This window comes from Aedes albopictus, chromosome 1 (genome assembly GCF_035046485.1).
Source record: "Aedes albopictus strain Foshan chromosome 1, AalbF5, whole genome shotgun sequence".
Lineage (NCBI taxonomy): Eukaryota > Metazoa > Arthropoda > Insecta > Diptera > Culicidae > Aedes > Aedes albopictus.
The window spans coordinates 80687779-80759867 of record NC_085136.1 but is presented as its reverse complement, the minus strand read 5'-3'; the positions used below and the strand labels follow the sequence as shown (position 1 = coordinate 80759867).

At 42.4% G+C, this 72089-nt stretch overlaps 1 protein-coding gene across 1 annotated transcript; it reads right to left on the bottom strand.

Moving 5' to 3' along the window:
- Positions 1-17517: 17517 nt before the first annotated feature.
- Positions 17518-57383, bottom strand: LOC115256356 (cytochrome P450 4c3-like). The gene is made up of 5 exons (XM_029854696.2): positions 56879-57383; positions 32234-32349; positions 18858-19137; positions 18723-18792; positions 17518-18665 (listed from the first exon to the last, which is right to left on the bottom strand). The coding sequence occupies exons 1-5, from the start codon at positions 57099-57101 to the stop codon at positions 17744-17746; spliced, it is 1611 nt and encodes a 536-aa protein (XP_029710556.1). The 5' UTR covers positions 57102-57383; the 3' UTR covers positions 17518-17743.
- Positions 57384-72089: the final 14706 nt, after the last annotated feature.

Here is a 72089-nt window from a genome sequence, read left to right as displayed (position 1 = left end):
ATTTGGAACGGTGGCAGAACTGTACACCCGCCTGAAACGCGAAGCAGCAAAGGTCGGACTGGTGATGAATGCCTCAAAAACAAAGTACATGCTGGCAGGCGGAACCGAAAACGACCGGATCCGTCTGGGTAGAAATGTTACGATACACGGGGATACTTTCGAGGTCGTGGAGGAATTCGTCTACCTCGGATCCTTACTGACGGCTGACAACAACGTGAGCCGTGAAATTCGGAGGCGCATCATCAGCGGAAGTCGGGCCTACTACGGGCTCCAGAAGAAACTGCGGTCAAAAAAGATTCACCCACGCACCAAATGCACCATGTACAAAACGCTAATAAGGCCGGTGATCCTCTACGGGCACGAGACATGGACCATGCTCGAGGAGGACCTACAAGCACTCGGAGTTTTCGAGCAACGCGTGCTAAGAACGATCTTCGGCGGTGTGCAGGAGAACGGTGTGTGGTGGAGAAGGATGAACCACGAGCTCGCTGCACTTTACGGCGAACCCAGCATCCAGAAGGTGGCCAAAGCCGGAAGGATACGGTGGGCAGGGCATGTTGCAAGAATGCCGGACAACAACCCTGCAAAGCTGGTGTTTGCAACTGATCCGGTAGGCACAAGAAGGCGTGGAGCGCAGAGAGCACGATGGGCGGACCAGGTGGAGCGTGACTTGGCGAGCATCGGGCGCGATCGAGGATGGAGAGCGGCAGCCACGAACCGAGTATTGTGACGTACTATTGTTGATTATGTCTTGTCTTAATGATGTTGAACAAATAAATGTATGTATGTATCTTCATACGAATTGTGCCATGGAACTGTCAGCCCCCCATCTTCCATCCACAAGCGAAGGGGATCTGCACTGCAGCCGTAGAACTTCTTCGCGTTTAGTGCTCGGCACCGACGAAATGATGCAGTTCCTCATAGCATTGTTTCCTAGAAATTCTTGCATAATCTATTCGGAATGTATTCTCGCGCCGCTGTATTTTGGCAACGGAGACCGCACTGTAATTGGCGATAGCGCGAAAAGAACCGCAGTTGAGAATTTTTGAGTTGCCTTCGCGCAAATACAAGTACTTTTCGTATGCTGAAAATTGTGAACAACATTGATCGGATAAACTAATAATACCGATGACATTCGAGCGAGAGCGGGAAGAAGGACAAACTGATCTTCAAGCCGTCCAATCAGATGCCCAGCCAACTATCAAAACTAAGGTGTTCGATAAGGACCCATCGTATTTCTCCTTCGTACTACGATCGCTATAAGTACCGGCCAGTTTGTGGATCTGTTATTACCAGGGGTGGAATTAGTTTCACCATGATGAATCCACATTACATCAAGAGGACGTTTAAAAAGCGTCTGCAAGCTGCGAAAAAAAAACCTTGAAACATGCTTCCAATTGATGAAGCAACATGTTCAGCGAAGTCTTCTTGAAGCTGGAGCTTGATACACATTTACAAGAGAGATTACTGTTTGAACACGCTGTCGACGAAAAGTGACGAGGTCTGTCTCATGTTGTAGCTGCTATGTCCTGATATTCAGCCGAAACTTATGCAGAAGTTCAAACCCTTAAAAACGATTTCAAAATGACAGATTTTGGAGAGACCAGATCTTAGATATGGACGCAAAACAAGGCATCCATATCGAGAAATGTTTGGCATTATCTTGTACCAAATGTAATGCGTGAGAACGGACCTGTTCTTTTCTATCAGCTATATGGGACATTTCCAGCAAAACCAGACTAAAGACCACTGGCCATCGTTGAAGTGAATTATCCGATATCTTAAGGGAACAACTACGATGACTGACCTTCAAGAAGGCGGACAGAATAAAGTAAACCGCTAATTGATGCTTATTGAGTGACGGATGTCGGGGATCAGAAGAAGACGACGTCAAGACCACAACACGCCATAATATCATTCGTAATAACCCGTTGACTGGGGCTCGGCCTGGTCCTGACTCGGTGTAGTAAGAAGAGTCGTTAAAACTCCCGAACCCCCCTTAGAGTCCCTTAAAATTCCAGAATCACCATGAATTTCCCCTTCTGTAATCCCCTGAAATCCCTTGGAACACCCTTAATCTGTTTGGAACTACATACCTGAAATTCCTTTAACTTCCTCTCTCTGGAGTGCCCTTGAAAACTACTGCAAACGTTTTGAATCCCCTTTGAAATTTCCTTTGAATTCGCATAACCCCACAAACTTGCTGAAGCCTTTCAAAAACGTTTTGAAACCTCATGAATCGTTACAAGAATTGCATGTGTGACCTTGAGAAAATCATCGGCCTCATTGAAGCACAGGCCAAGACAGAGCATGTAGGGTACAACAGTACCGTAAACCGGGGTCAAATTGATCTCCGGGTCGAAATTGATCAGACGTTTTTCAGCATACTTTAAATTGTTTCCTTTGAAGTGTCTATTGGTATATGATTCCAACAGCACTATACTTGAAAGGAAACTATTCAAAGTATGCTGTATATGACTGAAAAACGTCTGATCAATTTCGACCCGGAGATCAATTTGACCCCGGTTTACGGTACACATTGTATTGGGATGATGTTGCCTGCTTAGCTCAACGATGGTGAGACGTATAAATTGATGCTGGATAAATTGCCATTGGATGGACTGTACACTGTCCATTCTTGCAGATGCGCTGTACAGCACAAGCAATAATGCTGGTAGCCAAGTTCGCCAGTCCGATAGCTTCATGATAAACTTAGGTGACATATCATGAAGTCGAGTAAACAGTCAGATTAGTCGAAGTACCAAAATTCGATAAACGCCAACGTGGAATCTGTTCTGCTGTACGTCGATGAAACCTGGTATGTATCAGTGGTGAACAATCGACGGCTGCTGGTCTTCATAAGCAGTTGCTTGCGGTAAGTCGTGCATATTGGCTTGACAAACTGAATTTCCTGGCTGAGCTGTATTATCGATGCCACCAAAATCTAATGATACAGATCGGAATTAGGAAGTGAAAGTGGAATCAGACGTACTTCGCGTAGAAATGAACTCGACATCTGAAAATAAGGGTTAGATTGGATCCCTGATTTGTTAGTAAGTAGATTATCCGAGTAGATTTTTGTTCTGCATTTTCCGCCAGAATGTGTTAAAAATTGAAAAAGTTACTTCTGATCACATTTTCCACAGCAGCGCCCCTCTGTGTCTTGCGCACGGAAAGCTTTTAGCGCATAAGCTGATTGACGACGGTGAAGTGGGTGAAGTGCAACTGGTTGATCTCCAACGAGCGGGCGTTCTTACGGTTGTTTTGTTTGTGCAATTGATGGTGGCAGGCGAGAATAATTTACGTAAAGGGAAGATCCATGGTTGGTTGATATTGTGGAGCATCACAACTCCTACGGTATTGTGTGGTGGATGCGAGCTGCTTGATTGCTGATTCGATTTACACTGTGCTAATTGAGTAATTGTAAATAACTGTACACACTTGCTAGGAGGAAGTCATCTAGTTTTTGTGAACTGTAGATCTTTGTACTTTACGCTTAATTCATGGGAAAACCAAAGTGAGTCAAACCTTTCGAACTTAAATCCTTTCAAAACCCATTTGTACTGCGGGTTGCATTGACCTTGACTTTGTCTTGAGATCATTCCCTTACTTTCGTTAATTTTTAGGTGCAGCATTCCGTGCTGAAGGTAGGCAATGGTGCAGTTTCACGTGCTCGGTTAAATTGCGAGTTAAGTCATAAATACTATTCATGATTACCCACGTCTGCAGTCAGCAGCAACAAAGGGCATCGCCGCGTTTCATCGCGATATGATGAGCAAACTGGAAGTGAATGTTTGGACAAAAGACCTCAAGGTTGCGATTCTTGATGATGGTCAGTCGGTGTGAGTTGTGGTCGTTGTTTTGCACTTTAATTGGATCATATTTTGGGATTTTGGTCGAATCCTTGTGTGATGTCTTTATGTTGGCTTCCTGAGGTCCTCAGAGCGTTTATTGAAGGAAAACAAAAAAAAACCTTCAAAGTATTTCTCATGATTAGTGAAGAATGTTGAAGTTTCCTCTATCTAAACATTTGCATTATTAGTGCATGTTTTCTCTACATATACAGGGTGTTAGGTTCCTGAGTGCAAACTTTTTAAAGGGTGATAGAGGACCATAAATGGTGAAAAAAATTGTTCTACGCATATGGTCAAATCTCAACCGTTACGTAGTTATTGAACTCCCCATGTTTTAGACTCTTATTGCCTTAACTGGCTATAACTTTAAAATGGTCAAACTTATCACAGTTTTTAAACCCTTATTCGAAAGATTATTGAATTTTCTATCAAATGGCATCTTTGAATCGATTGGTTTAGTTAAATAACTAAGTTTTCTAGAGCAAATAGCTTAAAAGTTGTGTGTTTAAATTTGTTTTTGTCAATTATCTTTGAAAAATGCGTAATTATTTAAAATTCTTTCTTCGGCAAAGTTGTGGCCCCTGTTCCACTCTACAATTCGTTCTTTGACATCAAACTTCTATCTCTTATCGTTTTCTTGTAATTTCGATTTGAACGTCGCATTTCAGATCATAAATTTGCAACTGTCATGGTAAGCACTTTTTTGCGCATTGTGCCGCACATTTAAATCAAAATTGCAATAAAACGATAAGAGCTAGAAGTTTGGCGTCAGAGAACGAATTGTAGAGTAAAACAGGAGCCACAATTTTGCCAAAGAAAGAATTTTTATTTATTACGCAAATTTCAAAGATAATTGACATAAACAAATTAAAACGCACTATTTTTAGCTATTTTGCTCTAGAAAACTTAGTTATTTAACTAAACCAATCGATTCAGAGATACCGTTTGATAGAAAATTCAATAATCTTTCGATTAAGGGTTAAAAAAGTGCGATAAGTTTGACCATTTTAAAGTTATAGCCAGTTAAGGCAATAAGAGTCAAAAACATGGGGAGTTCAATAACTACGTAACGGTTGAGATTTGACCATATGCGTAGAACAATTTTTTTCACCATTTATGGTCCTCTATCACCCTTTAAAAAGTTTGCACTCAGGAACCTAACACCCTGTATAATGTCAACCTGTTTTTTCCATAGTAGCTTGCATTTTCCATTTGTAGCAATTATCATTCTTTTCCTTGGCGAATGTTATCTGCTTCCATGTCAGATTAACTTCACTTAAAGCCTCCTACAAAAGAAAAAGAACTCTCGAACTCTAGAAGTTCTATCACTGTAGAATATCAGTGGCTCAAAGGTCAAAAACTTCAGAGAGATTAATCTGTCCTGTGCTCCGTGAAATACCGTTTACAAGTAAGAATATAAAAAAAACACTCCTATGAAGCTACAGCATAGCATAGTGAATTCGGATGGGGTCAGATGTATACTGTGGTACTCTACCTTGGGCTGTGCTGCCGATGTTTTTTTTCCAAGGACACCCTAGCGTCTCAGGGCTCCTCACATGTTTTCACATTTGATAAGGTTGAAAACTATTTTATAATCACGAAGAGGGATTTTTGGAAGTTAGCATTTTAGGAAGTTTCAAGAACGTTTCAGGAGGTTTCGACGGCATTTCATGGAGTGTCAGGTGATTTCAGGAAATTTCAAGAAGTTGCACTGATCTCTATGGGGTTTCATGGACATCCCAGACAACCAGGAATCGCATAAGGATACACGCTGTACATCGTATAAAGTACTATTTTAAGTCACTATCGCATGTATGTACGGCTGAAGGACAATTTTCATTGCATATGATGTTATTTTTTGAACTTACTGCGATGTATCTGGTAAAATCGTTTAAGAGTGCAAATTAACTTTTATAATGCATGACTACATCGTAGTAGACGTTGTGACGAACTTTGCTTATTCGCAAAAGCGTTCGAGTGAACTCGCAAAGTGTCAATTGAATTCGCATAATTGCATACTGCGATGATTATACGACTTCACTTGGTGCTTTTCTTATTATGTCAGTTTAACTCGCATTGGTGTACAAACTAAATTGCATAAAAGTGGAAATAAAATCGTTCAAATTTACATACAAACTCGCATAAGCTCAGTGCCGGATTTAGGGGGGGGGGGGGGGCAGGGGGGCCAGGGCCCCGGGCCCCCACATTTTAGGGGCCCCCACAAAATTCAACTTCTCGAAAAAAAAATTCGAAGCAAGAAAAATAAGTAGTGCAAGAAATTTCTCTTGATTTGATTTTTGTCATAAGAACTTCGAATTACTGTCTACTGGCAAAATGTTTGTGATATGTTGTGATAATTTTGAGCAAGACTTCAAATATTTGTCCATCTATTTATGAAATTTTAAATTTAACTTCAAAATTTATTAACATTTATATTTTGTTGTGCATTTGCTTAAGAAAAACCACCGGATATCCTGAAAAAAAATTTCGAATAAATTCTAGAGGAACTCTAAATCTCTATAAATTACAAAATAATAAAGTTCCTTCTAAATTTATTTGTTTTTTTTTCTGTTTACAGTTTTTGGAAACATTTTAAAGAATTTTCTACATAGTTCTTGAAAGAATCAAAAGATTGTTTTTTGGAATTTGGAAATGTTTTTGGAACTCTTGAGTTTGATTGTACTTTAGACAGCTTACGACTTACTTAAATTGGAGAGCACAAAATCAATTGAATCATTATTTAGAGGAAATCTAGCATGATTTTAAGGCAGATTATTGTGAAGAATTTCACTGCCGTGAATCGCAAGTCAGTCCCATCTGTATTTTGGACGAAAATGAGTTAATGGCCGTGTTTGATCTTTCCTCGGATGATCTTTCAGCTGCACGAAAACAAATATATAGTTTGTTCAGGAAAATTCAAAACCAACACCAAGTCAGATTGTCCCATTATGAAATGTAATCGCAAGTCAGTCCCATTACGAACTTGTGCATCCTCCAGTACAAAACCTAGCACTGTTTTAGCCAGTTTTATATTTTTCATAGAGACATCCTGACGTTTGAAGCAATGTGTGAAGTTTCATGATGATCACAGAAGTTTTCAACTCATGGCGATTTTTTGAAGTTCCACATAGAAATCTGATATGAAAACTTCAGAGTCCATTTTCTCAATGCCTAAGTACTTATTACATATGGGACTGACTCGCGATTCACGGCATTTCAGACCGTTTTTTTTAGTAGAGATTTGCTCACTGAAATGTGGATGAATCTATGGCGAACTCCTGACGAAATGGATTGAGAAAATTTTAGTAGAAATTTGTAAAGAAATTGATGTCTGGATTTTTCGCTAAAAATTTTAAAGAAATTTTATAGAAAATTCTATTGGAAATTGAGTCAAAAATTTTATCAGGAACTATTATAAATTTCCTTTAAAATTATTTTAGAATTTTTTATTAGAATATTCTATGTGATACCAGAGTAAGGTGGTAAAATCTTTTGAAAGGTCGCCAAACCTTAAGCCTTACATTAATACCATTATTAACATATTTATAAGAAAGATTAATATTTTTTAGTTTTTTTCCTTGTTTTATGAGCAAAATTTATCTTCTTTATGAAGGGCCCCCACAACGCTGTGGCCCCGGGCCCCCACATTTGTAAATCCGGCCCTGCATAAGCTAGAATCGTGACCGTTGGCATATTGCGATGTGATATGTGATAACAATGAAAGAGGAGTTGGAGTGCCAAAAAGTTAAAAGGAAGTGAAAAGTCATCATTATGGTTACACAACCAGTTACAAAATCATCATGTTTGTTTTGTTGACTTTATAATTAACAATGGGTGGTGCTAGCAAGAGAGGAGTAGTGGTAACGGTGCGGGAAATCATGCTACATCATTTTGATTTCCAAAGAGCTTGCCGAACACGTACAGCGCACGGAAACCAAGTGCATTCCAATAAGCACTGAGGTGAGTTAGAATGTCATGACATTTAATCAGTGTGTTTCATAAGTAGTGTTTGGTGCTAAGTGTGAAGTGCGGCTCGATAATCCAAAGGTTATTAGTTCGATACTTAGGTGAAAAGACTTTTTTTATTTCGAATATTTTTAAGTCGCATAAGGTGCTATATTACGTCGCAATAGTGCATACCATACATCGCATAAGATATCGCCTGAAGTCATATAGCGTCATTATTTTCCCGTCAATGCACGTATAGCGCCTCCACTTTTGTACGCATAGGGCACTTTTACTGCATCTTATGCGATGTAACTTTATCGCATAAAAGTACGTATCATGAACATAAACTTCATTATATGTGCAAATTGGTTGTCTGGGATTGCATTGGATTTAAGGAAGTTTCATGGTTATTTCAGGTCGCTCAGGAATTCCAAGGGGGACACAGGGGGCTTTAATTGGTTTCAAGGCCGATGGATGAGGTTTCAGAGGTTTTCAGAATTAGTTTTTCGAAGCGTCTCATGGGTGCCAAGAGGGTTTTAAAGGGGTTACAGTGGGCGTCGGGAATGTTTCAGGAGATTTCGGGGGGTTTCAGAAGGGTTTTTAGAGGCCTTTTGAGGAGTTTCAAAGGCGTGAATTTCAGTGCAACTTAGGGGGATTTAGGGGGTTTCAGAGGCGTTTCATGAGACTTCAAGGGATTTCAGGGCATTTCCAGGTCCAGGTAGCTTCATGATATTAAAGGGTTTCCAACGAAATTTTAGGATGAATTTACGGGACGTTTGAGGTTGGTTTCGTGGTGAATCTGAACACCCTAAATACACCTGAAACTCAAGTGAATTTATCGAGCCCTACTACCCCTTAAGTGAATTGATCGATCTATAAACCTCAGTTTGGTTATCAGTCTTCAAACCGTCCGTCCTCAGCCAGCTTCGTCTGCAAGGCGTTACAGTGGACCCGAACTGCCTCAGTCGAGCCTGACACGCTCCCCAGTCTACGAATTCATTGCGACGAGCGCCGACACATCTGTCATTGTACCACGCGTCACCGAGTACTAAAATATACTATAGGGAAGTGGAACCATCTCGGCAGGGGTCCTATTTTGGGCACTTCTCTGCTATAACTCAGCCAATACTGAACCAATTGACACAATTTTTGAAACGCGATGAGATAGGTATAGTATCTAGCCGTGTACAAAATTTCAAGTCAATTGGTTTTGAAATGCCTGAGTTATAGCGAAGAGTGCCCAAAATACCGGACGCTGCCCAAGTGGTTCGCTACCCTACTATAATTCCGTCAGAGCTTCCTCCTGGGATTCTACCTAGGATTCCTCCTGGCCTGGGATTCCTCTCAGGATTTTTCTAGGAAATTCGTCATAGATTCCTACAAACATCTCTTCTGGGAATACTGCAGGGATTCTTCATTGGACTCCTACAGGTTTTGCTCACGAGATATCGGCCAGAATTTTCCAAGGACTCCTTTACGGATTTATCCCGATATTCCTCTGCGGATTTCTTTTGGAATTTCTCCAGAGATTTCCCACGGGATCCCACGAGATTTCCCACGGGATTCCTATAGAAATGCTTTCAGTAGTTCTTCAGGGATTATTTTTCAGAACCTTATGGTTTTTTTTTCTGGGATTCCTCTTGAAGTAATTTTTTTAAACAGATACGTTTAATGCTTCCAGTGAGAGCATTGCACTTCAAAGGAAGCACGACAGTAGACAGTAGACTAGCTTGCGGAAGCGAACCAGCACTTCTCAGCACGATGTGACTAAATGCATGATGACACTAGCCACACAAACACGAAGCCTCAAAATTTCCTCAGAGATTCCTTCGGCTTTTTTTCGGAATTCATCGAGATCCCTCTCCAAGGATCCCAGAAGGAGTATCTGGGATTCTTCAGGGATTCTTTCAGGATTTCTTCCTGGGATTTGTGGGGTGTGAACCAAGATTAATGACATTCCCCTTGGGTGTCCTTCTCCTACCAAGCGTCGATGACAGCAAGCGTCATGACGAGGTTGGCAGTGCTGATCGGGATTCCTTTGGACAGAGGATCTATTTTGGGCACTTGCTGCTATAACTCTGTCCATTTTTACCCAGTTAACTTATTGTTTGTACATTGCTAAATTTGTTTGTATTCAGCGTGTCCCGAAAATCAAGTCATTTGATTAAAAATTGGCTGAGTTATAGCAGCAAATGCCCAAGAATGGTAAACTACGTAGACTCTCAAGGGCGGGAGGGTTCTGGCCAAAGTCTACGGTCCATAAAAATTTCGAAAATTTAGTATGGACAAAAGTCCACGAAGGGGGAGGGGGTGTCTGAGATGCGCTAAAATGAGTCTACGTCGTTTATGGACAGCGCCTATATTACTCACTGGTACACCATGGTTATTATTATTCGACCATTATTGGACATCTCCATACCACATATATCCACTCCACATATCGTCTTGACTTGTTGGCCTCTATAGTGGATTTTCTGGCCATTGTTTTGCAATTCTAAACATCCTTACTGCACCAAAAATACTGATACTGCATAGTTTAAAAATTCAAAACTCAATAAAACAGCCACCATTCTGAATGTTCAGCATGTTGGATTTGGACCGCCATATGGTGAGATTTACATGCTCACTAGTGCCTCCTAGTGGAAGAATTACGACCTTCGCAGCTCATTATCTGTAATTTAATAGCCTTCCCAACAACTTTTCAGAAGACACTATCCTTCCAAATTACTAGGGTCTTGAGCTGCCGCATATCGTAACAGTTGCTTGACAACCTAATATGGTTCCTGCAGTGCAATTTAGCTTCAAACTGTTGATGGCGCCTCTGGCGGTAAAGTAGCCAGCTAATCATGTGATAAACATTGGTTCATCTTGTAGATCTGGTAGATCTTTTCAAGCACTACAACTATTCGGAAGAAAGTATTGCGTTACCTCTTAACACACCCGAGATAATTGACCAAACCCCCAAATAGTCGCAATTCCAGAAGCTCCTTAGTCTCCTATGACGCTCACCCCTGTCTTGTAGGAGTCCGCTCAAGGACTGGAAGGTCTGGAAATCAGAGTAACGCCTCTGAAACCCGCTAAAAATAATTTGAAGCTTCCAGAAATGCTTCCGAAATCCCCCTTGAGCCCCGCATACCCCATGCAACGCATCTCTGACTCTCGGAAACCACCTAAAACGCCTCCATTACACTTCTGAAACCCACCGATAATCCTCTGAAACTTTCTGAAATTCCTCTGAAGTCCTTCGACCCCATGTAAAGCACCCGAGACCTTCCGAAACTCCCGAAAACGCCTCCGCAGCGCTTCTGAAATCTACCAAAAATGCTCTGAAACTTCCTAAAGCGCCTACGGAATTCCCCTAAAACTCCCTTGGACCCCATGTAACGCACCTGAGACTTTCCAATACCACTGAAAAGGCACCTGTAACGCGTTCAAAACTCGTCAAAATCCTCTGTAACTCTATGCAACGCCATCGAAAACTCCCTCAGCCCCCCGAAAACGCTTCTGTTACCTGATCCAACAAGAATCAATATTCCCACATTTTCACACTTGCGGTTCTCGAGTTATCCCCATGACTTTTTTTGCAGTTTTCGGAAACTTCAGGTCTACATGGCAAAACTATCATTTCTCATTCCCATCATCTTGATTTGTGTTATTATTATATTGCTATATGCTGTATTCAAGGCAAACAACATTCATGCTTAGAATGTAGCTTGCAGGTGGTGTGTTACGATAGTATGCTTGGTAGTATGCAACATTAGCCAAAACCAAGGCCAAAACGGTAAAAGCTTTACGGCGATAGTGGTAAAAACGGCTCACTGCCTGAAACGCCCCTGGGACCCCCTGAAAAGCTCATGAGACTTCCAGGTACTCCCTGAAAACCTTTTAGCCCCTCTCGTACACCAAGTGTACTGGGAACGCTATATGTTCGCTCCTAAAATGACTTTTTGATAGAAGGTCCGGAGGGTCGTGTCACATATACCAATCGACTCAGCTTGAAGCATTGAGGTGATGTCTGTGTGTGTATTTATATGTGTGTGTGTGCGTATGTATGTATGTGTGTGTACAAAATAAACTCACATCTTTTTTTTGACAATAAACCCCAACCAATTTTGATGACCGGCGGTTCATTCGACGGGGAATCTGGTCCCATTGTTTTCTGTTGAAAATGATTTGGATCGGTCAAGCCGCTCCGGAGTTTTTGCTGTTTATGCACGCAAAAAAATCCGTTCCGATATACGTGCACTCCCGGTCACGGCAACGGGAACAAACGTGAACTATGCATAGCAACGATAACAACAATAAGAAATGTACACCGTGAACTAGATTTCACGTTTTCGAGAACGCCCATATTGACAGCTGGAACTAGTTCCAGTTCACGGTGTATATTTGCTTGTTCTCATATTTGCGTTTGTTTGTTCACGTTTATCAGAACGGTTTTCTGAGCGTGTGTGTTCTGGACACCGGAAAGGGGTTAAATATGAAAATGCTACTAACCCATGCATGTGACACCGCGGCATTTTCGATAGCCTAATGAACGGTAAGCAGGACAATAGTCTCAGACCATATCTGAATCGGTAGTGTTCTGGAACCGTTTCCGGGTGTCCCACCGGAAGTGGCCAGATATAAAAGTGAACCAAACCCATGCATGCGACACATCAAATGGCGGCTTCTTCGATAACCTGATGGACGTTTAGCAAGAAAATAGGCATGCCCGTGTAGCTACTGGCATAGAATAGCACTACGGAGCACCTGTTCCGGGGGTAAAAGTCCACCAAACAGGTAACCCCAATTTAAGGTATCAGGCGACCCGCGACGAGGGATGAATGGTTGAGGGGGTTTAAAATATGCTCCATCTTTAACGGTAGATTACCTTTTTGGGTTGCGTTGCGGTGAAAGATCTACCAAACCGAAATCTAGTGTCGTCCTTTTTTTCAAATATGGAATATGTGTTCTGGTAATTCAAGGAAGAATAGTATTTAGTCCTTGCTACTGGCACACTCAGTTGAGCTCGGCTAATTTCCATTCTTTTGCCGAGATTTGCACAGCCGACCGCTCGGCAATCGTAATTTAACTGAGATATCAGCAAAAAGTCAAGTTTATTCATAGCAGCACCCATGGGTGCCGCTATCATCAAACATTAAACGTCAAGTGTTAAGCTGAGATTTCAGCAAATGAACTTTAACCGAGATTCGCACAACCGATCTCGGCATTCTGTTTTAAGTGTGGGTGTTTTGGTAACTTCCAGTTTTTGAATAAAACTGAGTTTACCAACTTTACTTTGCATATAGTTAAAAACCTCACCATCTGAGGCTAAACTCAATGCAAAGGAAATCAAATTAGGTTAGGAATTTATGAATGTACCAATTCTTCGATGAAAAGTGCTAGTACGCAAGGAACGTATACTAGAATCCTTATTACTGAACACATGTTCCATTATTGGAATGGTATTGCTGCTATGTAAAAACCCGGGTTCTAAACTTCTTACTGGGGAGAATTTAGAGGTAAACAAGGGTGATGCTAGACTTCCGATGCATGGCCAATTATCAGTGCTCTTGTTTTAATTTCTATAAGAAAAAAAAATCTAAGAACACAAAATAAAAACTGAACCAAAATCGATACTTTATTACCCTTGATTGGCAATTGAGTAATGTGACATACACTACACTAAGGACACGGGTAATGTCACAATAGATCTAAAAACTGGTCGTAGTGACAGACCCGTACAGGAATAAAAAAAGGAAATAGGCTCATACCACATTATAAACTGCCACTAGTAATTTCGGAACCGGTTCCGGGTGTCCCGTCGGAAGTGGCCAAGTTTAAAAGAGAACCAAACCCATTCATGCGACTTATCAAATGGCGGCTTTTTCGATAATCTGATGAACGATTGACAAGTAAAAAAACTCAGATCATATTTGAGAAAACCAGTAGTGTCCCGGAACCGGTTACGGGTGTCCCGCCGGTCAAATGTATAAGGCAACCTATCCTATGCATGCAGTACATGAAATAGAGGCTTTTTCTTTAACCTGAACAAAGGTTAGCAAAAAAAGCCTCATACTACAGGTAGTGTCCCGGAACCGGTTTAGGGTATCCTGCCAGAAATAGTCGCATTAATGACTACCTGTAGTGTTCCACAACCGATTTCGGGTGACCCATCGGAATTGCTCGATTGTAAAGATGAACCAAACTCATGCATGTGAGACATCAATTCGCTGCATATTAGGAAATCTGATGAACAGTTAGCAAGAAACTAGTCTCAGAACATATTTAGGACAATCGGTACCGATTTCGAGTGTCCCGCCGAAAGCGGTAAAATGTAAAATTTAATAAAACCTATGCATGCGGTACATCTGATAGCAGCGTTTTTGGTAATGGTTAGTAAGACATTTGTCTTAGACCATTTTCGGGACAACCGGTGGTAACAAGTGGTCAAATGTGGTCAAATGTGAAAGTGAAACAAACCCATCCATACGATACATAAAATCACTGCTTTTTATGTGACCTGACGAACTTCAAGCAATGGAATAGTCTTTTACCATATGTGGGACAATCGGTAGCGTTGTGTAATCGATTCCGGGTGTCCTGCCGGAAGCGGTCAAACGTATCAGTGAACTAGAAAACCTAAGCATGCGGCACATAAAATAGCGGCTTATTCGATAACCCAATGAACAATTATCAAGAAAATAATCTCAGACCATATTTAAGACTACCGGTAGTGTTCTGGAACCGGTTGTAGGATTCTCGTCAGAAGAGATCGAAAGAAAAAGTGAATCAACCCCATGCATGCGATACATCAAACCACGGCTTTTTGGTAATATATGAATATATGAGCGGTTAGCAAGAAAATGGACTCAGACTACATTTAAAACTTCTGATAGTGTTCTTGAATCGGTTCCAGATGTCCCGACGGAAGATGTTGCATAACATTGCGGCTGTTTCGATAATCTGATGAACAGTTTGCAAGAAAATTTTCTCAAACCATATTTGAGATTACTGTCAGTGCTCCGGAACCGGTTCAGTGTGTCCCGCCGGATTTGGTCAGATGTGAATGTGAATCAAACCCATGCATGTGACAACAAATCCAGTATTACCATGACTCAAGAATACTTCGGCCTACATCGATGGAAAGATCATGAGTACGTATTTGACGAGAAAAGCACTATCACCACAAGGTGGATTAATCTGTTTTTTTTTTTCTTCCAAATCACGTGGGAATAATCTGCTCAACAGACACCTGAACAGGGAGGTCCAGGTAGTGTGGGAATAAGGCTTGTCTTCTTTGTACATCAGAAGTTAAATAAAGACAGGATTACTATTTCCTCGACCTACTAAAAAAATTCCCATGATTGCCAAACTCTTTGTCTCTCTAAAACCGCCAAGAAGGCATTACTTCAAAGTGGGGCTAAAGCAACCCTTTGGATCTCTTGAAACGCTCCTAAAAACCTCTGACTCTCCCCTGAGAACCCCTGGAACATCTCTAAATGCTCCGGAGACCTCAAGATACCCTCATGAAACCCCCCTGGATCCTCTTAAACGCCTCTGAGACCGTCTGAAGTGCTCCAGAGACCCCCCGGAGGGCCCCTAAAATGCTTCAGAGACTTCAAGGTACCTCTGAAACGCCCCTGAGACCCCGTGAAACACCATTGAGACCCCCTTAAACAACCCTGAGACCTCCTGCTACCCCCTGCCAGAAATTCCATTGACACCCGCTGAAACGCTCCTGAGATCTGCTAGAACTCCTATCAGAGTTGAACGCTCTTGTTGGGTAAAATCTGTACCAGGGGGATTACAGATTACAGTTTGAAGTTCATTGAGAAAATAACTACTATTACTATCAAGAGCCTAACTTCAGGATAGTTTGGACGACCCTCAATGTCCCAAAGGTACAGGTTGGTGCAGTCACCGCGATTGATTATGAAACGTTACTTAGAATGTTAGATAGATATAGCTAATGTGTAGACCTGAAGTTCTCAACTCAAAGGTAGTTTGACTGACCTGGAACATTCCCATGACATTTGAGATTTCAAGAGCTTCGCGGATCCCAGCAGATTATGCAATTCTATTGTATATGGCGAAAACACATAAGGTTTTTCTTTTAGATTTGAAGGACTTAATTATTTGGGCGAACCTGAATGTCCCGAAGGTTTATAATAAAAAAGTATATTTCAGATTGGTCCAGTAACACGGATAAATATGCAACGTTACTCAGTATAGCAGATATGGCTATTGTTACGAGTATAGACCTGAAGTCTTGAACTCTAAGGTAGTTTGGCTGACCTGGAATATTCCTGTAGTGTCTTTAAATGACTTTTGAGATTTCAAGAGCTTCGTGGATCCCAGCAGATTATGCAATACTTATTTATAACGAAAACACGTAAAGTTATTCTTGTATATTTGAAGGACTTCATTATAGAACCCTGAATGTCCCAAAGGTTTATAATAAGCTAGTAGACTTCAGATTGCTCCAGTATCTGCGGTTGATTATGCAACGTTAGTCAGTATAACAGATATGGCTACTGTTACGAGTGTAGATCTGAAGTTCTAAACTTAAAGGTAGTTTGGCTGATATGGAATATCCCTATATCGACTATAAATGACATTGTAGATGTCAAGAGCTTCACAGATCCCAGTAGGTTATGCAATGCTATTATTTGTGGCGAAAATACATAAAATTATTCTTGTAGGTTTGAAGGACTTTATCATAGGATAGTTTGAAACACCTAGAACATCCCAGAATATAAAACACCTTCTGATATTCTTGACGAAAGCCAAATGAATACATATAAACGTAATCCAAGTTCAGCTTTTAGAACAACAAGTATGTTAATTATTTCGTTTTTCTAAATTTCATGGTGTTCAGGATGTTCTAGGTTATACATGAAGTCCCAAATACAATCATTCCCATTTTTTCTAATAGAGGACTCAACTTTGGCGAAGACAGTATTCTGCTTTATCGAATAGGTGAATTTATACAACCGTCTATATGTTGGGATCATATATGACCCCTCCGGCTTCAAAGGGTTAATGTAGGGCATAGAAAAAAGTGCAAAAAAATAACCAACATGAAAGGAGGTTGCAGTGTTCCTAATGTTGTCATAATTCACATAGTTTGGGGACACGTTAATCCTCCAGTTATAATCTGCCTTTAAAGAATTGTCGTCATACTTTGGAGTCCCCTTAATGAATAAGTGCGCAGAGGACTCCATGATTCGATGCAAAACCGCAGTTTTATCCACGTTTCCGCCCCTATACTAACTGCTAAAGGGGTCCAGTGGAGTGGGAAATGCAAACGTCTCAAATTAAGGAAAACGTGCTTCTGGTGTCGGCCTTCTGATGTCTTTCACAGGGAACTGAAGAAGTCAATCCTTTATTTGTTGCGATTGTACATACACATAATATTATACCATCAATTTGTAAAGAAATTGTTCTATCAAGTGCTGTTTCAGCCGATATAAAATACTCAAAGAAACTATTCCTGCCACTATCATATAATGCAAGAATTTATGACGCACCTACGCCCCGCTCTGACTCATCAGGAAACGTGCAAAAGTGCCACTTCGAAGCTTGACTCCAATTAACCTTTGCGCGCCGTAGGAATCATATCGGTTGGTTGGTGTTTGGTTCCAGCTTCTTCATTTCTTGAAAGCTCCTTTTCAATTTACCTTCGTTGATGTTAGCAATGTCGCTGACCAGAGATCACAGTGTACGGAAGAAAAGAAAAAGACGAGATTCGTTTCTTGTGTACTCACTTTTATGAATGAATATAAAATGCATTTTTTATTGATTCGTCGACGTTGATTGATTTGTGCATAGCCAAGGGCGCGCAAGTGATACCTTACTACAATCGATTCGGTTGTACACGGTGGGGACGACTTTGGACGTCATTAAAGCTAATAGTTCTTGGGTGGATTGTGTGTGTTAGCATTGTACCTTACAGTCTATTGTCTTCGGCTGACTCTTATTTTAAGACCATCACGAGGTCGCAGCACCAGGTCGCCCAGCAGTTTGACGTCTTCCCGGCGTTCCACGGCTTCGATGCGGAACTTGCGGAGCACCGTCGATAATACGATCTTCTCTTCGAGGATCGCAAACTTCTGCCCGATACAGTTCCGCGGACCGGCACTGAAGGGTATGTAAGCGTACGGATGCCGTCCGCTACAGTTCTCCGGCAGAAAGTTATCCGGATTGTACTTGTCCGGGTTGGGGAAAACGGTAGGGTCTCGGTGCAGTTGATACACCACGATCATGGTCGTCGTTCCCGACGGAATGATGTAGTCATCAACCTGGACGTCTTCCGTCAGTCTACGAGCGATCAGCGGAATACTTGGATACAGCCGAAGTCCTTCCTTGATGCAGCATTCGAGATACTTCATGTCGTTGAGTTCCTGCATGGTTGGTCGGCGATCGCGATCACCATTCATGATCTCGTCAATTTCGTGGATAACTCGATCTTGGATCGCTTGGTCCGATCCCAGCAGCAGTAGGATCCAGGCCATTGCAGCAGCCGTCGTGTCATGGCCTCCTATGACGAATGTGTCAACCTCCTCCCGAACGTCTAAATCGGTCAAACCACTCCCATCCAAGGAACCCTCGATCAGAAGATCGAGGAAAGCCAGTTGCTTCTTCTTGCAGCAATCGATGGAGTCTTCCGCGGGGCCGTTATTGTTCAGGTCGATCAGGGCTTCGGCTTGACGTCGCTTGGCAACGATCTCGGCCTTACGCTCCTGAACCACCCGATCCGAGAAGCTGTGTAGCACCTGCAGACACTCCTGGTGCTTTCGGTACTCTGCGGTGTGCTTGAAGATGAAGTCCGGCCGGAGCCAGACTTTCTGCAGGCGATTCCGGATGATTTTGCCGATCCTAGAATGATAGATTAAGTCGATTAGAGGTTCATCCGGTGGATACCCAAGGTCCTACTGTTTGTGAGCTCGCACGTATTCCGAGTCGGAGTTCTTCTGGGCATTCACACAGCATCCCATGGCGGTTTCTGAAATTAAAAAAAAATCCTCAGATTAACTACCTCACTTCAAATGGCTGCGCCTTAGATCAAACCGCAAAATATATCCAAAGCACACAGAGTTGTAAAAGGGACGATGTCGAATCCACCCGGATTGTCCAACTGTTCAGCAAGTTTCTCGTTCATGACCAGCGCTTGCTTGTGGAAGATGTTGACAAATTCGGACAAAATTTTGAAATGAAACGCTGGCGTCAAGGTTTTTCTCCGCGGGTGCCACACGCTGGCTCGGGATGTGAGCAGGCCATTGCCCAGCCAGGGCTTCATGTAGTCGTAATCGACGCTTTTCTCCACCAGTTTGGGGTTGCTCAGAATAGGCTGTTACGAGGGAATTAGAAAATAAATGGTCATTGATTCGTTTGAAGGTTTGAATTGAATAATAAGAGGCTATAAATGATAATAACTTTTGAATAGTTTGTATTTTACGTCTTTTTCCAGTTGACAGTCGCTACTCGCAGCGTTCGGACGTATTCAGAACCTCTTTCGTGCTCCGTACCGGTAAAAATGAGTGGTGTTAGACAAAACACACTGGTGGTAGATTTTGGTGTGCTTCCGTTGCGTCCAGATGTTGGGAAAGTCCAGCAATTCCTGGAACACGAAATGAAGTTAAATCTCCTGGATGTCAAGAGCGTCCAATTTCATAACACCCGTAAATGCGTGTTTATTGAAATGGTGGACGGTAACACAGCGCAACGCTATGAACGCGCCCACAATATCAAACGAGTCTTTGTTTGTAAGGGCAAACCGTTCAAAATCCCCGTGTATGTGGATAGCGAGGCTGTGAGTGTCCGAGTGCATGATCTGCCTCCATCCGTACCACATGCAACAGTTGCAGACTTCATGAAGCGGTTCGGCGATGTACTTTCGATACAAAGCGAACGTTGGAGGCATTATTTTTCGGGATTACCGAACGGAGTGCGAGTGCTACAGATGAGGATTAAGCATCCCATTCTCTCATTTCTGACGATTGCCAATGAGGTTTGCTTCGTGGAACACCCGAATCAAACTCGAACCTGTAGGCGGTGTTGTCGACCGGTGCACCCGAAACAGAAATGCGCCGATATGACGATTTCCGAAAACGACAACACCAACACGATGACATCAGCAGCAGAAGCAGCAAACATTGCGATAACTACAAACGAGCAAACGTTCAGTAAGGATGACTTCCCACCGCTTCATATTGAACAACAACCAACCAAAGCTACCCCAGCCACTTTCATCGTAACTTCTATTGCACCTACCGTCGCCGCATCGCAAGCAGAAGTACTACACAACGACAACACGATCGAGATCGACGACGACGAAGATGATGACACCGCCGCCGCCGCTGGTGACGACGACGGGAACGGCAGTTCTTCTCCATGCGAGGCCAACGAAGGCACCAACAAGCGACGACTGTCATCGAAACGAGGGAGGGAAAAGAAGATTTGTGCTGATGTGGGATCACAGAGTGGCTGTGATTCCGTTGTTTCCCATTCTTATATGAGAACTAGGAGTAATCGGTCCCGTTAAGCCTTCGTGCGCATGGACCTAATAAAAATAAAGATTTAAATATTTTACGTCTTTCATCGCAGCTTTATTTACGAGTATTAACCCTAATGTGATGGATAGAGCACGCGGGTTTCGTATCTTTACTAGTATGTAGTGGAATCAAAAGAAATTTGCTCGACCTTTCTAGTTTTTCTTTAAAAGTGGTTCATTTTTATTTATTTTTTCAAAAGAAAAATAATAGTGAATGAGGGAGATCCATGTGTTTTCAATCGCGTTTCAGTAGAAGTTTGAGGGACGTTGCAGAAGGATTCCGTGAGATCCATGGCCGCACCTGATAACCCCCTGAAACTCCCCCTGGGACCCTATACACCCCGAGACCCTTTAATATTCCTAAAACACCCTTGGAACGCCCCTGACACCCTCTGATATCATCCAAAACACTCCTGAATCATCCCTAAAATTCCAGGACAACCCTTATAACACACCCCCTGAAAATCCCAAAAAATCTCCTTAGACCTTCTGAAACGTCTCTAGAAACACCCTAAAACCATCTGAGAGTCCTTAAAGCCCCCAGAGACATCTTGAAATTCCATGGGATCCTTTAAAATAACCCTGAAACATCCATGAAACGCTACTAAAACCCGTTGAGATCCCTTGAAATCTACTGAGGCACCCCTGAATCACCATCTTGGATTTCTATTTAAGATTTTATCAGGGGGTTCATCTGGGACTTTCTCGGGAGTTCCAACTGATATATTGAATCCTCTTTTTATGGGTGGTATGTCCCGATTACAAAGGGCTAAAAGAGAGAATTTTGTGCATTCATTAAGTCAGGGCTTTAATGATGGAATCTAGGTGGTGAGAACAGGTCTTGCTCCCCCTGGCTATTTGAGATGGGGCCAAGGGGTTTCCAGGAAGTTGAAAAAAAAAGGAGTTCCAAGGGGCATTTTAGGGAGTTGTTCCATGGGAAGTTCTGAAGCCTTTTGAGGGCATTCCGTCAGGTTTTGTTGGCCTTTTAATGGGAAATACAATTATTTCAGGGGCATTTCGAAAGTATAAATAGAGTATCAGGGACGTCTTAGGGGTAGCGATTCAGGGGGTTATCTCAGGAGCCTTCAAAGGTCGTTACAAGGGGTCGTTTCAGGGGCGAGACTAGGTATTTCATAGGCATTTCAGAGAGCTTCAGAGGGTTTCCGGAGCATGTTGAGGGCATTTCGTGATGCGTTTGAGAGCATTTCAAGGGCGTTCTAAGGGTTTCCAAGTGCATCAGGGGGTTTGAGGAGCTTTTCAAATGCGTTTCAAAGGGTGTCACGAGTATTTTAAATTGATTATAATGATTTCATGAGCATTTTGATGGGATTATGGATGTTTCAGGTCAGGGTCGTTTCAAGGGGAGTTTCAGGAATACCCCTGAATGCAAGGGGTGTCTTTTTTAATGTAACGCTTCTGAAAATTAGCTGAAACTTTTTATGGCCCTAAGGCTCTAAATGCAACCAAACCCCCAAAAACGTCTTCGTAACGCCTCTGAAACCTGCCGAAAGTCCTCTAAAGTAGCTGCAACATTTCCCTTGTTCCCGATACAGCCGATTATCACTAATAATCACTGTTTCTAACGATGCAGGGTCATTAGGTCGAAGGTCATTCGGCCGAATGGTCATTAGGCAACATGGTCAATAGACCGAAAGGTCATCAGGATGAATGACAATTTAGCGGTTATGAAACTGGAAATTGCTCTGTTAACAAATATTGCCGAAAACTTTTAAGAATGAAACTAGAAAGAAAAGCCTGTGTTTAAAAGAAGGAAACATTTATGATTTGAATATCAGCAGTTTCAGCGCCAAAAACTAATTTGGTAATGATACTAGAAAGATCGACCTATGTTTAAAAGAAGGAAAAATGCATGGTGAGGGTGCCGGAGACCGGCAACCGGTCAGTGCAGGAGCATTTCGTAAAGGAAATTCCCTTGACTTCCTTGAATAGTGTATCTTCGTGCCTGCCACACGATATACGCATGCAACACGGTCATTGGCAGTTCTCCAGTTAGCCTAGTGGTTAAGGCTATTGATCGCCAACTCGGAGACGGCGGGTTCGATTCCCGTTCCGGACGGAAAACTTTCTAGACACTTTGGCTATAGTGTATCATTGTACTTGCCTCCAGGGATTGGCGGCATGCACCGTGCGGTGCAAAAAAAAGCGTGTGCTTCACACAATCTCATGTGCTTGTCTCCCGTTTTGCCGAGACACAGAGACGTATGAGTGAGCGCTTTCGTAATTGTGCGAGAGACAATCGCAGCACTAGCTCTACGGCGCAAGGAGTAATGCACGGTGCTTGGGACTGTGCTTGTCTCCAAACAGAAAAAAATCACTTAATAAATTAATTGAAGAGTTTGTGTTTTCGGCAAAGTTGTTAAGCTTGTCAAGGGTTGACAAGTGATGGCTCGTTTGATTCGAAATTTTTCCAATCATGCGTAATATCAAGTTAAGTGCAAAGCACAGAGACAAGCACCGAGAGAGTGCATACGACAGAGCGTGAGAGACAGGAGAGCCCCAGCGCGCGGCAAAGTAAGCGAGCAACACACAACCGATTGCGCGTACTCGTCTCCTTCTAGTTTGTTGTGCTGTCGCGTAGCAGCGTGTGCGGCACGCAAAGAGTTTTGAGTCGCACCCTATCCCTGCTTGCCTCACAATATTCAAATTCATGCAATGGCAGGCAAAGAAAGCCCTTCAATTAATAACTGTGGAAGTGTTCAAAGAACACTAAGTTGAAGCGAGACAGGCCAAGTCCCAGTGGGGACGTCGAGACATAAAGAAGAAGAAGACGGTCATTGGCAGCGGAAGCTCTCAGTTCATAACTTTGGAAGCTGAGAAGCAGGTTTTGTCCTAGTGGGGCCGTAACGGCCAATGATCATTCGGCCTAGTGAGCATTCGGCCTAATGACCATTCGGCCTAATGACCTTCGGCCGAATGGCCTGACACCGTTGCTAACAAACACATTCACGATGAACGCATTGATACGGTGGCAGCTCCAACTATGCATTTTTTGTTAATCTCTTGAGCAGCCCAACGCATGTTACCAGTCGTTCCGAGGCAGAGCTATATCACTCATTGCTTAATGACTGTCATATGATAGGGCCAGGACGAATGACATTTAGTTAAGTAGTATTGCATGGCGCAACAAACACAAACATATGGATATGACTGGCGTAGAACGAAAAATCATGCGGTATGGCTTCGTGTTTCATCGTGTGAGTCGAGAGAAGAGACTGCTGTTGGATGCGGTTGACTCTGCCTTGAACGAAGGTTAGCTTGAGAAGCTTTGGCGTGATTCGATTCAGTTTTGATTGACTGCGTTTTTCTTTTGGAGTGATGGTTAGAGCGAGTGTCATTCCACATTAACCATCCTAAGATTGCACAATTCTGCCTGAGAACCTCCGAAACCCTTGAAAACTCCTGCGTAACGCCTCTGAAATCCGCCGAAAATCCTCTAAAACTTTCTGAAATCCCTTTGAAATTCCCCTAAAACCCTCTCGGACCCCCTGTAACGCACCAGAAATCCTCCGAAATCACCGAAAACGCCTGCGTTCGCCTCTGAATCCGACCGAAAATCTTCTAGAGTTTCCTGAAATGCCCCTGAAATCCCCCTAAAACCCATGTAACGCAGCTGAGACCTTCATGAACCCCCTAAAACGCCTGCGTAACGTCCATGAGATCCCCTTGAGCCCCCGGGAACTCCTTAAGGTCCCATGAAAAACGCCCCTAAGACCTCCCGATACCCCCTGATACCTCCTGGGACCCCCTTAAACCACCCCTTAGACGTCGTGGGTTCCCTGAAATCTCACCCCTGAGACCCACTGGAACTCTCCTAGAACTCTCTGAGACCCCTTGAAGCGCCCCTGAGGCTTCTTGGAACCCCCTGAGACCCCTAAATGATGCTGAGACCTTCAGGAACCCCCAGAAACCCGCTCATTGAAGTACCCAGGTAGTTTCAGCAAAGGGAGGTTACGCCCCCGTAACCTCCCTTTGCTCTCCCATATAAACGCACCATGACCGCCGTTGCCATAGTTATCATCATAACATTTTCTTATGTACAATATTAGCTCTAAATAGCTCTCCCTCTATGCATGGCATAGAAAAAGGTGCATAAAAAAGTTTAAATGTATTATTTCAGGATTTCCAACTGGAGGAGTTCCTTCTGGAATTCCAGGTAGAACTCCAGCTCCTGGAATTCTTCTGAAGTTTAATTTAGGAATTTTCTGAAGAAATTCACCCTAGGATTCCTCCAGGATTTTCACTTGAAATTGCTCCAAGAGGTCCAGCTAAGATTGCTTCAGGAGCTACATATTTGATTTTTCCATAATTGCCACAAGGAGTTTTTATTTTGGGAATTCCACCTGGATTTTTTCCAGGAATTCTTCCTAAGAGTCCCAGCTGGAATTTCTGTAGAAATCCTCCTGGGATTTTACCTGAATTTCCACGATTTCCACGATCTATCAGCGATTTTTGCAGGAGCTCCTTTTGCGATTTCTCCAGATGGTATTTTTAAAGAGATTCTCCTATAACTCCTCCAGGAGTCCCAGTAGATTTCTCCAAGAGTTCAGCCATGGATTTTTTTTCAAGAGTTCCACTTATGGTTACTCCAGGAATTCCATCTGAGATTTTCCCAGAAGTTCAAGAATGTTTACATTAGCTCCATTTGGAAATACATCCTGGAGATTTACCAAGGATTTCTGCAGAACCTTTACATGGGATTTCTTCAAAAGTACCACTTGAAGCTCCTTCAAGAGTTCAACCTATGACTTCACCATTATTTCTTCTGCCTGGGATTTCTTCAGGTTTCGGCTGAGATTTCTACAACAGTTCAATCGGGGATTTCACCAGGAGTTCCACCTGAGATTTCTCCAGGAATTCAATCTGGTCCAGATTATCTGGGAATTCTCAATCTTGGACATCCATCTAGGATTTTTCCAAATATCGTTCCGGAGTTTTTCCTATTTTTTTTTCGTAATAAAAATATCTCAACAGGATCTCATTTGAAATTTCCTTCTAATTTGAAAATATGTTTACTCTGTACGCTGTGATTTACTTCAATCTCATTGTCGCAATTTTTCAAAACAAATGTATCCATACAAATATCATGAATGATTTTTCGAAACAAGCTATTTCTGAATGTCCAGATCTCATCTTAGAGTTCCTCTGGAACTTAAGTAATCTATATATATATATAAATGCAGTTTCATACGTGGGACCGCACTTAACTTGCGAACGGAAGGTCCGATTTTGATCGTCTTAGTTTTGTTCTGTTAGTTTTCACCCAAGGAAGGTTTATGAGGTAAAAAACATGGATAAAATGGGAGTTTTTGAAAAAAATCGATCTTTTATCTTTTTTTCTGGGATTGAGTAGTCTTGGACCACCTTGGACTACAAAAAGAGCTCCAATTTTGTCATTTAAAACTTAACGTCTGTTGGAGAACCCATTAGTATTTTGGAAATAAAATAAAATGATATGAAAATGGTTCCCATTCGATACAGAAAGATGATAGTTTTTTTCCTTGACAGTCAAATAAACAATTAAACAGAGAATTGAATGAAGTTTGCTGCGATCTAAATTTCAGTTCAAAGATTTTTATAGCACAAACTACTGCCATAAATTAATAAATATATTTATGCGTGCTAATATCCATATCAAATATTATTGACGAAGTGATCACCCCCGTGTTTTATACGTTTTGTCACCGGGGACTTGGTCTTGGATAGAAACTTAAAACGTCAAAAAACGCAGTAGGCAAGACAAAGTTTGCCAGGTACAGCTAGTTTTAACATAAAATCCTGGAACAAATCCAACGCAGGAATTTCTGGAAAAACTGGAAAAACCAACAGAGGAATTTCTGGAAAAACTGCAGAAATATTTCCCTGAGGAGCTCCAGGAAAAGGAACAGCTGAAGAATTGGGTATACTATCGAAAAGAATTACCAAATAAACTTGTGAAAGAACTTCCGTAGAATTTGCCGGATGAACTTAAAACAAAATTCCGAAAGAGCATTACAGGGAAATTCTGGTGAAACCGCAGAATGAACTGCTGGAGGATCTCCTAAAAGAAACTTTCAGAGCTCTTGGAAGTTATTACTATAGAAACTCGCGAAAAAATTCACCCCGAAACTCCGGATAAAATATAAATTTTAGAAATTTTTAAAAGAACGGAGAATACCTAGCAGCAGGTTTCGGTGGAATTTCCATAGCAACTCCGAAAAGAAATCCTGGAACAACTTTGGAGGAAGTTTTCGGAAAATATTCCCTGAAGGATCGCTCTATGGAATTCCCATAGGGTATTCATCAAGAGTTTTCGAAGGAACTCCAGGAGGGAGCTCCGTAGGATCTTCAGAATTAATTTCCAGATGTACTCCAAAAAGAAACTAATGCTAGTTAGGAATAAGGTTGGTTAAAAAAAGTGGGAAGGTTCTCGAAGAAAATCCGAAAGAAATTTTCTGAGGATCCTTCCGTTGATCCTCAGAAAATTTATTCCGAACTTTTTAGAACAGTTACATAATTGTCACAAGAGCATAATGTACGTTTCCGGAAGTACTCCATTTGAAGAATTTTCTGGAAAACCTCGTGAATAAGTTCCTACAGGAGCTCCAGAAAAAATTTCAAGAGGAACCCAAGGAGAAATAGCTGGAGGAACTTATGAAAGACGTTCTGGAAAAAAACTCTACAAAAATTTCCCGGAAAATTTCTGGAAGGGATTCTTGGAGGAACTGTTGAAAGAATTCTCGAATGTGCTCCGGGAGGAAATTTTGAAAGATCTGTTACAGGAACTTCCTCAGGAACTCCGAATGAAAGGAAGTTGCCATAAGAACTGAAGATGGAACTTCTAAAAAAATCCCAAATGATGTTCCCTGCTAAACTCCGATAAACTTCACACAAGAACTACGTCATCATCTCAGCAAGAATATCTTTTTTTTCGGAGAAGAGATACCCGGATAAACTGCGAGCTGGATTTCCGGAGGAGCCCTACAGGATATGTTTTGTGGAACTTCAAATGAATTCTTTGATAAAGTTCGGAAACAATTCCTGGGGAAACTTTGTAAGAAGTTCGCCAAGAAACTTGGAAAAGAATTCCTAAAACAAGTACAAAGAAACATCCAAATAATTTTCTGGAAGAGCGTCGGATAACATTTCCGATTGAACTTTATAAAGAATACCCTGATTAAATTTCCAAAAGAGATCTAGAGAATTTCCGGTGGAACTCCGGAATGAAATGCCTAGAGCAACTCTGGAAGAAATTCCCGAAAAAAACTCTGGAAGAATTTCATAGGGGTCACGGTTTAAGATTCCCGGAGAATCTTCAGAGCTAATGAAGGAACTCTTTGGAGGAACTTTTGAAGGAATTCTCAAAGGATCTCGGAAAAGCTTCCTGAGGTATTTCAACAGTTTTCTTAGGAGCATCGAAAATGATTTCCAATGGAAGCCTGGATGAAAATCCCGTTGGAATCCCATAGATCGGACGTCCATAGATCTCTAAAGTGAATTTCTGATAAAGCTCCGAAAGATTTTGAAGATCTATGGAAGAAAACATCTGAAGAATTGCAGATGGATCTCCTGAAAAGTTTCCAAGAAGAACTTAGAGACAAGAATTTAGAGAAACTGCGGAAGTAACTTTGGAAGAAATTTGCAAAATGTAATCGGAAGAAATTCTTTAGAGTACTTTGTACGGTGGAACTCGAAAAAGAATTCCCCCGAAAAAATTGAACGGAACTCCTGAAGGAGAAAGAATTTACTGGAGGAACTGTGGAAAAGAGCCTCCGAGGAGAATTCCCGGAGAAGCCATACAACAAATTCCCGGTGTAGCTCCGGAAGGAATTCCTTAAGGGTCTTTGGCTCTCTAGAAGGAGGTTTTGGAGGCACTAAGGAGAAAAAATCCGGAAATACTTCGAAAAGAATTCTCAAAAGAAACGCAGACGGAGATCCAGGAGGAACACCACGGAGGATAGGCGGGAAAAATTCCTAGTTGAATGTCAAAAATAATGCTCAGAAATTTTTTAGAAAAAGAAACCTTACAGATGCCAAGAAGCATCATAAGAAAACTCTGGAGTAATCATGGATGAAATCCCGGAATACAGAGGATCTCTGGAAAGGAATTTTTGCAAATCTCCGGCAATGTTTAGAACTCCGGAATTTTTCGGAAAGAATTCCGGAAAGGGCGTCAACCGGAAATAAACCGGAGAATTTCCCGAAAAAATACACTCGAATCGAGGATTCCTGTAGGAAAGAACTTTTAGAACAATTCCATGATAAATTACTGCAAGATCTTCTAGAGGAAACCCCGGAGGATCTCCTGAAGAAATTCCCGTAGGAAGCGCCAGATAATTTCTTGAAGGAACGTCCGCAGACAATTCTAAAGAATTTCAAGAAATAATCCTGGAAAAACTCCTGGAGGAAATCCTGGAGGAAATCACGAAGGAAATCTTGCAAATTCGCCGGAGAAACTTGTGAAGGAATCTCCGAAAGAAATTACAGATGAACTCAGAGTAAACATGAAAACTTTCATTAAAAATCCTGAAGGGACTTCCTGAAAGAATCTCCGGCGAAGCTTCTGAAGAAAACCCCAAAAGATAATCACGAAAAATCCTCGTTGAATCCTGGAAATATATCTTGAACAATCCGCGGAGCAACTTCTGCAGGAACTCTCCAAGTAATTCTAGGAGGTATGTATATAAACCCATTGACTTTTGCTAATGAAAGTTTTTAGAGAAATTTAAATCCAAATCCCACCTCCCCTCATCTAACTCCTCTGCACATGCCCCAAAAAACTACCATAAACTCCACTCGTTGCTTCATTTTCGTAAACCAACCTTATCTGTAATCCAAAGTCTACTAGAAGACTTATAAAATTGTTACTGTGGTACCTCCAGGAGTTCATCTAGGGATTTCTCTAGAAATTTCACCTAGCATTGTTGCTGGAAGTCTTCCCGGCAATCTTCCTGGGATTCGTCCAGAGTTTCCTCGTGCGATTCCTTCTGGGGCTTCTCCATGAATTTCCCGAGAATACCTCTATCGATACTTCCAGGGATTATAAGGTATTCCTCCAGGAATCCACTTGAAGAACTTCTCTTGGGATTCCTCCAAGCATTCTTGATAGGGTTTTCTGGGAATTCTTCTAGAGATTTCTCTTGGAATTCCTTCAGAAATTATTGCTGGGATGATTGCCTGGTAACGGAGTAATTCGCAGATTGCATACTGGAAGTTATCATGTTAAAACTATAATACTCCTTTTATAATTGCTTATGGAATGCTGGGCTGCAAAACGGTGTATCGATAAGGAGAGCGTCCAACATAGCTTTGGTCCTCACAAGTTCCTACCTCATGCTTCCACGGGTCAAACGATGACAAAGACCGCCAGCTTAGAGTTGTGTGCTTAGCTGGTAGTGCAGCCTGGGCACTATTGTCCTTCTGACTTCAGCTGAGGAGGTACGTCCCGACCGTCTGTTCACCAAGGAGGTGCGGCTCAAACAGCGTCTGTTCTAGCATCCAGCGGCTGAATATGAAATGCTGTATCGCGTCAGCTATACCTAGGGTGGCAGCCCCACCAACGCGATGTAGGCAGCGCGACCCCGGTAAGGCTTTGGCCTTTCAACACTACGAAAAATGAAGTATGGAATGCTATTTGGGAAGGAACAACTATACAATCAGAGGTTGAAGCAAAAAAGACATCTTTTCCGTTACGAGGATAGGAAAGGATGTGATGATATGACATCTACTTTATGGAAGCCAGTGACTCACCAGTGCCCCCATAGGTATATTTAAATACCAACGTTAAGAGTGACGTAGCTGAGAGATGCAGACTCCTACAGAAATTCCTCTAGGAACTCCTCTTGATTCCTCCAGAGATTTCATCTGTGGTTCTTCTAGAAATGTCTTATAGGACTCCTTCAGAAATTCTTATTGTAACTCCAAGAATTCTTCTCGAGAATCCTCTAGAGATTTCTGCTGAGGTTCTCTCAGGAATTCTAGCTGCGATTATTCAAGGAGAGATTCTTCCGGAAGTTCCTTCGCTGAATCCTTCAGAAATTTTATTCACGGATTGCTCTACAAATTTCTCATGGGAGCTACTCTTGACCTTTCTCCAGCAATTCCAGCTCGGATTATTCAAGCCGTTCTTCCTGCAGTTAAAATCAACAGGACTCTGCGGACTCCTGCGGAAGTTCTAACCGTGGTTTATCCAGGAATTCTTCCAGGGATCTCTAGGGATTTGTCCTGGGATTGCTACCGGAATTCTTGCTGGGATTATTCAATGCTATCATTTTGAGATTCTTGCAGAAGTTTGTCCGGTGATTCCTCCTGGAATTCCTTCAGATATTTTAATCAGAGATTCCTCCAGAAATTCCTCGTTGGATTCTTCCAGGAACCTCTCTTGATCTTCCTTCCAAAAATCCTGCTGTGATTGCTCAAGCAATTCTTGCGATTCTTTTAGCAATTTTTACTAGGTCTCCGCTATAAATTCCCACTGTGGTCCTACAGGAAATCTTCTATGGATTTTTCGAGAGATTTTTTCTGGGGTTTTTTCAGGAATTCTTGCTGGAATCACATATTTTGTTCTACACATTGAGGTTTAGCTCAAAATTGTGACGTGCTGGAGCAAATCTGAACCCGGATTCGAATGGCGTGCCTATGCAGAAGACCTGATTACAGTCCCTGGATCGCACCTGTGCTTCTACTTTGCATCTTTCTATCTACTTTCTCTATGCTCTTTCCTATACATCTCATGTACAAACGTATGTTTAGCCATCGCTAGAACTAGAAACGGATAGGAAAAAAAAGCTATCTTGGCCATTGCACTAATCATTTCCCTCCCCACCCCCACATTGATTTGCAACCTGACGTAGCGTGCGTCTTTGTCGCCTATAATAGTAGATCATCAATACCTACTCCAATCCAATACTGAGGATGCCTGTTGGTCCCAAGCAGTTATTTCATTGGTTCCTTATGTGAGTGTAGGACACTCACACACCGTGGAAATAATCATTGCTGTTCATCAACTGCATTGGATTCAGTTCCATTTAAGATGAAGCGCTAGGACGATGACATTTTTTTATGTGGGAAGATTTGAAAGCCCTATTCTAGGTCATCAGTATATGAACCCTAAAAATCCATTCTCATTCACCCTTGAAGGGTCATCCGGTCATTCAAAATCAATCTCTTGTTTAGTTGGATGCAAATTAGCACGCTATTGCTAGTGTCGCCAGACTGCATTTTTTCGGCTAGGAGATAACGAAGGGAACCATAAAATGTTTTATATCTCAAAGCGGCCACAGCCGAGCTCGTAAATTCGTCGATCAATCAATCATAAAAAATACAAGTCCACTAGCATTCTCGGGTGTGCCGAATGGGTATAGCCGACGTCTCACTACGAAAGAAATCATGACAAACTTCTCCTGTTGATTCGGCTGTGTTGTCAATGTGGAGACGAAACACGCCAAGTTCAACAATCGCGTGCTTGTCGCCATAATGCGATAAAACTGAAAGTGGTTTTTCAGTTCCATTTAGCCCTTTAGCCTACCGTAAAATTTGTTTCGAAACAAACAATCAAAAATTGGCACCCAGCAGCGTGTCTCCGACGTATAGCATAATGATATGCAATATATTAATGACTTTTACCTTATTTGGACTGTGATGGATTGACCTGGCTGAATAGTATCAACAATTCACATGTAATCAATGACGACCATTGGGTACTGTTGGACATTTACACTTCAAGTATTTTCTTCCTCGATTGCAGTAAAAAAGATGCAACAAAACCCATAACGTTTCACTCAACCGGCTACTTCATTATTTTAAGCTGCAACTCTCCCGTTAGTAGCCGTTGTCGTTAGTGCTATCACCCACTAATTATTAATTAGCCAACCGAACCTCCCATGGATTGTCTCACCTCGACGGCGCTGGCTTTCGATATCATCACATAGGGGATGGGTCCATTCCAGGCACGGCTCATACCGATCCGGCGTCCGTACATCTTCTGAGCGCTAACGATCCGATCGAGGAACTCTGCGAAGCAAAACGGAGGAAGATGATAATGATAAATAAGTCAATTAGTATCGTGGTGCGTACCAGTGGTGCTACTTGCGCTTCTTTATACTGAAGTGGCGCATAGTGCACCTTCGGTTAGGAAATGATGGGGCTCATATAATCTTGACATTGATGTGATTCGAAAAATGATTGTTGCATAGTTGTCACTGCGGAAATTGAACAGAGGTGTACGTACTTGAATTCAGAAAATCTTACGTGATAATGCAAAAAAAAAATTCGAACATGAATAAAAAGTAACACATTTAACTACTTGTAGTACCCACTCAAAAGTAAAGTCCAAGGAGTTAACTGCAAACTAGAAAAGTTTTCAAGCATGTAGTATTTTCTTCTTTGGGGGCATCCATTTAGTACGTCACGCTAAAAATGGGAATTTTCAACCCCCCCTCCCCCCTTCGTACGGGTTTTTCCTATATTTAATACATTGCCTGTCACACTTTTCAAAACCCCCTCTCCCCCCTCTAAGCGTGACGTACTTTATGGATGCCCCCTTTCGAATATGCTGCAGAACAGTCAAAACAAATTATTTTCGCGTAATACTGCAGTTTTTGCTCAAAGCTTGTGGCTCCGCGTAGAAGTTGCAGATATCGTCGGATGATTATTCGGAAAGCAAGCGTTCTTTTCAAGAAATCATCGTAAGGTTTCTGAGGGTTTATCCCGGTTTATGAAGGAGTTTTTTCCAGGATATATCTCAGGTACTGTCGCGATATTTCTTCTAGAATTTAATCGGGGATTCCTGTTGAATTATAATCCACAATTGTTTCTGGTGTTCCTCATGGGAATTTCTCAAGAGTTCTTTCCGGATTCCTCCCAGAGTTCTTTCTACACTGTTTTCAAGAAATTATCGGGAGCTTTCGTCTAGAGTTTCTCCTGGGTTATTTGTTAAAGAATCTCGCCGGGTTTCTCTTGAAGTTCTACTTGAGATTCTCTTCAGAGTTTCTCCCGGAATTTATCTTAGAAGATTCGTTTCAAGGTTGCTCAGAATTTTTCAGAATTTATTCTGGACTTTCCACCAAGATTTCTTCCGGAGTTCATTCAGAGACCCTTTTGATTCCGACCGGAGCTAATGTTAATATTTCTCATAGGGTTTTTCTTGCGACTTATTTTTGTCATTTTTTTCAGACTTTTTTCGTAGTTGTTTGTTGTTTCGTAGTCTTAAACTTCTTGCCGCCTCGAGATTTCCCTCAGATTTTTTTTTGAAGATTACTCTTACTGTTCTTCCCCGAATCCCGACCAAAAACTGCCCCGGGATTCTTTTGGATGTCCCTTTCGGGATTTCTCTAATAAAATCTTCGGGAGTTGTTGTCCGGGTTTTCCACGAGTTTTTCACGGAATACACTGGAATAGCTATGGACTTGGGGTGCATAAATTGGAACAGGGCATTTAATGTTGGGCATTCAAGAGTTCGGCCTTTTACCTTCACGTACCCGAAACCCGATAACTCATTTTCAAAATGCTGGCATTTCGATAATTTTCATCCGATTTTTTTAAGTCGCCCTCACTCAAACATAAATTGGTGCTAGATTATTGCACTCAAGCGGCCATGCAATATTCGGAACCATTTCGGCGATATTCCGGATTGTGCTGGGCTGAGGTCTGGGGGTTGCCAAAATGGCTAAAAGTGTTTATTTCGTGTGTTATTGTGTTTGAACCATCGGCTTTCAGCGAAATTTTTGTTGCGAACAGTGAAACACAACTGCAATAACCAGATTTGAATTGGCTCAGATTTGTTGGCCCATCCGGATCCCCGTCACAGGTTCCGCGGGGCCTCATTGGGGACACTTTTTATTTTCAACCTAAACATGTCGTGCGACATATTAATGTTCATGATTTCGAATGACTGGGTCAGAAACGATAGACTGAAGTATGTATCAACTAATATGGCTACCCCGGAACATATTGCACAGGTTCCACGGGGGTGTCATCGGAGACATTTTTGGTTTGCAATCAAAACATGCCGAGCGACGTATCAATCTTCATGATTTCGAAAGAATGGGGCAGAAAAAAATACTTAAGTATGTATGAATCAACTGATATGGCCGCTCCGGAACACCTGGAACAGATACCGCGAGGGCCTCTCAAATACACATGAAATAACCCTTTTTAGCCATTTGGCGAATCAGACCCCTCCTCCACTCCCTAACACCAATAAAATCCGGAATATCTCCGGAATGGTTCCGGATACTACATGACCACTTAAGTGTAATAAACTAGCACCAATTTATGATCGATTGAGGGCGACTTCCAAATAGTCTGATTAAAATTGACGAAATGCCAGCATTTTGAAAATAAGTTGTCGGGGTCCAGTACGTGAAGGTTAATTAAGTCAGTACATTCTTTAAATGCGCGAACTTAGTTCTCGAAAAAGGTTTTTGCTCAGGGTGTTTGAAACAGCGCCAAGGGGGTTTCTTGAGATTTCCTGGGATTTCGAGTGAGTCTGAAAGAAGGGAGTTACAGGGCTGATTTGGGGGATACAGGGGAGACGGCTTAAAATTTAAGCGAGTTTCAAGTACGCTCATCCCAACTTGTGCATTAGGGTTGTTTCGTGAGCCAAACCGTACACTACGTCAGTGAGTTGTAACCAACGTTATGCACTGGGTAGGTTAAGAAAAATTCCAATGAGATTTCAGGGGTTTGAGATTTGTTTTATAAGGTTTAACGTCTCTTCAGAAGCGTTTCAGAACAATTCAGGGACTTCCAGGGCCGTACGCGTAATGCCCTAAAATGCTAAATAACCCCTGAAACCCATTGTACCATCCTTAATCCACCGGCCCTTGAACCCACCTGAGACTCTCTTGAACGACCCTGAGATCCCCTGAAATACCCAGAACCCTCAAGTAATCTCCGGAAATCCCCTGGAGCTCCCTAAGACGTCCCCGAGACCCACTGAAATCCTCTTGAGCGCGCTGATACATATGCCCTTGAGACTCCCTAAGCACTCCGAGACTGTGAAACTCCCTGAAATATAATAAAATCCCCCTGTAACACCCGTCTCACTCTACTCACTTCCCATCGCATCGTTTCACGTTTTAACGGATAATTAAAATACTCTGTAGTTCGAAAATTACTCGCATTTTGTCGCAGCATCGAAGTGTAATGAACATTGGGCTGATTTGTTTTCGAGACGAAGATTTTAATCACAATTTGTTCCAAGTGGTACGTCTGGTTTTCTGTGCCCTAAGAAACCGCTCTGAATCCTCCTGAGAATCCCTTGAATCCTTCTGAGACAACCTGAAACGCACCTGAGACCCACTGAGCCCTCTGAGACCCCTTGCAGTTCCCCGAAATCCCGTGAAATCTACCTGTGGCACCCCATAAACCGCCCTGAAATCCCTTTGAGTTCCCCTGAAACTCTCCTGAACAGCTCATGAGAAACGTTGAGTCTTCTTCTATGACCCTGAAACCCCTGAAGTATCCTTACTTCCTCTTGTAATGCCTCTGGACCTCTCCCTTAATTTAGCTGAGAACCCCTGAAAACTCACTCAAACCATCTGCGATACTTGAAGCACCCTGGAACTCCCCGAGACTAGCTCTGTTACGCTCTAAACCGCCGTCCTAAGCCCTCTCCTCACCTTTCAGAAATCCTCTGGAACACATTGCAATGCCTAGTGAATCTGGCGAGGAACTCCGAGAAGAACTACTGGAGAAATAACGAGAGGAACTTCGGAAGAAAATTCCGAGAAAAATTGGTACATCCCTTCGAGAAGTATGCATAGGTGGAAATATAAGGGAACTCAAGAACCTGTGAGAGTAATTTCAGAAGAAACTACGGGAGAAATCTAGCGAGAAACTCCAAGGTCATCCCAAGAGGTGTGGAGCATCCATTTAGTACGTCACGCTAAAATAGGCAATTTTTGACCCCCCCTCCCCCCTTCGTACGGTGGAGGTTCACAAAGTCAGAATGGGTAACGACCCTATGACAAGTACTTCCATAGCAGCGAAACGCATTCAACGATCGCCGCCCGTGGTCAGCACAATTTGTGTCGCCACCCGGGCAATCACCTAACAGCAGCGTCATCAACAAAAATGCCCCCAGTAAACAGGCAAGGAAGCCTAGCTGGGTGGCGCAGCCTAGATCGATCGTCATTATCGACCAACCAACAAACTGTACAGTAACTTCAAAATGTGGCACTTCGGAGAAAACGAAAGCAACAACGTTCAACATGGCAGCATCACGTACCACGACGTGATATCTTACTCAATGGATGGCGGCTTCATCCTGGTGGCGGTCATCATCATCATCGTGTGGCGTTGGCGACGCAACATGAGCCGCATCCGGTCGCTGGAGGCAGCGACCAGGCGAAATAATTTGGGCGTCTGAGCGGGCGTCATCCGACGCCGCGTCAAACGCTAAGTCAGCAGTTTAGGTGCTCCAGCCCGGAGCGAGACCTGCAGCGGTGCACCCGGCACCAAAGTGAATTTGAACAAACTCTGTCAAGAGAAAAGCATAATGCATTTATTCAGTTTCCAACAGTTGACCCGTGATGTCGACTACTCATTCGAAAGAAAATCCCGATATTTTCGCGTTCGAGGTTTCTGTCCAAGTCGGCATGTCGCGGTTTCTTTAAAGTAAGTGTTAAGCTCAGGAGCAAGTGCAAAAAAGAAAGAAAATGTTTTTGCGCCCTCCCATACGGGTTTTTCCTATACTTAATACATTGCTTGTCACACTTTCACAAACCCCCCCTCTCCCCTAGCACCGTGACGTACTCAATGGATGGCCCCTTAGAAGAAATTCTGGTAGAAATCTCAAAAACAACTCTCAGGACCCCGGCAGGAACACCGAAAAAAAAACATTGGGAGTACATGGGATAATCCTGGATGGAGTCTTGGGAGAAACTCCTGCTCAAATCTAGGAATAAACTTCAACAAACCTATAGGAATTCTACAAAGAACTCCGGGAGAAATCGTGGGAAGAATTAAATAAGAAACTGTGAAAGAATTCGGGGAAAGGATTGCAGCAAAAAAAACAGGAGAGACCTAGTGAGGAATTCAAGAAAAATCCTGGATAGAATTTCGGGAGAAATCCTCAGAGGAATTTCGGAACAATTTCTGAATAGCATATCCCGATACAAATATCTGAAGGAAACCCTTATCACTAACTCTTCAGTTTCGAGATCAGTTTTCTACAAAGTTTACCTCTGGCCCAGGTAACTTCGTTTTTGAACGTTGCTTCAGTATTCTAAGAATTTCTTTCCATGATACACCGAAACCTCCATTTAAGTAGAATCCATGCTTAGGCGGAAGCGATTAAGGGGGGTGGAGTGGTGGGTTTTTAAGCTGTTTAAGGTTTCTTTAAAACTTTCTTAACCATATGTCATCGAATATACATGCAAAACTTGTGCGCTTGAATGATTGAATGAAAGTCATGCTTAACCCTTGAAGACAAGTATCATATGATTCAACTGGTCTTCTATGACTACCAAAACGCACTATACCAAGTATGAAATGCACCCGATGCGTTATTACGGGTGTAGATATAAAGGCCTTAACTCCAGAATGATTTGGATGGCCTAAGGTATCGCCATTGACGTGCAGTTAATCTTTCATACTCAGATTTGCATGTATGGATCTAATGAAATCAGTTCTGACATTCATACATTAGTTTGATATACTATTACAGGTAAAGGCCTTATTATCAGAACTCCAGAGCTACTTTAAGTTGCTTAGAACATCATCAGGTCATGACTACCATCATTTCATATTTCAAAATATTCATTTGAATGTAATTCATCAAGTTCAAGTGATTTAAAAAGTAAACACGACTATTTGTATTCAGTAGACAAAGTTCAAAACTTCTGGATGTCTTGGATAATCTGGAGATATATGTTACAACTGTAAAAGGACATAAGACATTTCTATCTTACAGACCTAACCCAAACAAAGAATATTATGCAATTTACATTGAAATATATCACATGTACATAGAAATAAAACGCGGAATCGAGTGAAGAACAAGTGGTGTACACTACATTTGCAGCTATACCTCCAAAATGTTCTAGCATAACATAATCTCCATATATGCATATGATAGCACAACTAACTCCCTTGATAAAAACATTTTAGTTTTGAAAATCCACCCACTGGGTCAAAAACTATAGGTAAATCTATGCAAAAAAGTTGTCCACATCCTTTAAGGCAGGGGTTCCCAACCTTTTTGAGGTGGCGACCCCCTTTAAAAATTGTCGAAACATCTGGGGCCCAATGATTTTTTTTTTGAAAAAAAAAAATCGAATTTAATGAACGAAACCGAGTTTTTTGGGTACAGTGACGTAGCCAGAAATTTACTGTGGGAGGGGCTTTCGATGATCAATGATACGTTTTTTTTTTATTCGACACTCACATTTCGTGAACAATGATGTCATATACATTCAATTTGAGTTATAGCTGAAAAATAGCGGCGCAGCCGAAAAATTTTCCATCTGAAGGCGTTTAATACTGAAAATTTGTTCCTAAAATTGTTGCTATTGGGGGTGGCGGTATACAAAATTAACATTTGGTATAATTTGCACAAAATAGAATAAAAATTTAACAAGTTTTTGGTAACATCGCGGCCCCCTTGGACTGGCTTCACGGCCCCCCAGTGGGCCGCGGACCACCAGTTGGGAACCCGTGCTTTAAGGGTTATTATTGAAGGGCTTTGTTTGCCTGCCATTGCATGGATTTGTATATTGTGAGACAAGTACAATGATACATTATGCCCAGGGAGTCGAGTAAATTTTTCCGACTGGAACGGGAATCGAACCCCCCGTCTCCGGATCGGCGATCCATAGCCTTAACCTCTAGGCTAATTAGAGACCCCAAGTACACGTTAATTTATGTTGTGTTGTCTACGCAGTGTTTGGTCTAAACAGCATTAAATTCTTTCAGATAAAGTAAAATAAATGTCACAGTTGCCGCATTCAGCCTTCAACACCTGTCTCTAAAATATAGACGGTAAGTAGCGCGTATTTAAAACACGCGTACGAAATTAACACCGATTAAATTAGCACACAATGCAAGAACTGTGCGCAGCGTTTGATAAATTTAGACTCATCTTTGCATAATGCTCCAAAACCTGCCCCAACCGAAATAGCGTAGTCATCTTTGGGGAGATGATCTGCGCAAAAAAAAAACACCGGGCTAATTTATGCAATGGTGCAAGTGTGACCCGGCCTGATTATGTTAATACACACGCGATGAGCATTTCTTGGCAATTTTCCTAAATGCTACGATTGTACCTTGACCGTTATTGTCATCCGCGCATCTGGCCGCGCGCTGCGCCCAGGTGGCCGGTTTTTTTGACCAAGTTTGGAGGCTACGTGCAAAAGCCATGAGTCGGTAACAGATGTCGTAGCAATGATTAAAGATGCCAGTCGAGGCAGGCCTAGAAGACAGTCCGGAAATAGACGAAAAGTGTCTTCGCTAAAAATACCCCATCCGGCAAAGGTAAAATCTAGCCACAGCCAGTAGTGGTACCAAGCAGTCAGGTCAGCCATCCGTAGAAATGGGCAGATGAAGGGACGGACACGGTGTGAAAACACATAACTTGACATTTTCCATTATCAAACGAACAACAACCAACGGAGGCAGGTGACCTTCACGAATAGTGCAAAGTGGAGTTTTATCAAAAACGCCACCACCATGCCATGAATGGAGAAGCATATCGAATGGTTGCTGCAATAGGTTAGGCTTGTTTGGACGATGGTCTCCACAAAAGTGTAGCGACCTCGAAGAATATCGTTTGAATCTATAGATACAAGTACACGTTGGGCTGGTGTAAGCGACATGGTACGGTGATTTTTTGTTACAGCCGCATACATATTTATGATTGATTGTAAAACATAAATTCGTTCCTATGATAGTTGAATACTTAACCACAACGCAGTATAATACATTGGTAAGTCATTCGACTGATGCTGTTGTAACTAAGGCCATTTTTAAGTAGCAGTTAAAGAAGGAATCAGAAATAGCCAATTTACGCAACGGAAATTATTTACATTACTAACCCGACGTTACATTTCGCTCCGTTGAATCTACGCCGAATATATCTCTACTAGGTCGGTCCTAGACCAATCGCTTCCAGTCTCCCGGAAAGATATTGCTGTGTGCATTCGGAATGCAAATATCAAATGCGGGAACACCAAATGCGGTAAGAATTTCTAACAAGTAACCCGATGTCAGTGAGAGCTTTTGAATCCTAGGTTGGCCGTGGTTTGACTATGGTTGCTAAGTTGCCTTTAGTAACACTGTGTTACCGCGTTTGGAGCGCATTTGAACACCGTTTGCATCTTGAGCGCACACAGCAATAATGCCCTTGGCTCATTCATTTGTATAGAAATACATCATATCATTACATATGTACATTAGCGTGGCTCAAAATACCATATGTCAAAAAGTTCGATGGGCCCCCTTCTCATTTCGTTCTATATGACGCCACGATGCTCTGGTCAAATTTTCAGCTAAATTCGTTAACATTAGGGCGGTGCTAAACTCATTTGAAGTTTGTATGGGAGTTTATATGGAAAAACATCGTTTTTAGCATTTTTCTCATGAGGGGCACTATTTTTACTTAAAACACATAACCGATTATATGGAACTATAGTCTTACATGTGCCGAAAAACTTTGTCGAAGACCACAAAGTCATCCGAAGCTTATAAGAAAAGAGATTACATGCAGACCATCTGGTGGTGCTTAACATTTAACATGTACAGGAATAACAATAGCAATAAAATCTCATTGAATGGGCCCGTACTCTCTGGGCTATATCTTTTTTCGCAAGTGTCTGATTACGTTGTGGTCTTCGGCAAAGTTTTTCGGCATATCCCAGGCTATATTTCTATAGGATCGATTACGTGTTTTAATGAAAATTAGAGCCCCTTAGAAGAAAATTGCAAAAAACGATGTTTTCCCATATAAACTCCCATACAAACTTCAAACGAGTTTAGCACCGCTCCAATGTTAACGGATTTAGATGAAAATTTGACCAGAGCATCATGGCGTCATATAGAACGAAATGAGAAGGGGGCCCATCGAACTTTTTGACATGTGGTTTTGCCATACAAGCTTGAGTCACCCTAATGTACATCCATACATTTATTTGTTGAACATCACATTTTAAATACGACAAATCAACAATAGTATCCCAGCTAACACGAAGTCGTATATAATTTAGAATAGGATGCTAAAGTTCATTTAAGCGCTTGTAAAGTGTACACATATCGCCTCCAATTTAGCATCTTATTCAACAGTATATGCGATCGCTATCCATCCTTGGTCACGCCCAATGATCGTCAAACCACGCATCATCTGGTCCGCCCATCGCGCTCTCTGTGCTCTACGCCTTCTTGAGCCAAACGGATCAGTAGCGAACTCCAACTTTGCAGGCAACATGCCCTGCCCATCATATCTATCCGGCTTTCACCTTCTAGATGCTTGGTTCGCCGTAGAGTGCGGCGAGTTAATGGTTCATCGTTCTCCACCACACTTTGTTCTTCTGCACACCGCCGAAGATCATCCTTAGTGCTTGCAGGTCCACCTCGACCGTGGTCTCGTGTTCGTAGAGGAGCACCGGACCGGTCTTATTAGCGTTTTGTGCATGATGCATGTCAGACCGCAGCTTCTTTTGGAGCCCGTAGTAGGCACGACTTTTACTGATGATGCGCATTTGAATTTCATACCATACCGCGAAGATCAGTTACGTTGTCGGCTGGCCGTCGATGAAGCCGGCTTGATGACTTCCCACGAACTCATTCGTTTCAGGTGACAGAGACGGAAGATGATCTGGGATAGCACTTTGTAGGCAGCACTCAAGATAGTGATCGCTCTGAAGTTCTCACATTCCAAATGGTCGCCTTTCTTGTGCATGGAGCAGATTCCTTTCACTTCCTTTCACTCCTCCGGTAGCTGTTCGGTTCCCGAACCCGGTGGCCAACTTTTCTGGGCCCATCTTGACGAGTTCAGCTGCGATACCATCCTTACCAACTGCATTGTTCGTTTTGAGCTGGCCTTAACTTCCCTCAGCGTGAGAGTTAGCTCATTTCCGTCCTCTGTTGCTTTGGCGTAGTCGTTCCCTCCGTTGTTGTCGTGGTCTTCCGTGCCTACGTCCTCCACGCCATTCAGGTGTTCGTCGAAGTGCTGGATCCACCTTTCGATCACCTCACGCCCGTCCGTCAAGAGGCCTCCATCCTTATCACAGCATATTTCGGCTCGTGGAACGAAGCCGTTGCGGGGTGCGTTGAGTTTCTGGTAGAACTTCCGTGTTTCTTGGGAACGGCACAGTAGTTCTGCGGGGTTCCTAGCTGCAGCATTACCGCCCGTGCTGCGCTCATCTCCTCCAAAATCGCTCTGCATTCCTCATCGAACCATTCGTTCCGTCGATTCCGTTCCACGTACCCGATGGTGCTCTCGGCTGCGCCGTTGATAGCTGCTTTTACTGTTCTCCAGGCAGTCCTCTAGAAGGGCCACATCGAGCTCGCCCTCGTATAGCAAAGCTGCCTTGAGATTCTGTACGTATGCTGAGGTATTGTCCGGTTGCTTCAGTCACTCTAGGTTGTACCGTGGTGGTCGCCGGTACCGTACATTGTTGATGATAGAAAGTTTTGAGCGCAGTTTGACCATCACCACATAGCGGTTGGAGTTGAAAATAGCGCCATGATAGGTCGTGTCTCGACAAATGTTGAGCTGGAATTTCAGGCCAATACTATTCAATGCTCACTTCAAGTAAGCAAGCAACGAGTATTGTTGTGTTGCTTAGGGTTTGGTGGATTACGGGATTTGTGCTCGACATAATTCAAGTTAATAGAATGATTGTGTTGTTCTTTGCTGTGCATGCATTGCTCCTGTAAGGGGTGAGTATGGCAGCATAATCGATCGCGTTCGCTATTGTCTCGAGTGAAAATCAAAACAATAGATGCGCGGGTGTTTAGTGTTCAGTATTGTGTTGTTCTTTGCTGAGTATTGTGTTGTTCTTTACAGAGAAGAACATTAATCAAGACAATTAGATGATCGGCATTTAACCACAAAAACCCCACAACAATTGGTGAGATCTTTCCAATATTATTTATTTATAAATATTTCTACTTCAGTATATTTACTTTATAACTGCATATAAGTTGAAAATTCGCTATTTTCAACACCCTTTCATCTATTGGAAGATGCTTCAGTTCTGGGCTCTTTCTAAGTTGATGAAGGGATTTATAAATGCTTGCAAGGACTTGGCCAGGTGTGTGGAGCTGAGTGAATCTATGACATTGTAGATAGTAGCGACATCAGCAATGTCAATGGAAATATTCAACTTTGCAACTCCATCCAAGATTTGTGCAAGTATTCATGCTATGCTATGCTATGCTATGCTATAATTCAAGTTAATAAAATGACGACCGTTGTGGCGGTCATCTTAGTACTTTGTCAATCTTGTCCTTATACCGGTAACGCCCAAGGTGTCTAACAATTTGAATCTTTAAGTAAATTTGTTATCAATAGTCAAGCTCCAAAAATATTAACATGCTTTCACAAAAAATAGAAGTATATGGTATAGTTTCAAAAGAGTCTTTCATGTAGGTTCTAAACATTTGATAACATTCTCAAGTATTATTTCAGCATTACTTTACATTCTGATTAATGTAGATCATTGATACCAAGCTGAGAGTGTCTGTGTTCGATTCCTAGTCAGGATCTTTTCGTAAGGGAGAATTTATAGATAGGATCCCTGTCGGAGTCCCGAGAGCAATCTCTTGAAGTATTCTGGAGTAGGTAATCCCTGAAAGAATCCCAGGAGAAATAAAGAAGAAATCCCTAGAAGAATTAATTAGGGAACATTTATATGAACACTGGAAGAATACCTGTAATGCCGGAAGAAATCATGGTAAGAATGCCTAAGGCAATCCCGTGAAGAATCAATGGGAGATCTTAGGAGGGCTTAATGAAGGAATCTCGGGAGGAATTCCTGAAGGAATCCTGGAATGCATCCATGGAGTTCCTAAGGGAGCTTGAGCTTGAGCTTGAGCTTGAGCTTGATTGACCGCCCGCAGTTGCTACTGCAGTATCGCCAGATCAGCTACGCTCTGAGATAGCTGCTTGGGACTAACAGGCATCTTCAGTGTGTGAGCGTTGGTGGTCTTGTATTTTTAGGCGACAATGGCCTGCTGCGTCAGGTTGCAGGTCAATGGGGAAGGGGAGGGAAGTGATGATTGCAATCGCTTGCCCACATCAGGCCGTGGAATCCTCTGCGCCTGCACAAGGTCATGCGGATGTTGATGTGTTGGTGGAAAACGTTTATTTTTGGCACATGGATCATGTATTGGTGCAAGGGTGCCAGGCGTAAAGCGATAGATTTGTGTGAAGATTACTGTGAAGCGGCAATCCGCTTGGTAGCATAACTTGTATGTAGGCGTTATATGATAGATTGACACTGTGCTGTGATGAAAGTTGGAAAGAAGGGAAACGGCTTTTTTTCAATCCGTTTCTTCTTCTAGCGATCGCCACGAACATACGAATATACATGAGATGTAAATGCAGGAGAGAGAGAGAGAGAGAGAAAGAGAGAGAGAGAGTGAGAGAGAAAGTAGATAGAAAGATACAAAGTAGGAGGAAAGGGACGAGCCAGGGATTGAACCCAGGACCTTCTGCATTTCAATCAGAAGCGGTAGCCACTAGACCACCAAGCTCGTCTTCCATGGAGTTCCTAAGGGATTCCCTATAAACTATGAAAACTACATCTAAAAAGCTCTTAAGCAGAATCTCTGAAAGAATTCCTGAAGAAATTCCTGGAGAGATCTCAGGGGAAATGCCTTGAGGAGCCCCGAGAATAATCCATTAAAAAGTCTCTGGAGAAATCAAAGGCAAAATCCCTGCAACAGTCCCAGGAGGAATCTCTGAAGAGACCCTTGAAAAATAACTAGAACGAATCACAAGAGAAATTTCGGAATAAATCCCTGAAAGAATGCAGGAAGACCTAAATTAATTGTGGGTATACATTCTTCAAAAATGCCGGAAGAAATCCCTGTGGACATCAATGGAGGAACTTCAGAAAAAAAAAATCCACCCGAAATCTTTAGAGGAATCATGAGAAGGGTTCGTCATTGGACGAATTTCGGGAGGAATACCTGAAGGAAAGCTGAGAAAAATCAATGAAGATATCACGGGGAAAATCCTTGATCTGACATCAGGAAATATCTCTGCAGAAATTCCGCAGAAACTCCCAGAAGAAATGTTGAATATAATCCTGAAATCTCTGGATGAATACCGAGAGGAAACAATGAAGGAATTCTGAGAGAAATCCTAGCTACAATGCCGGGAAATATTCCGGAAGAATTTAGTTCTAAAGTTTTGGAAAATTTATCAATTCTGAAATTTTATATGAGAAAAATAATAAATTAATTAATTAATAAAACTTATTTCAAAGATTTTTTGAATTCACTTTTTGACAGCTGGACAACTGTTTAAAAGCTCTGTTCGGTGCTAGAGGAATAAAAAACCGAAAATCGATAGAAGAGTTCCGGAAGGAATTGATGGAATGCCAGGAAATAACTCTGAAGGAACCTCGAAAGAATTTCCAGAAGGAATCTCTGAAGGAAACCTTGGGGAAATCCCTAGAGGAATACTGGGGAAATCTAAAGGAAACCCCAGGAGAAATCAATGAAGCAGTCCCAGGAGGAATCCCAGAAGGATTCCCGGGAAAATTTGAAGGAATACCAGGAATTATCCCCGAAGGGATCCCAGGGAGTAATCAATGAAAAAATCCTAGAAATAATCCCTGCTGAAAAGCCGGGAATTGGGATGGAAGCTCGGGTGAAATCCCTAAAGGAATCGCGGCAATAAATACTACAGGAATACCGGGAGACATTGAAAGTGGAGTCTCGGGAGAAATCACTGATGGAATGCCAGGGCATGTTTGTGAAGAATTCTCTGAAGGAATCCCGGTAGGAATTCTTAACGAAAACTCTGGAGAAATTTCTAATCAAGTCCTGAAACAAAAGAATACCGTGAGAAATCAATGAAAGGAATCTCTGAAGGAATTCCTGATAAAATCTTGGAGAAATCCCTGAAGGAAATCAATGAACGATTGCCGGAGGGAATACCGGGAAAACACTTAAAAGAATCCCTGATCGAGTCTTGGGAAATATCTTGGAAGGATAGCTGGTTTAATCAATTAAAAAAAACAAGAGTAATGAAAGAATGAATGAAGGAATCCTGCAAGAAACATATGATAGAGTTTAAGAAAAAAAATCCTGGTGGAATCGTTGACAGAAGAAATGCCAAAAGAGATCTCTGAAGGAAACCCGGGAGAAATCAACAAAAATATTAGGAGGAATCTCTGAAACAGGGATGTCAGATGATTTTTTGAAAAATCTTTATTACTCCTTCCAAAAATCTTTATCCCATGCAAAATTTGGGTAAAAAATCTGTATTCCATACACAATTAAAATAGCCCCTCTAGCTCAAAAATCTGTATTTCAAATAAAACTAAATCTGTACGGAAGCTCAACAATCTGTATAACACAGATAAATCTTATAAATGGCATCCCTTCTTTAAAGGAACCTCTAATGGGAACCCACGAGGCATTTTTAAGAATTTCCCGGAAGAAATCAATGAAGAGATCCCGGGTGGAATTTTGGGAAGAACCTGAAAGAACCCTGAGATGAATCTCTACAGGTTTCTTGGGATTCTGGATGAATAACAAGATGAATCCTGGTTTAAATTCTAGGAGAAATCCTAAGAGAAATATCGGTAGAAATCACTGAATGTTTTCATACATAGAACACTGCGGGGGTTTAGTATGTAGAAAAAGATATATTTTACATATTTTTCATCTAGTGCGGCAACTTTTAATTGGATATCTCTTTTTGACACATGGTTCTTCTGCACTTGATCGGTTATGTTGAAGACTGAGGGGAGCTATGAGCAAGTAATTGTTTCATTTTCGAAGGATTTATTACTCATTATTACATTACATTTTGGGCTTCATGGCCGTGTGATCAGAGGTGTTAGTCGTCTAATCGTTTCGTAAGCCTCCGAATGAAAGTTCGATTCTCACTCCAGTCGTTGGAACCGACAACCGGAAAAATCTCCACTGGATCAATGTGTGTTCCATGAGTTGTCCGTTGTCTCATGTTAGACCAAGCCCACCCGTGGGCTTAATACTACACACGCAACAGCACGTCGTTAACGATTTTTAATTTCGTTATCAACCCATTTTCGCACCGGTCGTTCGTTTCCTTGTGAGTAAAATAATGATCGGTCGCCTTTGCGCACCGGTGGTCTCTATTCTCTCCGTACCATCGGTTTTTTGCACTTCTGTAATTCATCGCAATATTTTGTGTATTTCTATGGGGTTATTGCAAATCTTATTCAGTATAATAATTTGTGCTCATATTATGGAAGATGGGGTTTTGCATAAGACTGAAAACTGTTAGTAAAAATTGAATTCAAATAAATAATTCCCTTGGAGATTTGTACCAGTTTTGGTGCGTTTAAGGATATCATTTTCTCAATAATTTATGATTGTATTTAATCCCGGAATTCAAGCAATCTTTTTTTTAATTATATGTTTGTTGCTTACTGTATGACTTGTAGGTTGAATTTTTATCTAAAATAATATACATCTCTTCAATATTCATGTTGCCTTTCTCGCAAGAAGTTTATCTGAATTTGAGATTATGAGCATCTTTTTTTAATAATTAGGTTTTTTGAATAATTACATCCCTTGCATTTCCAACACATTTATAACGTAGTTGTCTCCTTTACAACTTCGCGTAGGTCAAGATTTTTGAATCCTGGTCATAGTAGAAGCTGTCTTCTAACAGTCTGCGATAAGTTTGCGCAACCTTTTTTCATTAACGTGTATTTGAACATCAGCTTACTCAGTCACAACCTTTTAGTTACAAAGCATCACTCGCAAATCTTAATATATATTGCGATCTTTTGGATGCTGGTATATGAATATTTTGTTGGAAGCAGATTCTATGCGCTTGAAGTAGACTGCGTATTTGTCAAAGTACATAATGAGCCCACTCTCCTTTTTGGCACTTCACACAACAATTGTTGTATTTTAACATCCAACGCCTTGCTTTTTCTCTAACGAGGAACCTACAATATGGCAGTCCTGCACACCAGAGCGTTAATGATTAATCATAAATTTAATCATGATTAATGATTAATGATTAAGATTAATCAAAAATCATTAATCATAATCACAAAAAAATCTCATTTAATCATTAATCATTAATCTTAATCACACTTTTTTCGCAATTTAATCATTAATCAGTAATCATAATCATAAGAAAACAAGTTAATCAATCATTAATCATTCATCACCAAAAAATGATTCAAAATATAAAATATATTATTCAATTAAAGTTGGTTTAAATGCTGTTCTAAATATTATAATTTATGATTCTTCTTTCAAAAATCTCCCAGACAGAGTTACCTTTTACTTTTGAAACTTTAAAAATATTTTTAACAACAAATATATTTTAATCACTTCCAGTTTTTGTGATTGATTAATCATGATTAATCATGATTTTTAATCAATGAGCCATTTTTAATCATTAATCATAATCAATAATCACAGATAAAACCATATTTAATCATTAATCATAATCTTTAGTCATCCTCAAAATCGAATTAATCATTAATCATAATCAAAAATCACTGAAATAAAAATTTTAATCATCAATGATTAATCATGATTAAATTTTTTGTTAATCATGAACGCTCTGCTGCACACCGCCTATTTTAATTGGTGAAACTTGGCAGCTCGACTACATTTTTTAAAATTTTTATCGGCAAGATTTAGTTTTTACAAAAAGAAATAACTGTCGTGTTTCTATGATATCTGAGTTGAGTTAGGTACAGTCAATGCATCTTTGAAAAATCGTAACTACTCTTATCTAATCACGGCGTGTGTATGGGAAAGGTTTGTAACAAAAAATTGGGCATCGCCAAATTTTTCGCTATTCAAAAATAGAGGCTTCCAGCTTTCATTTGCACGGTCCCTCAAAAAAATCCACCGAGGGATCTCGAACAACTTTTTCAGAATACTGTTTTTCCCCATACAAAATGAACGGTTCCAAATTAATCCCTATTTCTACTTAACAAACATACCCAATTTTTGTATGAAAAAGTTCCCCCGATGGAATATTTCGATGTTGGGCTTGAATGAAAGCTAGTAGCGTCAACTTTCACGTAACGTAAAAATTAGCGATGCTTATTTTTTTATAATAAATTTCTTCTACCAGACACACCGTGTAATCTCATACATACGCGGAATCACCCTGGAAAGCAATCGTGTTACTTTTCTTGTCAATACTGATGCTTGCAGCATATCAGAGATATGACACATGCATCAAAGCGGCCTGGTCTACTGCGTTGTATTTACGCGCAAAGATGATTCTTCGAAATACTTGGAGTACAGAATATTTTATTTCGGCAAGGTACTTCTCGAATTTACAGGGGAGGAAGGATGCGTGGACGGTGAAGTTACCCATTTCGCACACTTTCTTCCTAATGTCTCGTTTATTTAATTTATATTTTTAAATTTATATTTAATAAACCACCCACTGACGACCACCATTTTCAAAAACAGCAATCAAACCAAAACTCTTTTGCCTTTTTGAAATATACACGACAAAACGAAACGCGAGGCACAGCTCTTTCAGAGCGGAGGATCTCAGCCCGGAAAGTGAAGAAAGAAAACCTTGTGGTCCCTTATTACCGTCAAATAGTTTCTTTTCGGGTTAGAAAATACGCACATCTTCTCACCGGAATCTGCGACGGATGACGATAATTTTGGAACTTGTCGGAACGAACTTCGCGAGTTATTTATTTGGACATTTTTCTAAATGTGCGAAACTAAGCTTTACTTGCTGCGTAGAAAACCCGGCTCAAACATGTACGTGTTAAAACAGCAACACTCACTGAATCACTATACATTTCTTCAAATATTAGTTTCGAAACGATCGGCCGAATCGAAAACTAAAGGTGCGATTATGAGCAATCGTAACTATTTTTAAGAGAAATTCAATACATTTTCGATATGCATGATCCTAAAATTGGCGAAGAAGCGAAAACTTTATTCATAACATACTTAAGCAAAGCTTGTCAATTTAAACCTACTATTTTTCTGCGTTTGTATTGTCACTCCATCACAATTGTATGTCAGACAATTTGTTGTGTTATTCGTGTAACGATCTATGATATTGATTGGTTGAAAATTTCAAATATTTGATGCAAACTAAGATAAATTCCTACCTATACAAAACAAGAAAATCATCCTCTAGAAACTATATACCTGGCAACCCAAGTAACACAGAAAACATCTTTGAAAATGAAATTTGAAAAAGATGTTTTAATGCAGTATTTTAATTGTATCTGTACACATCTTATGTTGAAATAAGGTTTAAACTATGTTTGTCATTAACAAGCTACGTAAAAATCTCATCAACCTCACCACACGTTACAGCAACGTAAATAACACGTTGATTAAACTTGATTTGTGTATCGTTGTCTTCTTTCAATTCAAGATGATATGTAAAACATCATCAGCACATAGTTATAACCTTTAGGCTCAAATATGTTACGAATACGTTTTTTTTACGTATTCTATACGTTAATGTATAAGTTTATCAGATCTCTGTCTCCCCTCACTCACTTAAATTTATGATACACTAGCCGTCCCGGCAAACGTCGTACTGCCTGCCTACTGTGTTTTTTTTTGACATGCAGCTCCATAGGGACGTCCCAAGCAAGTCATCTGTATAGGAGCCCCCCGTTCCAGAGACCGGAGAGGTCTCACACCAGGCTCAGAACCTTCCCCGGTCCCGAACCCCCCTGCATACAAAATTTGAAGCCGACCGGTTCAGTAGTTTCCGAATCCATAGCGGTCATACAGACAGACAGACAGAAATTCTTTTATATTATATAGATCTTATGCACATAAAACTACACCGAAATTTAACTATGATAGCACCATGATAGTTTATGCTGTGCGGACACTTTGAGTACTTACGTGACGACTAAAACTCACTTAGAAACGTAAATTTTGATACCGCAAAATTAGACAAGAATTTATTTTGATTGATCCCACGATCTGCACTCTAACTTTGTTATTGTTGCACTGATGTTCAAAACAGGTATCAAAAACCAAAAATCACATCGTTGTATGCTATGTGAAAATGGATGTTGCTAGTACGTTGCCAAGATGTTTTTTCAATGTTTTTCAATCGATTCAAATAGTACCCGATAAACATGTTATTGAGATGTACAAAAAATGTATTTTGAATGTGTTTCCAATATTTTGAATACTTTCCTATCAGGCCAGACAAATTACAGTGCCTGCTAAAAGATTTGACACTAACGCTTTTATAGATGCATAGCAGTTTGTTTATCCACAAGTTTTTCTCCGAATAATTATTTATCTGGGAAATTTTTAACATTCAATGTAATAATATAGTTGTCTTAATGATAACGAATACAAATTCTACAGTGGAAAAGCTCATAATTAATACGTTATGATTAAAAATAGCATTCCAAAACTTTCTGACGGTACTGTGTCAAGAATCCACCATGTTGGATATCTGAAAATGTACTCGAAAATCTCACAAAAAGCATAGAGATGACAAAAACCTCCCTTCTTGTTTTCAATCCGATGGGAGGCGAATTAATTCATGAAGAGTGAATGTGTTTATTTCACCATAAATTTTGAATGGCACATGTATTTAAGTCATAGTGACCAAACATCGTGATGATGAATTACAAATGAAATGTAAGGCTTGACAATTATTTTGAGCCATTACCAAATAGCACATGTCACATTATTTCCACAGTGTGCGATTGATAAAGAATAATTTTCCTGCTAGCAAAAAGTAAGTTCTTACGATGTTGCTGAGAACATATGCGATACTTAATTTTATGTTATAAGAATGTATTGAAAAACATCTTTGGTAACATCGTAGATGTTTTATAAGCCGCCATTTTTTGCGCTTTTTCGGTGTTATAAGTGTACGAAAATAAGTTTTCCATATTCAGAACAAAACATGGACGTTTGTATGAATCATGTATTATATACAGTAGTGTAACAAGTTGTGTTACTTGGGAACAAATCCATACTCATGTTCTTTCGTCTCCTCTTTACGATACCCAGAGAGCTAAACGCGAGAGAGCGCACGAGCCTACGGATAGAGACCGTAAATACTTTGCGTGTCTCTATATTCTAAGCCCTGCTACGAACCGTACGTAAACTTTTCGCTTTCGAGCCCTACTTAGCAGCGACCGGTGCGGTTCACTTCTTTGTTCGGGGCTCTACTTAACGTTAAAACGCTTGATTGAGCCCATGAGTGGGCTTGGTCTTAGTGATCATTCAGTCTGTTCATTCTCTGGACGCGTGCCTGTTTGACCCCAAAACTGCACCGCGTGTGCGCTGTATACGATAAGAGAGGTTTTTTTTGGTACCGTTGTACTTTTTACAACCAGCGCGCGTCCTGGTGGGTTAAAATTACCGTACCGTGGCCAGATAAATATTTCCAAAAAACGCCAACATGCCAACTCATTGTTGGGCTGAGATATTATTACCGTCTTACCCCGCTGGTTCGACACGTTTTAATACGACACTTTTTAATTCGTACGCCGCTTATTCGACATATGTCGAATTTAAAAGTGCTCAAATGTACAGCGATGTACACTGTAAATTCAAAACAGTTTGATATTGCGCTTATACTCGCACCCGCAGCAGCTCCTCTTGCAGCCGTTAATTTCGGAAGTTCTGAGTTGGTGCTATTCGACACCCAAACCCTCTAGAGACCAACCGAAAAGAACTGAGGATGACAACAATCATAGAAAGAACGAGCTTTTTATTTACACCACCGCAATATCTGTTGAAATTATGTTTCATAACAAATCCGGAAATCAAAACAATAACAAAAATAGAGTTGCCAAACTTCAATGAGCATGATGGTGTGTGGTGACCAGTTTGTCGAATTAAAAGCTTAATCCGGTTATTCGACAACAGTCGGTGTCGTATTAGCGGGGTAATACGGTATCAAAATTTGGTGAATATGCTTAGAAGAAAGAAAAATACCTGATGAAAAGTCAGCTCCGAGCATAGTATATTTATTTAAGTATAATTATATTTAGGCTTGAAAGAACACTCTAAAAGGACTATCTGTAGCTATAATATCGAAACACAGTACAAAAGAACAGCCTGTGTTCAAAACAAGGATAAATCTCTATTAAAAAAAATCAGCAGTTGCAACATGAAAAACGTAATACAATTTGTAAACTCTGGAGGATTTTTACAAACAAACCCTGGATAAATATCTGAAAAAAAATTTGAAGAAATTTCTTTTGGAATTCCGAATTCCAAAGGAATTCTTCCGAAGGAATCTCTAGATTCATGTTTCAGGTGAAGATATGACGAAATCACATCAAGAATTTTAAAAAGCAAAAATCTGAAGAACTGTTGTTCGGGGTGACATGGGGCCTAGAGGGTAACATTGGTCCATCGATCCCACGGATTCGATATAAGTCAGAGAATCCGACTGTGGATGCAAAGTATCTTAGAATTATGTATTCTAGTTGTTTAGCACACAATATGCATTCCCGTCGTATTCTAAATGTGCAGAATAGTGGCCCAATGTCACCCCACTTTGGCCCAATGACACCCCACACGACGGAACCGAATGTCTGTTTTTGCTGAAAAGTTGATCGACTGGTCACCACCAGTGGGGAACCGATCGATCAATTTTTTAGCGCAAACCTACATTTTTCTCTTCAGATTTGTGATCCTGAAAATTTAAGGTGTGCCTTCGCCATATCTTCAACTTAGACTTTCCGAAAGATTCCCCGGAGGAATTCCTGAAAGGAGGAATGATTAAAAATGGTTTTCTAGGGAAATCCTAGATGAAATTTTTGGAGGGATCTTTGGTAGATGTTTTTAAACGAATTTATAAAAAAATATAATGTAGATAATCATGGAGATATTTCTTTAAAATTTCTAGATACATTTCAGGAAGAATTTCTGTAGGAATCTTCAAACATCATCTTCATAATTTCATACAGAATATCTAGAAGATTTTTAAAGGATTTTCTAAAGAAAGTCACGAAGGAAATAATGAAGAAATCTATTGGTTCTCTAGAGGAATCCCTGGAAAAAATCTGTGGAAATCTAGCGGAGTTTCATGGAGGAATATTAAGGCAATCGCCATGGAAGGTTTTCTAGAATAACACCTCCAGAAATTTTCCAAAGGAATCCCTGGATAAAATTTCCGATAGCGTCCCTTGACCTTCCTATTACATGACGTTGGGTCGCTGATGTAGTGTACTCCTGTTCTGAAGGAGGGTTAACAATTTCCTGAGAAAGAAATTTCTGCAGATTGTTTTTGAGATCCAATGGAGGATTTTCTAATAGAATTCTTCGGAATATTCCTGAAGGACTCCTTGGTCCTTGCACTAACTTTTGAAGAAATCTCTGCATTCGAAATCGTGATGTAATTTATGGAAGTTCTCCTTTCATAAATAACTTCAGGTATACCTTTTATAAAGTAATCCAAGGATCCATTGATAAATTTCTCCATCGGTTCCTCCAATAACTCTTTCAAGGATTCCTCAATAAATTTCTTCATTGCATGCCTCCAGAAATTCCTTCCAAAGTTGTTTCGTGATTTTTTTTTGTGATTCCAACAGATATTCCTTCTGATTTTTTTTTACAGAAATTCATACAGTGATTCAGGTGCTTCTTCGGGTATTCCTCCTTATACTTAATCAGGAATTCCTCCGGGATCTCTTCATAAGAATCATTTAGAAATTTTTTGAAGAGTTCAGAAATTTCTTTAAAAATAATTTTTTGAAACTTACACAACAAATCCTTTGTAAATGACTCATGAGATTTTTCTACGAATTTAAGTGTTTCTTCAGACATACTTTTAGGAATTTCTTAAAGAAAATGTGTTTCCGAATTCCTGGAGAAATTCTCTCGGCAAATCCTCCATGAGTTTGGGTAACGGATTTTTAGTATTTGATTCTTATAGGAAATCCACCAAAAGTTGTTCAAGGAGTGTTTCCAAAAAAATCCTCCATAAATTTATTCAGCAACTCCATCTAGAATGTCCGCAGGAATTGCCCTCGGATACACGATATTGCTCCATCGATTCTTTAAGAATACCTTCAGGGATTTTTGCTGGAATTAAATAGAAATTTATTCAAAAGATTTTCTAGAAATTCCTCCATGGATTCCTTCTGAAACTTCTTCAGAAATATCTCCAGAGACTCTTTCAGTAGTTCAAGGATTTCTTCATGAATGCCAGCGAAAGTTATCCTTTCCATAGATGTGTTTTTTTTAGAATTAAAAAAAAAAAAGATCGATTCCTTCGGAAATTCTTTCAAGCGTTCCTGCAGGAGTCCCTCAGAAAATTTCAATTGGGGTAATTGAAGACATTTCTAGTTTTTTTTTAATTAAATTTCATTTGCGGTTCCTTCAGAAATATTTTCTGAGATTCCTTAAGAGATTCCACGAGAAATTCTTTCAGATATTCCTCCACGGATTTTTTCTGAAGTACTTCATGAAACCACATACAAATACTGGAAGTACCTGTGGAGATTCCAAGAAGAAATTTTGGGAAATTTCTTGAAGTATTCTTAATTAATTTTAGGAGTGAACGTTGGAGAAATTTCTAACGGAATTCATGAGAAATACTTGGAGAATCTCCTTATAATGGCTCTGGAGAAATTCGTGGAAAATTTTCATGAAATTTTTTTTGGAGAAATTGAAGGAAAGAATCCTGGAGGAGTTTTTGAGAAAATACCTAAAGAGATTTTCTAAAAAGAAGCTTGAAAAATTTCGGTATTACGCCTCGGAGCATTTTTCCCTTCCTTGAAATAAAAAATCTGCGTGAATACGTGTAAAATTGTTCTGAGGGAACTTCTAAATCATGATTCAGCCAAATTTCTAGAAAAATTCCACTTAATTATCTAGATTATTTCATGCAAATTTTTGTAACTCATGCAAAAAGTTCATCCCATAGCGCATACCCTTAAAATTTTCTAAGAAAAATAAATAATTGTCAAATGCCGGTTAGCCTAAGTTTAGACCGTTTCACACAAACTTTTTAAATTAGGTCTATTGCAATAAACTGAAAAGTAAAAATCTTGACCAAGTGCAGAACAACCATTGCAACTGTCAGCTTCTCCCGTCTATTATAAGCGTATTTCATTTTATTTATACAATCTTTCCCCGTTAGATAGGGGGAAATCAGCTCTACCACTGCTGAAAGAATGATGATGATTGAATTATTGAGGATACACATATGAGGGACGGGAGAAGCAGAATCCCGCAATGGTTGTTACGCCCGTTTCACATGTTACTCTAGACACTTGTCATAGCTGTAACAGTCAGATCATTTGGTTTATTTCTATTGCCTATGCTTAGCCTCATAACAATGTTGTTAATGTTAATTCACATTATTCCTATTATTCAGCATCAACTATAATTATCATTTACTTCTCAGCCATCAACTCACCATCCTTGCATCCCAGCGAAACATGCAACCCATTTCCGATGATGGGCAGCATAAATGGCCCGGGAATCCTGTTAATGTGGTACACCAGCCGGGCTCTTCGCTTCCTGTAGGTAACGATCGCACAAACCATCATAACCAGAATCACGGTCGTTACCGGCGAAAGAACACTGAACAAACTGGCGATCTTTGCTGCTGCGGCGTGATTCTTCAAATACACATCCATCGTTGAGCCTGTGTCTGCTTCTTGAGCTAATCAATCATAACTGAGCTTAATGGAACTTTGTTTTTCTTCTGGTTTTGTCAGATTTGCACAAGGTTAGTGACACGCACTTGTTTCTCTTCTGTTTCTTATGAAAATTGATCACCTAACAATTAAGCTTAGCTCTACACACAATTTCTTTATCCACTTCACAGCTGGATTTTGCGCCTTTCTTCACGCTTAGTCGCTCGGTTACGCGCACGCGGCGAGATTTGAATCGGAACTGAACGTTAGATGCTAGCGCACGCTGCGTTGAAGCCGCCCAAAAATGAAGATCTTCTCGACGGGCGTCTGTCTGGGCCTCTAACATAACTAGCCTAAGCCTTAACACCACAAAGGCGACGGTGGTGGGAAAAAGGCCCCCTTCGAGTAGCGTTTGTCACGTCGTCATCGGCGTCGTCGCTGGTGGTGCTGATCGAACCGCGTCCGATCAAAGCTTTGTCAAATAGATACCTACTGCTGCAGTCAGCAGCATAATGACTTGGTTTTGGTGCGGTAGATGAATAAATGGTACGTAGCAAAGCAGATCTTGATAACACTTGAGTTATCATTTATCAACGTTCAAACGATTTATGAACACTGTGCGATGGATTTTGAACCATGGAAACTTACATCCTTTTAATGTACCATTTACTTTTCAGTCTTTGCACCTCACCTCTAAGTCAGAGAATTAGTTGAATGCAGTTATTTTCGACAGGTGGATGGCTGGCCATTTGGGCGTTGTGGATTAGGTGTTGTCAAATGCGGTGTACCTTGCGGTCACGTGCTGATGGTTTTCCAAAATTGGCTCGCAACGGTCACTAATGAGATTTTACGATGAGAAAGTGCCGTGCGTTTGGAAGGAGCTAGGTGACAGAATCAGAGGTTGTTAGTAAACAATCAGTATGGTTATCTCAAAGCAGTTGGAAAACAATCTTGTTAGGGAAACTTTACGGCAGGAAACTCATTTTGTGCGATGACCTTAGCGTGCCCTTAAATGGCGTATCTGTCGTGATGTTACAAAAGTTGTCCAAGCTTCAACCTTGGGATTCATTTGATCAATGGGTAATAAACTTCAACTATTGTCTCCTCTCCAGGCTATGGACACACCTATATCAACAACAATTATTGACAGTAGATAAGACCATTTGAAAAGCACTTTCGGACTGAATTTAATGGTCTTCTAGTTTTCAAACAAGTGAGATTGCAGTTTTTAAATAACTCAAAGTACATAGGCACGGTTAAAGCAGGGTAATTCGTGTGATACGGATCCCATTGAGATCATTAGCTTCTGCTCAGCATCTCCAATCCATACTTCCGCGTTGCACCGGCCAGGCTGCGAGCAACCTTAGGAAGATCGGGTAACCAACCCCGATGCGAACTTTGGTCATAGGCTGACAGGGAAGAGGGGTTTGCTTCTGCAAACCTGAGCGTCTGCTCTCCATGTTAGGGGCGGCTGATCAACGTCCGAGTTCCATTGAAGGACTCTAAGCTCAACTGTGCACTATGGTCCTCCGGAAAGTAGGGGGTTGGTGTCAGGCCCTACGAGCCAGCCGGTAAAAAACCATTGTAACGGAAAATCAGCAACAGAATAATACGAACCGAGACCAACGGCAACGACCCAGCGAACAAAAAGGACTTGTGATTGGAAACTCGGTACGTGGAACAGCCGATTTTTCAATTTCATTGGGAGCACCGGCATGCTCGCCGATCTACTGAAGGACCGCGGGTTCGGCATCGTAGCGCTGCAGGAGGTGTGTTGGACAGGATCCATGGTGCGAACGTTTAGAGGTAATCATACCATCTACCGGAGCTGCGGCAACACACGCGAGCTGGGAACAGCTTTCATCGTGATGGGTGATATGTAGAGCCGTGTGATCGGTTGGTGGCCGATCGACGAGCAGGTTGCAGCAGGTTTTCAACTTCAGCTTAATAAACGTGCACAGCCCACACTCCGGAAGCACTGATGATGACAAGGACGCATTTTACGCGCAGTTCGAACCCGAGTACGATCGCTGCCCAAGCCACGACGTCAAGATCATCATAGGAGATTTGAACGCTAAGGAAGGCCAGGAGGAGGAATTCAGACCGACGATTCGTAAGTTCAGCAGACGAACGATTGCCCACCAACAGACGAACGAAAACGGCCTACGATTCACTGATTTCGCCGCCTCCAAAAACATGGCCATGCGTTGCACCTTTCTCCAACACAGCCTACCTTATCGTTACACCTGGAGATCACCACAGCAGACGGAATCTCAAATCAACCACGTTCATAAGCGTAACTAGTTCACAGCTCTAGAGGGGCCAAGGCCATGTCGATATGGATTTTTTATACTGATTTTTTCCGAAATGGATTATTCTAGAGGGGGCCAGTCCCTCTGGCCACCCCCTATTTACGCCAATGACCACGTTCTGATTGACGGACGGCACTTCTCCGACATTGTCGACGTCAGGACCTATCGTGGTGCCAACATCGACTCCGACCACTATCTGGCGATGGTCAAACTGCGTCCAAAACTTTCCATCATCAACAATGTACGGTACCGGCGACCGCCACGGTACAGCCTCAGAATACGCGCAGAATCTCGAGGCCACGTTGCCAGGCGAGGGCGAGCTCGATGTGGCCCCTCTAGAGTGCTGGAATACAGTGAAAGCAGTCATCAACGACGCAGCCGAGAGCACCATCCGGTACGTGGAATGGAATCCACGGAACGAATGGTACGACGAAGAGTGCAGAACGGTTTTGAAAGAGAAGAACGCAGCGAGGGCGGTAATGCTGCAACAAGTAACCCGACAGAACGTGGAAGAGCCTGGAAGAAGCGGAGTGTGAAGAAATGGAACTGATGTGCCGTTCCCAAGAAACACGGAAGTTCTATCAGAAGCTCAACGTATCGCGCAACGGCTTCGTGCCGCGAGTCGAAATATGCAGGGATAAGGACGTTGCAAGTACCGAAGGTGGCGTGGTAACAGATCTAGGAGTATGTGCACAGGACGAAAGACTTCCGGCCCCTGACCTTCAAGAGATTGAGGAGGAGGTTGGCCGGTTGAAAAACAAAAAAGCCGCTGGAGCAGATCAACTACCAAGCGAGCTTCTAAAATACGGTGGAGAAGCACTGGTGAGAGCACTACACTGGGTCATGACCAAGATTTGGAGGAGGAAGTATTACCGGAGGAATGGATGGAAGGTATCGTGTGTCCCATCTAAAAAAAGGGCGACAAGTTGGATTGCGGGAACTACCGCGCGATCACACTACTGAGCGCTGCCTACAAGATACTCTCTCAAATTTTATGCCGCCGTCTATCACCGATTGAAAGAGAGTTCGTGGGGCAATATCAGGCTGGATTTATGGGTGAACGCGCTACAACGGACCAGATGTTCGCCATCCGCCAGGTGTTGCAGAAATGCCGCGAATACAACGTGCCCACACATCACTTGTTCATCGATTTCAAATCGGCGTATGATACAATCGATCGAGAACAGCTATGGCAGATTATGCACGAATACGGATTCCCGGATAAACTGATACGGTTGATCAAGGCGACGATGGATCGAGTGATGTGCGTAGTTCGAGTATCAGGGACACTCTCGAGTCCCTTCGAATCTCGCAGAGGGTTACGGCAAGGTGATGATCTTTCGTGCATTGCTTTGGAGGGTGTAATAAGAAGAGCGGGGATAAACACGAGTGGGACGATTTTCACGAAGTCCGTTCAGCTGCTTGGTTTCGCCGATGATATTGATATTAAAGCTCGTAAATGTGAGACGATGACGGAAACGTACATCAAGGATGGGAACACTCACTTGCAAAGAGTTACACTCACTTGCAGTTTTCTCAGCTTAGAAGCGTGCAATCAAGAAACGATGTATGGACGACTTTTGCCTTGTGATTTTGTCTAAAAGTTTGCCGAATAGAGTAGGGGTCGCACACGCATACCAAAGTCGTGAGGCAGCTGTGAAGGCAACTCTCCACGAGGTGAATGTAAATTACACTCACCTCGTGAAGAGTCGCCTTCATAGCTCTGTCACGACTTTGGGATTCGTGTGCGACCCCTACTCTGTTCGGAAAAGTTTTAGATAAAATCACAAGGCAAAAGTCGTCCATACATCGTTTCTTGATTTCACGCTTCTGAGCTGAGAAAATACCATGTGAGTGTAACTCTTTGCAAGTGAGTGTTCCCATCCCTGACGTACATCCGACTTAAGAGTGCAGCCAGGCGAATCGGATTAGTCATTAATGTGTCGAAGACAAAGTACATGCAGGCTTGATAATCCTCCTCGAAATCAAAAGAGTTTTGCAACATGCTCTAGAGCGGTGTTTTGCTTTTGCCTCGTCGCGAGGGAGCGAACGAACACCAAACAGAGCACTCGCTGCTGTTGAGGATTTGCGTTGTGATTTCTGAGTTTTATTTTCACTCCTCAGAAAATCGCCGAAATCGCTTCCTCATTTTCTCGCGAGGGAGTTTCTGTCAAGCCTGAGTACATGATGGCAAAGGGCTCCAGGGAGGAATCACCGCGCCCGCCACCCCGAATTCATATCGACGGTGATGAAATCGAGGCGGTTGAAGAATTCGTGTACTTGGTCTCACTGGTGACCGACGACAACGACACCAGCAGAGAAATTCAGAGGCGCATTGTGGCAGGAAATCGTTCTTACTTTGGACTCCGCAGAACTCTACGATCGAACAAAGTTCGCCGTAACACGAAGTTAACCATCTACAAAACGCTGATTAGACCGGTCGTCCTCTATGGGCACGAAACATGGACCCTACGTGCAGAGGACCAACGCGCCCTTGGAGTTTTCGAACGGAGGGTGTTGCGTACCATCTACGGCGGAGTGCAGATGGAAGACGGGACTTGGAGAAGGCGAATGATCCACGAGCTGCATCAGCTGCTAAGAGAACCAACCATCGTCCATACCGCGAAAATCGGGAGGCTACGGTGGGCGAGTCACGTCATCAGGATGTCGGATAGCAACCCGACTAAAATGGTTCTCGAGAGTCATCCGACCGGTACAAGAAGACGTGGAGCGCAGCGAGCTAGGTGGGTCGACCAAGTGGAGGACGATCTGCGGACCCTACGCAGAGTGCGGAACTGGAGACAAACAACCATGGACCGAGTGGAATGGAGGCGGCTACTATGTACAGCAGAGGCCACCCCGGCCTTAGCCTGACCGGTAAGTAAAGTACGATGGTTGGTTCTCTCAGCAGCTGATGCAGCTCAAGGTTCATTCGTCATCTCCAAGTTCCGTCTTCCATCTGCACTCCACCGTAGATTGTACGCAACACCTTCCGTTCGAAAACTCCAAGGGCGCGTTGGTCCTCTGCACGTAGGGTCCATGTTTCGTGCCCATAGAGGACGACCGGTCTAATCAGCGTTTTGTAGATGGTTAACTTCGTGTTACGGCGAACTTAATTCGATCGTAGAGTTCTGCGGAGTCCAAAATAAGCACGATTTCCTGCCACAATGCGCCTCTGAATTTCTCTGATGGTGTCGTTGTCGGCGGTCACCAGTGAGCCCAAGTGCACGAATTCTTCAACCGCCTCGATTTCATCACTGAACGGACTTCGTGAAAATCGTTTCACTCGTGTTTATCCCCGCTTTCCTTATTACACCTTCTAACGCAATGCTGAACAGTATGCACGAAAGACCATAACCTTGCCGTAACCCTCTGGGAGATTCGAAGGGACTCGAGAGTGTCCCTGATACTTGAACTACGCACATCACTCGATCCATCGTCGCCTTGATCAACCGTATCAGTTTATCCGGGAATCCGTATTCGTGCATAATCTGCCATAGCTGTTCTCGATCGATTGTATCATACGCCGATTTGAAATCGATGAACAAGTGATGTGTGGGCACGTTGTATTCGCGGCATTTCTGCAACACCTGTCGGATGGCGAACATCTGGTCCGTTGTAGCGCGTTCACTCATAAATCCAGCCTGATATTGCCCCACGAACTCTCTTGCAATCGCTGATAAACGGCGGCATAAAATTTGAGAGAGTATCTTGTAGGCAGTGCTCATTAGTGTGATCGCGCGGTAGTTCCCGCAATCCAGCTTGTCGCCTTTTTTGTAGATGGGACACACTATACCTTCCATCCATTCCTCCGGTAATATCAAATATCAAAGGATTATGTTGACCATTTAAAATATAATGAGTTCTAGTGGATAAGGTTTGAAACTCTAGATTTGCACCCTCTATTGGGTTTTCCAATCAGTTCAATCTTGGAGATCTGTGTAGTTTAGATATGGAATAATATTATGTTTCAGATCTTTGAACACCATCTCAGGTTTGTGACGAATTTTATGACTCATAAAGTGTTTATGGCTTTCTCTGTTTGGTTCTATTTTATGATTGAACACTCCGGGAATGACGTGATTTTTTATGTGAAAACTGATGAATTCACGTCAGTGTATTATTGTTTACATCAAAATTACGTCATACTAATATTTTTGCAGTGTTTGGATTAGCAGATGAAAGCAGCATCATTCGTATAGGAAATAGGCGAAATATCAATCCTAGAGTATTAACGCCACGCGCATGCTTCCAAATCGACTCCACGCATGAATGGAAAATATCGAACCGTTTCAGGTATGCAAATTTATTCGACCTATGCGACAGTAGGTAGGTACCTACCATTTCACCGAATCGGTTGATGACCCACTCCGATGCCCGTGAAGCTTCGACCAAGGTCGCTGGTATCATAACTTCCACTTCAAGGTCCCTCGATGCGATGTCGCAACCAAATTGCCGGTCAAACGGCAGCGTTCGATCGGATTTTGTTGCCGGGGTGCTTGCAACCTCCACATAAATGAGATGCGAAAAAACATCTCCGTCCGAACGCCAAACGCGCTGATGATAGCTTCTCGAAGATAGCAGCATATCAACTGCGTCGCCGGTCGAAATTTCGTGATGCGTGCTGCTAACAACCTGTGCATAATCCGTCGCTGTTGGTAGCGATCAACTTTGGCTTTCGAAAATAAAACTTTTAAATTGCCACTCACGGTCGCGATCTGCAGTCTTTCGGAAGCTTAATGGTTCTTGTTCCGTTCTCACGTCGACGATACGCCTAAAAAGGTTTTCACGGGCGCCCTTCGGTGAGTGCTTTCAAGTTCAAGTTATACGCGTTCTTGTATTTGCTGCAGCGATTATTGGGACGTTCGTCACTGCGCGGACGACGACAATGTTGGGGCAGGTTTTCTCGAAAAGCTGCATGCACGATCGGAAATTGGTTTTCAGCTATTACACGCATCTTCGTCGTGGCGCCCGCCCGTCACAGCATCTGTTTGTATGCCTATTTAGCGAATCTATGCTGCCGGCACCTCCGCTGCCGGTTGGATAGCGATTGACGCACAGACGACGAAAGAATCTGAGGAAAATGTTTGTTTTGATGAGATTTTGCTTTGTGGTGGCGACAAAGATCTATGCATGGATGTTGAGGGCTGAGTTTCACCAAGCTCAGCATTGATAAATTTTCCATCGAGGTGCCGGTTTTGATTAATGAATGCACAAGTTACTTCCAATATACCTAAATCGAAGCTTAGTGAGACAAATTTAAATTTTGGTTATTCTCAGTGATGTTGAAAAATCGTTTAGGTCTGTCGATGTTTTCTTACAGAATTTCACATTTACCTAAACCATGGGGAAATAATCTGCTCAACAGACACCTGAACAGGGAGGTCCATGTAGAGTGGGTTTAAGGACCGTCTTCTACTCTTTCTTCGACCCAATTAACAACATTCCCATGGTCGAAAAACCCTTCGTCTCTCCGGAACCACCTAGAAGGCATTGCTTCAGAGAGGGGCTAGTGCATATCGCATCCACAAGGTTAGCTGAGTTGCCTGCAGCAACGAATAACGTTGACTCGCTTTGGGGGTGTCCACCAAGGTAGCATGCTGGCGCTTGGCCAGTTTCCCGAGTGGTCCTCACCACTCATTTTGTCCTCCGAAGGCAGACTGGGTCGACACCACGCCTGCTTCTAACTACACAGCAAAAATCAAGAATTGATTCCGCATGAACAGCGATTTGTCCTTCCCGCAAGTAAGGCCCTATTAGCCAGGCCACAGGAGAACGTACGGAAATGGGGCATCCACCTGCTCCGACCTTGCCGACGACCCCTTTCTAAACGCGGGCTCGGATCCAGCTCTGTTAACTCACGCCACGATAGCGGCACTACTAGAATGTTCTTCCCGTGGTCCCTTAATCGCTGTATGACCTACATAGCCAACTCCGAACCCTTGGACCACCTCTTGTATGGCGTCTGCACTAGCCGACCATTCGAGAGAACCCGCATGACCGAAATGATGTAGATATTGTCGGAAGCAACCATGGCCCGAAAGGACCTGGGTCAGGTGGAATGTTACTTTTCCATGGCACCTGTTAACCCAACTATCTATCCTTGTGATCAACTTATACTTTGGCCACTTTCCACTTTCCTTTGGCAGTCAATCTGGCAGCCATGCGTATGCCTCTTGTGCCACGCAAGAGCATTCCATGTCCTCCGCGATAAGGATTACCGATAGGCACCATACCAGTGATGACGCAGAGTGCATCGTATGACACGGTACGGTACGTGCACGCAACACTCTGGCACACCAGCCTATAAGTACTTTCCAGATTAGCACGGTAGCTTTCGGTACTTAGCTCCGTGCCTCACGCCGAGCCGTTCACTACAGCTGTGCGGACTCTTTTACAGACGTAATACCGTGGCTACCGAAGGTAAGCTTATCGCCGATCATCACACCCAAGTGTTTGACGGAGCGCCTTGAAGTGATAGTGCAATCGCCTACACTGATCACCGCTTGCTGCTTCGACTTTCGGCTGTTCACAACCACCATCTCCGTTTTGTGGTGAACCAACTCCAGTGTCCTGGTTCTCATTCACGGCTCCACAACCTTCATCGAGTGGGCAGTATTCAACTCCACTTCTTCGATCGACTCACCGTAGACTTCCAGCGTAATGTCGCCAGCAAAGCCGACGATCTTCACCCCCACCGGGAGCTCTAACGTTAACACCTCGTCGTACATGACAGTCCATAACACCTGACCCAGGATGGAACCTTGCGAGACTCCTGAGGTTATGTGAAGGCACTTCCAATCCACCTCTGCTTTGAAAACTAGTACTGGATTCTGTGAGTAACTTCCGAGCATCTTGTACAGCTACCCGGGTTACCCAGACGCAGGAGCGCATCGGCAATAGCTGCCCAACTGGCACTATTAAACGCATTCCTTACATGCAGAGTCACTACTGCACAGTAGTGAATCCCCCTCCTTTTACGCTGGAGCGCTATCTAGGCTGTCTTTGTAAACAGGATAGCGTCTACGGTCGATATCTCATTCCGGAAGCCGAACTGGTTGCTCGGGAGACCATTTACGCCTTCGGTTTGCCTCAACGTTCTATTGAGAATGATCTTTTCGAGCACCTTCCCTGCCTTGTCTATCAAGCATATTAGTGTATATGCCGACGGGTCTGCGGATGGTTTCCCCGCCTTTGGCAATAGAACCAGGCTCTGCCTCATCCATGCTTCTGGGAAAACTCCTTCGTCCAGGAATTTCTGCATAGCAGACCTGAACATCTCGGGAGCCTCTGCAATTGCCACCTTTAAGGCCAGGTTTGCAACTCCGTCCGGACCTGGGACCTTACCTACGCTTATCAAATTTGCTTTCTCCGCAAGTTCCACATCGGTGACCCTCTCCTCATCGCCAGATCCAGTCTCCGGCTGTTCTACGAAAGGAGGCAATGGACTAGGATCATGATGCGGAAAAAGCCCTTCGATGATCCCCCCAACATCTCTGGAGATTGATGTGTAGGAGCTATTACACCTCTTGTCTTGGCCGCAACGATCCTGTTGGCGTCATCTCACGGTTTCGCATTGGCACTCTGACAGAGACCATCGAAGCAGGCCTTTTTGGTTGCTTTTATCTCGGTCTTCTATGATGTTCTCCACCGGTGAGGGCTTTTTTTTTTTTTATAGAATGAGGAAACCTGTTGGTTAGCAACACCGTAGGAAAACCACATTCTGCACTACCTGACCTTGCTCCGCGGCACGCCCGTTAGGGATTACTTCGTAGAGGAGGGGGGGGACTGTGCTTTCGCACTCTCGCTCATCTGTCAGCCATCACACTCGGCATATCTCTAGGGGGCCAACTCGACTAACTGTTGGTCGGCCCGCCATTTTCTCTGGAGGTGGAGCACGATTGTGGATACCGTGGTCGACACGGCATTCCACTTGTCCACCCCCGTACACATCCTCTCAATAATGTTATCGGGAGTAGTATCCCTGCCGCATACCTCTAACATGCTCGACCTCTGCTCCGCAAAACGCGGGCACTCGAAGAGTACATGTTCCGCCGTTTCCGCCCTGTTTGCACACTCCGGGCATGAGGGTGAGTTTGCATGCCCGAACCTGTGCAGGTACCACCTAAAGCACCCATGGCCCGACAGGAATTGTGTCAGGTGAAAGTTCACTTCGCCATGGGGTCTACACGTCCACCGGGACACGCTCGGTATGAGCCTGTGTGTCCACCTACCCTTTGTTGAAGAGTCCCAGACTCTTTGCCATTTCACCATAGACGAAGTTCTGGCGTTTCGTCGCGCACCTCTCGTACCTCTTTCATCGTAGCACTCAACATCCTCGGCCAACACCAGTGCTATCGGCATCATGCCCGCTAGCACGCATACCGCGTCTTTCGAGACAGTCCGGTATGCACTGGCCACCCTGAGGCACATCAGCCTATGTACACTCTCTAGTCGGTCAACATTCCTCTGCAGCTTGAGCGCGTTCGACCATACGGCGGCGCCATACCGTAGTATGGACACCGCGACTGACGCGAGCAGCTTCCGCTTACTCGAGACAACTGCCGAACTGTTTGACATCATCCTAGACAATGCCATAACCGCTACACTCGCCCTCTTACATGCATACTCGACATGACTACTGAAGCTCAACTTGTCGTCGACCATGACTCCAAGAAGCTCCAGTGAGCGACAGGACTCGATCGAGCACCCGCCCGTGGTGACCACTGCCTGCTGTGCAGACTGGCGGTTGTTCACCACCACCACCTCTGTCTTGTGGTGTGCGAGTGTCAGTTGCCTCGACCTCATCCAGCCCTCCACTATGTCAATCGCATGCGCTGCCGTCAATTCCACCTCTTCGAGCGACTCACCGTATACCACCAGGGTAATGTCGTCGGCGAAGCCAACCAACTTTACTCCCGGTGGTAGTGCTAGCCTCAGTACTCCATCATATGCCGCGTTCCACAGTACCGGACCCAAGATGGATCCTTGCGGTACACCTGCAGTGACATTGTACTGTTTTTGGCCTTCCTCGGTATCGTAAATCAGCACCCTGTTCTGGAAATAACTACCCAGAATACGCCTTAGGCCTGCCGGGACACCAAAGCGAGATATGGCGCTCTCTATGGCGGCCCAGCTTACACTATTGAAGGCGTTTCTAACGTCTAGCGTTACGATCGCGCAGTACCGTATGCCTCTCCTCTTTTTCTGCAGCGCAATTTCGGCCAATCCAGTCACCGACCTAATGGCATCCACTATCGATCTACCTTTGCGAAACCCGTACTGGCTGTCTGATAGCCCCGCGTTGTCCGACCTCTCGGTATAGACCAATAACCTTGACAGAATGATCCGCTCTAGGAGTTTCCCGGCCGTGTCTAAGAGGCAAATTGGTCTATAAGCCGACGGGTCGCCTGGTGGCTTCCCGTGCTTGGGCAGTAGAACCAATTTTTGCCTTTTCCACCTCTCCGGAAACTCGCCTCTATCCAAGCATCTCTGCATAGCCGATCTGACCATGTCAGGGCTAGCCTCGATGGCCGCTTCACGGCCGGCGAGGGCTTGGCCTAGCCGCCTCTTCCTCTACTCGCTGCCTGCTCTTGTTGTAGAAGTCAATACTGTAGCGAACCGCCAGGTGATCGCTGTGAGTATAGCTATCGTCTACTCTCCAGTTCGAACTACATACTTGTTAGGCCAGGGCTACAATAAGTCACGTCAATTATCGACTCCGCACCGTTCCGACTTAAGGTACTCTTGGTACCGACATTAGCCAGGTCGACATCTAGTATGGCCAGTGTCTCTAGCAGGATCTAACCCCGCTGGTTCGTGAAACGACTTCTCCATTCCACGGCCCACACATTGAAGACACCCTCTATTACTACCGCCCTTAACCCTGTCAGCACGGTCGTCATACAGTCCAGCATCTGCGTAAAACTACTCGACCGACCATCGCGGAGGCGCATAACAGCTAACAGAAGAAGACCTCGTTTACTGTGGCTCGACCTTCTCTGGAACAAATCAAACTCATGGGTGGAGTCGTGTAGCCTTGTGCCTGTGAGCCTGAAAATCAGTGGGCATACTGACCAGTCCACACTCAGCTTTCCTACTTTAAAGGACTTATTTACGTCCGCTACGGGTAGCTGTACCAAGGCTATCTGTGTCCCTACCGGGCCCTTGCGTAGCCGAACGGCTGCGATGGTCACCTACACCTCACACTGTTGCCGCAGTGCCGTGACAAACTCTTCCGCTTCAGTGATCTGTGTGAGAGTCGCCGCCACGAAATGGACATTGATTATGTCCAGTGTGTTAGTACGAGTATAAAGATTTACTCACACTATCATGAGTAGTTTCACCTTCATCCGTGGGGTGCAGTGACTCTAGATTTCCAGTAGTGTTGCCAGTCGTTTTGGTCTTCGGTTGTAAGGCACGCTAGGTGTAGATTTGTTTTGTCCTAAGGAAGGTTGCCTTGTTTAGCTGATGTCAAAATCCCTACAGATTTTGGCTCGCGGCGGCACGAAGCCTTTATGGAATGCGATGAGCGTCTGGTAGACCTTCAATAAATGATAAAAAAAATCTCAAGCGGTTCTGAAGAAATTCCTGATAAAAACACAGAAGCATTTCCGGCATTTTTTCCTGGAGATGCTTCTGGATTTCTTTTAATTTCTTTTTTTCGCTTAGTTGGGGATGTGAGCGAATATCTCAGGCGTATTACAGAAGGCCGGCTCCAGAGACACGTTATCCTTTATTTGGGACATTGATAGATCTTCCACACAATGCGAACCAACATCCAGTTAAATGGTTGGCAATTTGGGCGCTAGAGACGCTATGTAGAAGTGAATGCTATGTACACTCGCCAGTAGAAGCTTCCGGAAGAACTTTGCCGAAGACGACACTTTTCTATCTGCTCTGGATCCCGAGATAGAGAAGTTTGAAACTTCACTTGGCGACTAGCGCCACCTAGCGATGAAATCACAAACTAATTGGTGAATCACCAGATTGCTCTTGACCTACCGAACAACTTTGCCGAACACAGTATTGTTCCAAATAAAGTAGATCTTGAGATATCGCATGTGATAACTTATGAGTGCTTCAACTGGCGAGTGTACATAGCAACCACTTCTACATAGCGCCTCTAGCGACCAAATTGCCAACTAACTGGATGTTAGTTGGCATTGTGTGGAAGATCTATTATATTACAACACCTTTACCAAAGAAAGCATGGTGCTATCTTGTAATGCGCCAGAGATATTCGCTCACACCCCCAATCAGGTGAAATTCCTTAAGAGCCAGTTCGCGAAAGCCGCAACCCCTTCTTGTATCGATGTGCTCCGATTGAGCTGAAATTTTCAGGGTATGGTTTTCCATATAAAAGATGATATCTGGCCAATTTTCAGATTTTTCCGTTAGGGGGAAGTGGGGTAAAATAGCCCTCAAAGAATTCATGTCTAAAAATAGGTAAAATCACTAAAATCGCAATAACTTCCGCAAAAGTTAACGGATTCAGCTGAAATTTTGCATGGACACTCTATTCCTATGGCACTTCCATTTAAGTCAAGCGTTGGATATTCTTTGATATTTAATTTGAAGAAATAGGTTATTTTCATAATTTTTTTTGACGATTTTCAGGGCGCCTGTTTTCGTACCAACAGAACTAGAATGAAAAACTGAGTACTACGTTTTGAAGGATTACCCAAGAGCTTTCATTTGATATGTAACCCAGATGCGCCAACTTAAAAACTTTCGAAAAAAAAAAAAAATTTCTCGGGTGTGCATTTTACCCCATATTTTTAGCTGTCTAAAAAGAAGTTTTGTCGCAAATTATGACAACGTAATAACTTTCAAGGGTTTTTCTTCAATAATAATTCAAAAGAAAAATGATGACTAAGAAATCATTTGGGGAAAGTAGGGTAAAACGGACTAACTCAACCTCCTTTCGAAATAACGTTGCTACGATGTTCTCTGATCGGACTCGAATTTTCAGAGTTCGTTATTCTATTCAAGAATGGATGCTTAATTACATATTTTTGGGCATCCATAAAGTACGTCACGCTCATAGGGGGGAGGGGGGGTTTTCGAAAGTGTGACAAGCAATGTATTAGATATAGGAAAAACCCGTACGAAGGGGGGAGGGGGGGTCGAGAATTGCCTAATTTAGCGTGACGTACTAAATGGATGCCCCCTTGAGAGGATAACGGGATAAATTAATTCTCAGAAAAAACATGTTGAAAATAATCAAAATTTCAAATCCTACAAATGCTTTGGTAAAACTTGAAGATATTTCATGAAATTTGAAGAAATTTCTTTGTTTTTATTGCTTATTCAAATGAGCAAGTCTGACAACATTTTGACGTCGAGAATTGTCACAGATTAGCACGGGGTGTGTGATTCACCGGATTCTTTCTAGATTTTTCTTTTGACAAGCATCTTCGGTTCAATTTTGTCTCTTTTTTTTCTCGTGAAAGTTGCTGCAGTGCACAATGGTCCACGAAAAAGATTTACGAGGAAAGATGCATTCAGCGCCTTCAAATGATTTTTTGGACAAATATGGTCTTCTACAAAGTTGTTCCCAAAAATAAGGCCCTCTTTTCAATGTGCATAAAAACTAGGGTGGTCCATATTTTCAAAGAAATTGGGAACCAAACTTTTTATTTGCCAGAATAACTATATACAGTCGAACCTCCAT

Coding starts and splice junctions, on each gene's coding strand:
- LOC115256356 (XM_029854696.2), bottom strand. CDS start 57,101: ATGGATGTGTATTTGAAGAATCACGCCGCAGCAGCAAAGATCGCCAGT. Junction 32,350..56,878: donor TTCGCTGGGATGCAAGGATG/GTGAGTTGATGG, acceptor TTTGCTTCGCAG/AGTTCCTCGATCGGATCGTT. Junction 19,138..32,233: donor CGAAAGCCAGCGCCGTCGAG/GTGAGACAATCC, acceptor CCCTCGTAACAG/CCTATTCTGAGCAACCCCAA.